This window comes from Lolium rigidum, chromosome 2 (assembly GCF_022539505.1).
Source record: "Lolium rigidum isolate FL_2022 chromosome 2, APGP_CSIRO_Lrig_0.1, whole genome shotgun sequence".
Classification (NCBI taxonomy): Eukaryota; Viridiplantae; Streptophyta; class Magnoliopsida; order Poales; family Poaceae; genus Lolium; species Lolium rigidum.
The window spans coordinates 242,272,140-242,344,228 of record NC_061509.1 but is presented as its reverse complement, the minus strand read 5'-3'; the positions used below and the strand labels follow the sequence as shown (position 1 = coordinate 242,344,228).

At 43.9% G+C, this 72,089-nt stretch overlaps 2 protein-coding genes and 1 pseudogene across 2 annotated transcripts; all 3 read left to right on the top strand.

Moving 5' to 3' along the window:
- The first annotated feature begins 34,903 nt into the window (after nucleotides 1-34,903).
- Nucleotides 34,904-38,396, top strand: LOC124690709. Its single transcript, XM_047224060.1, has 4 exons — nucleotides 34,904-35,073; nucleotides 35,396-36,648; nucleotides 36,735-37,906; nucleotides 37,983-38,396. Exons 1-4 carry the CDS (start codon nucleotides 34,904-34,906, stop codon nucleotides 38,394-38,396), a joined length of 3,009 nt encoding a protein of 1,002 aa, XP_047080016.1.
- A 5,270-nt stretch (nucleotides 38,397-43,666) lies between these two features.
- LOC124693191 (probable pectin methyltransferase QUA2) lies at nucleotides 43,667-49,670 on the top strand. Its single transcript, XM_047226656.1, has 8 exons — nucleotides 43,667-44,304; nucleotides 44,403-44,532; nucleotides 46,550-46,790; nucleotides 47,090-47,312; nucleotides 47,443-47,612; nucleotides 47,711-48,014; nucleotides 48,340-48,478; nucleotides 49,195-49,670. Exons 1-8 carry the CDS (start codon nucleotides 43,667-43,669, stop codon nucleotides 49,345-49,347), a joined length of 1,998 nt encoding a protein of 665 aa, XP_047082612.1. The 3' UTR covers nucleotides 49,348-49,670.
- A 1,579-nt stretch (nucleotides 49,671-51,249) lies between these two features.
- On the top strand, nucleotides 51,250-52,621 carry LOC124690708 (annotated as a pseudogene).
- Nucleotides 52,622-72,089: the final 19,468 nt, after the last annotated feature.

Below are 72,089 nucleotides of genomic sequence, written 5' to 3'. Positions count from 1 at the left end.
AAGGATATGAAAGCCGATGCGGGGCCATCGACTCGAGAGGAATAAGCCGTTACGATCGGAGGGTCGGTGGAGCACGAAGGGAGATTTTAACGGAAGAACTACTCAATGGAGTAGTAAGGGCTCGGATCCTCTCTTCAAGAAAAATGCCAAGAGCAGCACTGGACGTGCGGATCGGGTCAAGGATGGATTGCATTAGATCCGCCAAAGGAAAGGGGCCGATTTGACTAGCGAGGCGCTAGAAACGGACCGAAGAAGCTCGGGGGCAGCTCACCGTGAAGGCTCTCGCTCGGGGAAGCCGATTTATGTGCAAATCGGTTAGCTCCGCATGATCAAGCCCGGGCACATTCAGCTAATTTGCGCATCCTCGTCTCGTGTTGCTTTGGCCGAGTCTCGGGGGCAACGAGGCCCGGTAGATGCTCTATTGAGGGGCCGATTGGGGTACCATCGGCTAATCTTTCGTCGCAACCTTCTTCGCAAAATGATGAACGCTCGAGAAAATCATCAGTTGAAGGATGGAAGGGTAAATGTCGAAGGACCGATGCGTTGCTATCGGCTCGTTACGCATTGGCAAAGGGGACGGATCGGCAAAATCAGATTGGGGAAAGTTCTTCATTGAGAGATTTCTTATATAGAAGAGCTGATTGCTTTCAAAAGGGAGTACTAAGGGATACATTGCCCCGTCTACTTCTACTGATTCTATGCTAAAGGCCCTATCTACGGGCCGTTGCTGCCCTCGTCGTCGCCGTCATCGCCGGCCGTCAGCGCTGCTCCCGGCCGGCTCGTCGTCGCTGTTCCAGCGGCCGCCGGCAGGACCTTCGTTGTCCTCATCTTCCTCGTCGTCGTCGTCGTCGCTGTCGAAGTCACTCAGATTCCCCGGCCAGGGGCAATGGCGCTTGGCCGGCGGCTCGTCAAAGAAGCTGTCGTCGTCGTCCTCCTCCTCTTCCTCCTCCTTCACCCCCTCGGAGGAGGAGAAGTCATCCCAGGAGAAGCGATCGTCGTCGCTCTCCTCCTCCGGTTCCCCGTTGGCGAGGAAGCGGAGGTCGCTCTCCCCGTCCGTTGAGGTCCGGTCGTCCTCGGACCGGATGGAGAAGTCGTGGTCTGACTCCTCCCCGGCCGCAATGGCGCGGCGGATGTTGGCCGCGTGGACCTCCGTCGGGTTCGGCTCCGGCGTCGGCTCGCGAGACGAAGAGGACTGGGTGGAAAGACCCGATGAAGCAGAGGAGGAAGAGGACATGGTGGCGCGAGGAGGGCTTTTGGAGTGCTAATGCAAAGGAGATGCGAAGAGAAGCTGTTCGTGGCGGATAAATAAAGGGGATATAGTGGAAATTCAATGCCACGGCAGTTTCGAGGAAGTAGTGCCGGGACTTGTCAAATCGTGCGGAGAAGTTGAGAAGGCAAGTTATTATGATGAAGGACTCTGCGACGGTTACTGCTCCGCCACGACATGACCCTACGAGAGAAAAGCGTAATGATTTTGGAAATGTCATTTCCAAAACCAGGGGGGCATGTGTTATCACCAGAATTTGACCAAGTCAGAGGTGGGCCGCGATCAAGATGGACGTGAAGATTATACGTGGGAGGAAATACGTGAATCGGCCTGGTTTACCCAGTTGGGCTGAACCGCCCGTGTATCTGTAACATATTAGATCGCATCTTAGTTTAGAAATTAGAGTTTATCTCGTGCACGGTTTAGTGCACGCCCACATTAGAAAGTCCCCTGGACTATAAATATGTACCTAGGGTTTATGGAATAAACAACAACCAACGTTCAACACAAACCAATCTCGGCGCATCGCCAACTCCTTCGTCTCGAGGGTTCCTCCGGTAAGCATCATGCTGCCTAGATCGCATCTCGCGATCTAGGCAGCACTAAGCCTGCCTAGTTGTTCATGCGTTGCTCGTACTTGAAGCGTTTTTGATGGCGAGCAACGTAGTTATCATAGACGCGTTAGGGTTAGCATCGTTCTTAGCATCATATGCTCGCGTAGTGCAACCCTTGCGCGTCTAGCCGTCCTTGTGCCTCATCATGGGTGCGGGGGCGGCACCCCGCTTGATCCGTGTTTAGTAGATCTGATCCGTTATGGTCGATCCTTGATTCGTCAAGGATTAGTTTAATATCTGCAATAGTTAGGCCTTACAAAGGGTTGGAGGATCCGGCGGCATGCGGGGTGTAGTTTGCTGCCCCTAGACGGGACGTTCCGAGGATCAACCTAGTGTTGGTTTTTAGGCCTTGTCTAGGGCTGGCTTACGTTTACCGTGCGTGAGCGCGAGGCCCAATCGTGAGTAGGATGATCCGATTATGCGGTGAAAACCCTAGATCGTCGTGGATCTCATACGCTTTATGTTGATCAAGCGAGGACCACCATATATTCGGCCACCTTGGACGAATCATGGGTGAATCGGCTCCTTGAGCCGATTTACAGGACAACCTGAGAGCCGATCGAGGCTCGTATTTAACGTGTACGTGTGTGCCCTGCAGGAAACTAAGCGAGGCATCATCCACACCTTCCCGACCGGGTATAGGTCGGGTGGCACGCCCTTGCGACCCGGCATCGGCGCGCGACCGGGAGGCTTTGCGGGCCGTCGCTCCGAGGGACCGGGGCCGGCCGCAGCCCTAGTCATTCCCGGCTCTACCGTGTTGGCCGGTCGCTGCCCGCCGGTGGGTTTCCGACGCCAACGGCTGCCCGGCTGGAACGGGGAGGTGGACGTCGTCTTCATCAACAACCGAACGTGTGACCGAGTACGGAGGTGCTGCCCGTTCGTGGCGCCGTGATCAAGATCTTCTACGCGCTTTTGCAAGCGGCAAGTGATCGTCTACCGCAGCAACAAGAGCCTCATCTTGTAGGCTTTGGAATCTCTTCAAGGGTGAGACTCGATAATCCCCTCGTTGCTACCGTCTTCTAGATTGCATCTTGGCTTGGATTGCGTGTTCACCGTAGGAAAATTTTTGTTTTCTATGCTACGTTATCCTACAGAAGCTTCTTCTTAAATACCCATTTACATCCTACAGGTTTGCACCCATAAGGACGCTCAGTTAACTCCCACGTTCCATTAGCCAAGATGGAATCCATCTCGCTTTGAACCGCTTCCTTCCGATGAGTACGCATCCGGAGATGCGAGAGCTTCGAAATGGTAGTGGGAGTATCATCCACAAGATACACAATGAAGTCATTACCAAAAGACTTTGCAGTCCTTTGTCTCTTACTCCTTGTGGGAGCTTCATTGTCATCTTTATCAGAATCTGAACTCTCATCATCAGATTCCTCATCAGACTCCATAGGAGTTTCATGTATTGGATCAGATTCCCAACTAGACATGCCATGCATATCTCTCATAGGAAATATATCCTCAAAGAATGTAGCATCTCTTGATTCAAAGATGGTGCCAACATTCATGTCGTCCACTCCAGATTTCACCACAAGAAATCTATAAGCAATGCTATGGGAAGCATAGCCAAGAAAGACACAGTCCACGGTTTTTGGTCCAAACTTTCGCTTTTTGGTGATTGGCAAATTGATGTCTATGGGTGCTTCTATTCTTGTAGACAGTGTTGGGCCTCCAAGAGCAGAGGTTTGTAGAACAGCAGCAAGTTTCCCTTAAGTGGATTACCCAAGGTTTATCGAACTCGGGGAGGAAGAGGTCAAAGATATCCCTCTCATGCAACCTCGCAACCACAAAGCAAGAAGTCTCTTGTGTCCCCAACACACCTAATAGGTGTACTAGTTCGACGAAGAGATAGTGAAATACAGGTGGTATGAATAAGTATGAGCGATGAGTACGGCGCCGAGAAAATAGCTCGGCTGGCGTGCGGTTGATGGTAGTAATATTGCGGGAAGTAAACATGCGGTAGTAACGCAGCGAGTAGTAATTCGGTAAAACGAGTAACAAGCATCGATAGCGGTATTTAGGAACAAGGCCTAGGGATTAGACTTTCACTAGTGGACACTCTCAACATTGATCACATAACAGAATAGATAAATGCATACTCTACACTCTCTTGTTGGATGATGAACACATTGCGTAGGATTACACGAACCCTCAATGCCGGAGTTAACAAGCTCCACAATTAAATGTTCATATTTAAATAACCTTAGAGTGCATGAAAGATCGAAACGACTAAACCAAGTACTAACATAGCATGCACACTTGTCACCTTCATGCTTATGTAGGAGGAATAATACACATCAATACTATCATAGCAATAGTTAACTTCGCAATCTACAAGAGATCATGATCATAGCATAAACCAAGTACTAACACGAGTGCACACACTTGTCACCATTACACCGTGTAGGAGGAATAAAACTACTTTAATAACTTCACTAGAGTAGCACATAGATAAATTGTGATACAAAACACATTGCAATCATAAAGAGATATAAATAAGCACTTCACTATGCCATTCATAACGGTGAATAAGTATTCGTGAAATATAGCCTAAGAGACCCACACGGTGCACACACTTGTCACCTTTACACACGTGGGACAAGGAGTCTCCGGAGATCACATAAGTAAAACTCACTTGACTAGCATAATGACATCTAGATTACAAGCATCATCATATGAATCTCAATCATGTAACGCAGCTCATGAGATTATTGTATTGAAGTACATAGGAGAGAGATGAACCACATAGCTACCGGTACAGCCCCGAGCCTCGATGGAGAACTACTCCCTCCTCATGGGAGCAGCGGCGGTGATGAAGATGGCGGTGGAGATGGCAGCGGTGTCGATGGAGAAGCCTTCCGGGGGCACTTCCCCGTCCGGCGGGGTGCCGGAACGGAGACTCTGTCCCCCGGATCTTGACTTCGCGATGGCGGCGGCTGCGGAAGGTTTCGCGTACCGTGGCTTCTTCCGTAAGGGTTTTCGAGTCGGGACCTTTAAATAGGCGAAAGGGCAGCCTCGGAGGGGCACCGGGGTGCCCTCACCACCGAGTGGCGCGGCCGGGCCACGGCCCGCGCCCAAGTGTGGTGTGGGCCCCCACGGCCCATCTCCGGCCCCTCTTCGGTGATCCGGAAGCTTCCGGGAAAAATAGGAACACGGGAGGTGATTTCGTCCGATTCGAGAATATTTCGTTACTAGGATTTACGAAACCAAAAACAGCGAGAAAACGAGAGCGGCACTTCGGCATCTTGTTAATTGGTTAGTTCTAGAAAATGCGTAAATACGACATATAATGTGCATAAAACATGTAGGTATCATCAATAATGTAGCATGGAACATAAGAAATTATCGATACGTTGGAGACGTATCAGCATCCCCAAGCTTAGTTCTGCTCGTCCCGAGCGAGGTAAAACGATAACAAAGATAATTTCCGAAGTGACATGCCATCATAAACTTGATCATATTGTAAACATATGTAATGAATGCAGCGATCAAAACAATGGTAATGACATGAGTAAACAAATGAATCATAAAGCAAAGACTTTTCATGAATAGTACTTCAAGACAAGCATCAATAAGTCTTGCATAAGAGTTAACTCATAAAGCAATAAATCAAAGTAAAGGTATTGAAGCAACACAAAGGAAGATTAAGTTTCAGCGGTTGCTTTCAACTTATAACATGTATATCTCATGGATAGTGTCAATATAAAGTAATATAACAAGTGCAATATGCAAGTATGTAGGAATCAATGCACAGTTCACACAAGTGTTTGCTTCTTGAGGTGGAGAGAGATAGGTGAACTGACTCAACATAAAAGTAAAAGAAAGGTCCTTCAAAGAGGAAAGCATCGATTGCTATATTTGTGCTAGAGCTTTTATTTTGAAAACATAAAGAGAGCATAAAAATAAAGTTTTGAGAGGTGTTTGTTGTTGTCAACGAATGGTAGTGGGCACTCTAACTACCTCATCAACCGGACTTTCAAGAGCGGCTCCCATGAAGGACGTTATCTCTACCGGCAAGGTAGATCATCCCTCTTCTCTTTTGTTTACACATGTACTTTAGTTTAGTTTTTCTTTATTTATGGATGACACTCCTCCCAACCTTTTGCTTACACAAGCCATGGCTAACCGAATCCTCGGGTGCCTTCCAACATTCACATACCATGGAGGAGTGTCTATTTGCAAAATTAAGTTGCTTACTGATGAATCAGAGCAAAACATGTGAAGAGAATTATTAATGAAAGTTAATTAATTGGGGCTGGGAACCCCATTGCCAGCTCTTTTTGCAAAATTATTGGATAAGCGGATGTGCCACTAGTCCATTGTGAAAGTCTGTCAAAAGTAAATGACAAGATCGAAAGATAAAACACCACATACTTCCTCATGAGCTATAAAACATTGACACAAATAAGAGGTGATAAATTTTGAATTGTTTAAAGGTAGCACTCAAGCAATTTACTTTGGAATGGCGGAGAAATACCATGTAGTAGGTAGGTATGGTGGACACAAATGGCATAGTGGTTGGCTCAAGGATTTTGGATGCATGAGAAGTAATCCCTCTCGATACAAGGTTTAGGCTAGCAAGGTTTATTTGAAACAAACACAAGGATGAACTGGTGCAGCAAAACTCACATAAAATACATATTGTAAACATTATAAAACTCCACACCGTCCTCCTTGTTGTTCAAAATTCAATACTAGAAATAATCTAGACCTTAGAGAGACCAAATATGCAAACCAAATTTTAGCATGCTCTATGTATTTCTTCACTAATAGGTGCAAAGTATATGATGCAAGAGCTTAAACATGAGCACAACAATCGCCAAGTATCACATTATCCAAGACATTTTACCAATTACTACATGTAGCATTTTCCAATTCCAACCATATAACAATTTAACGAAGAGGAAACTTCGCCATGAATATTATGAGCTAAGAACACATGTGTTCATACGAACCAGCGGAGCGTGTCTCTCTCCCACACAAGGATGAACTTATTCGAGAGAACTAAGATAACAAAACAAAAATAAAAGCACACACAGACGCTCCAAGTAAAATACATAAGATGTGACCGAATAAAAATATAGTTTCAAGAGAAGGAACCTGATACTTTGTCGATGAAGAAGGGGATGCCTTGGGCATCCCCAAGCTTAGACGCTTGAGTCTTCTTAGAATATGCAGGGGTGAACCACGGGGCATCCCCAAGCTTAGAGCTTTCACTCCTCTTGATCATAGTATATCATACTCCTCTCTTGACCCTTGAAAACTTCATTCACACCAAACTTCAAGCAAACTCATTAGAGGGTTAGTGCATAATCAAAAATTCACATGTTCAGAGGTGACACAATCATTCTTAACATTTCTGGACATTGCACAAAACTTCTGAAAGTTAATGGAACAAAGAAACTCATTCAACTTAACAAAAGCGGCAATGCAAAATAAAAGGCAGAATCTGTCAAAAACAGAACAGTCCGTAAAGACGAATTTTAAAATGGCACCAGACTTGCTCAAACGGAAAAACTCAAAACTAATGAAAGTTGCGTACATATCTGAGGAACACGCACGTAAATTGGCATATTTTTCTGAGTTACCTACAGAGAAAACAGCCCAGATTCGTGACAGATAGAAATCTGTTTCTGCGCAGAAATCCAAATCTAGTATCAACCTTCGATTAGAGGCTTCACTTGGCACAACAAATCACAAAACTAAGATAAGGAGAGGTTGCTACAGTAGTAAACAACTTCCAAGACTCAACAAAACAAAAATTGCTGTAGTAAAATAAACACATGGGTTATCTCCCAAGAAGTTCTTTCTTTATAGCCATTAAGATGGGCTCAGCAATTTTAATGATGCACTCGCAAGAAATAGTATTTGAAGCAAAAGAGAGCATCAAGAAGCAAATTCAAAACACATTTAAGTCTAACATGCTTCCTATGCATAGGAATCTTGTAAATAAACAAGTTCATGAAGAGCAAAGTAACAAGAATAGGAAGATAAAACAAGTGTAGCTTCAAAAATTTCAGCACATAGAGAGGCATTTTAGTAACATGAAAATTTCTACAACCATATTTTCCTCTCTCATAATAACTTTCAGTAGCAACATGAGCAAACTCAACAATATAACTATCACTTAAAGCATTCTTATCATGAGTCTCATGCATAAAATAATTACTACTCCCAACATAAGCATAGTCATTCTTATTAATTGTAGTGGGAGCAAATTCAACAAAGTAGCTATCAAATATAGGAGGTATATTGTAATCATAATCAAATTTATCCTCCATAACAGGTGGTAACAAAAGACTACTATCATTATAATCATCATAAATGGGAGGCAAAGTATCATCAAAGTAAATTTTCTCCTCAATGCTTGGGGGACTAAAAATATCATGCTCATCAAAGCCAGCTTCCCCAAGCTTAGAATTTTCCATAGCATTAGCAACAATGGTGTTCAAAGCATTCATAGTAATAACATTCCCATTAGCATGCATATAAAGTTCCATTGGTTTTTTAATTCTCTCTTCAAACACATCGTGTCCTAATTCAAGATAAAGTTCATAAAGATCTCTCATATTTTTGTTGTTTTCCATTATGCCTAACTAGTGTAAACAAGAAACCAAATGTCGCAATTGCGAGTCTAAAGGAAATAGCTTCGAGCACACACACAATGGCGCCGGAAAAGTACTATTACACTGGAACCGAAGTATGAGTGCCTTTTACCTTTCCTCCCCGGCAACGGCGCCGAGAAAAGTGCTTGGCGCGTAGTTGACGAGGGAGGAAAAGTGCTTAGTTGCCGGGCTTGCCAATGTGTGAGTGCCGTTTACCTTCCCTCCCCGGCAACGGCGCCGAGAAAAGTGCTTGATGTCTACGGGTGCTTCTATTCTTGTAGACAGTGTTGGGCCTCCAAGAGCAGAGGTTTGTAGAACAGCGAGCAAGTTTCCCTTAAGTGGATTACCCAAGGTTTATCGAACTCGGGGAGGAAGAGGTCAAAGATATCCCTCTCATGCAACCTCGCAACCACAAAGCAAGAAGTCTCTTGTGTCCCCAACACACCTAATAGGTGTACTAGTTCGGCGAAGAGATAGTGAAATACAGGTGGTATGAATAAGTATGAGCAGTAGTACGGCGCCAGAAAATAGCTCGCTGGCGTGCACTTGATGGTAGTAATATTGCAGGAAGTAAACATGCAGTAGTAACGCAGCAGTAGTAATTCAGTAAAACAGTAACAAGCAGCGATAGCGATATTTAGGAACAAGGCCTAGGGATTAGACTTTCACTAGTGGACACTCTCAACATTGATCACATAACAGAATAGATAAATGCATACTCTACACTCTCTTGTTGGATGATGAACACATTGCGTAGGATTACACGAACCCTCAATGCCGGAGTTAACAAGCTCCACAATTAAATGTTCATATTTAAATAACCTTAGAGTGCATGAAAGATCGAAACGACTAAACCAAGTACTAACATAGCATGCACACTTGTCACCTTCATGCTTATGTAGGAGGAATAATACACATCAATACTATCATAGCAATAGTTAACTTCGCAATCTACAAGAGATCATGATCATAGCATAAACCAAGTACTAACACGAGTGCACACACTGTCACCATTACACCGTGTAGGAGGAATAAAACTACTTTAATAACTTCACTAGAGTAGCACATAGATAAATTGTGATACAAAACACATTGCAATCATAAAGAGATATAAATAAGCACTTCACTATGCCATTCATAACGAGTGAATAAGTATTCTGTGAAATATAGCCTAAGAGACCCACACGGTGCACACACTTGTCACCTTTACACACGTGGGACAAGGAGTCTCCAGGAGATCACATAAGTAAAACTCACTTGACTAGCATAATGACATCTAGATTACAAGCATCATCATATGAATCTCAATCATGTAACGCAGCTCATGAGATTATTGTATTGAAGTACATAGGAGAGAGATGAACCACATAGCTACCGGTACAGCCCAGAGCCTCGATGGAGAACTACTCCCTCCTCATGGGAGCAGCAGCGGTGATGAAGATGGCGGTGGAGATGGCGGCGGTGTCGATGGAGAAGCCTTCAGGGGCACTTCCCCGTCCGGCAGGGTGCCGGAACAGAGACTCCTGTCCCCCAGATCTTGGCTTCGCGATGGCGGCGGCTCTGGAAGGTTTCGCGTACCGTGGCTTCTTCCGTAAGGGTTTTCAGGTCAGGACCTTTAAATAGGCGAAAGGGCAGCCTCGGAGGGGCACCAGGGTGCCCTCACCACCAGGTGGCGCGGCCAGGCCCTGGCCCGCGCCCAAGTGTGGTGTGGGCCCCCCCTGGCCCATCTCTGGCCCCTCTTCGGTGATGCGGAAGCTTCCGGGAAAAATAGGAACCCGGGAGGTGATTTCGTCCGATTCGAGAATATTTCGTTACTAGGATTTACGAAACCAAAAACAGCGAAAACGAGAGCTGGCACTTCGGCATCTTGTTAATAGGTTAGTTCCAGAAAATGCGTAAATACGACATATAATGTGCATAAAACATGTAGGTATCATCAATAATGTAGCATGGAACATAAGAAATTATCGATACGTTGGAGACGTATCACAAATTCACTTTAGCCAAACAACCCCAAGTTCGTAGGTAGGAGAGTGTTGGTCTTTTCTTTTCCCACTCCTCATAAGGGGTAATCTCTTTATTCTTGGTTGGAACACGGTTTAGGACATGACATGAAGTCAATATAGCCTCCCCACCATTCCTTGGATAAACCCGAAACATCTAACATGGCGTTAACCAAATGCTGTTAGAGTACGGTTTTTCCTTTCCGCAATCCCATTGGATTGTGGGGAATTGGGAGGTGTCCTCTCATGGATTATACCATGTTCCGCACGGAATAAATTGAACTCATTGGAAAAGTACTCTCCACCACGGTCGGACCGAACCCTTTTAATCTTTCTTTCAAGTTGGTTCTCAACTTCAGACCTTATAGATTTTAAAGAAATCAAGAGCCTCATCTTTAGTTTTCAGGAGATACACATAACGGTACCTAGTGGAATCATCAATCAAAGTCATGAAATATTTCTTTCCACCTCTTGTCAACTCACCATTCATCTCACATAGATGCTGAATGTATAAGCTCTAGTGGTGCCAAGTTTCTTTCCTTCGCGGGCTTGTGAGGCTTGCGAGGCTGCTTTGCTTGCACACAAGCATGGCACTTAGAGCCTTTGACAAAGGTAAATTTCGGAATTAAACTCATATCGGCAAGCCGCGTCATACAACCAAAATTAACATGACAAAGTCGTGAATGCCAAACATTAGTTTCATTAACACTAGTGCTTACATGGTTCACAACATTATCACGAAGTCTTCTAGAGAGAAGCGCAACATTCCCTCACATTCATATCCCTTTCCAACAAAAGTTCCATACTTAGACGAGTACAACTTTATTGGACTCAAACACCAACTTAAACCCATCTTTCATAAGACGGGAGCCACTAACGAGATTCTTCTTGATAGAAGGGACATGCAGCACGTTCTTCGGTTGCACGATCTTTCCGAAGTAAACTTCGGATCTACCGTGCCAACACCACGAACAGTAGCATGTAACCCATTCCCCATCATTACCGAGGAACCTCGGGCTCGATAAGAGGTAAACATGGAGATGTCGGCACACACATGAACATTAGCACCGGTATCAACCCACCATTCGGTGGGCTGAAACACCGAAAGAACAGATGAGGTAATATATTACCATACCACGTAGTTCCTTCCTCTGTGTTGCCAATGACCATGCTTCGACGGAATTTGAGTTCGTCCGACTTGACATTTCTTTCCTTTGCGTTGTGGACAACGATTAGCCCAATGGCCGATCTCGCCACACACCCGGCAAGGATCTTTCTTCTCTGTTTTCCCCTTCTTCTTGAAGTTGGTAGTCTGGGAGACTCCCTTGTTCTTTCCCTTGGACTTGTGGGCATTTTTCTGCACCATATTGGCGGCAGAACGTCCCTCGGTTCCTCCAGGGTGTTTGTCTTTTGCCCTCGCCTTCTCCTCAACATCCAGAGAGCCCATGATATTCTCAACAGAGAACTCATGCCTCTGATGTTTTAGAGAAGTGGCAAAGTTCCTCCATGAAGGGGGAAGCTTAGCGACAATGCATCCCGCGACAAACTTGTCCGGTAGCACACACTTGAGGAGCTCAAGTTCCTTTGCCATGATCTCGTATCTTATGAGCCTGTTCTACTACGGATCGGTTCTCAACCATTACGTAGTCATTGAGCTGCTCCATAGCATACGGTTCACCTCCGGCATCGGCAACACCAAACTTAGCGTCCGAGTGCATCCCACAGTTCCTTCCCATTTCGTATGTGCGAGATAAGCATCAACCAACTTGTCTCCAAGCACACTTAGGACGGCACCCACAAAGATTACGGTGGCATCCCCGAACGCTTTATCCTCTTCGGGAGTAAGCGGACCTCTGGGAATACCTTCCGCAACTCGGTGCACGCCCATAGCAGTGAGCCACAAGAGGGTCTTATTCTGCCATCTCTTGAAATGAGATCCCGTAAACGGGCTCGGTTTAAGCGCAACAGCAAAACCAGACGGTGAAAATTGCCTAAGCACATAAGGTTTTTGGATTGTTGGAGTATTAGGCAATTTCCGTATGAGATTAATTACCGAAAGCAACATTACAGATGCACAAGCATACTTAACCACGCACATCAGACTAAGCACATGCATCAGATCTGAACATGGAACAAGTAGCGAGTGCAAGGTAGGAGAGGAAAAGCACGTACATCGCGACCGGGAAGGTCGCACCAGCAACGAGCACCACCACCACCATGGGTATTGTTGATGTCGTCCATGGTGTAGTCGGATGCGTCGATGAAGCGAGCCGATCCGTCGAAGAAGAGCACGAAACGATGAGCGAGCGGTCGCGCCGAGAACGCTCCCCAAAAACCTTATCGCCGTCTCCCGGTGCGGGATCTCAACGGACGGAGTTTCGGAGGCACTGCTCTCCCGGACGGCCGTGCACGCGATCGCCGGGATGGGGAAGACTAGAGAGTAGCGCAGCAAAAGGAACTTTGTGAGAGAGACGAAGCGCAGCGTATTCGACTCCGGATGCATTCCAGTCTCTAGGAAGCCGGGGACACGCGGCGAGCATGCACATGCAGGCCGACACGTACCCAACACAGTTGGTGCACCAAGCAAAAATTTAGGCTTCCTTGAGTGTGTCTCGAACTCGAACTCGAGTCACGAAACGCGACGTGCGTGACGAGACGAGGCGGGCGGAGGAGGAGGAGTGCGCGAGGGCTCCTTCTATTCTCACTCACTTGGAATGACTAGAACAGCAGCCTTTATATACCACTCCAACTCACTCCCAACTAGCAATGTGGGACTAAACTTTGTCCCTCAAGGCTGTCCCAAGCTGCCAACGTGATGGGCCTTGAAATTTCAGGAATTGTAGACTACATGGGCTGCCTTACTGGGCTGCAGCCCATCTACATTCAACAGTTGTGACTTGTGAGCATGCAGCTAGATGGCGATCACGGCGAATTTGTGATAGATGACTAGATGAGAGATGAGCTAGCCCACACTCTCATCTAGCAGATGCAGATCCCTGTGGACGTGGTCTTTCAGCTACTTGCCGCGCTCGATCACGATTGACTAGCGCACTTGCTCAAGAGAATCGGAGCACTGCACTGCGGATTTTATTTTCGGTATCCTTTTCACGCTTCGCCGGAAAGGAGCATAGGTCGCTGGACCGGAGGATAACGCCGTACGCACCTTTAGCTTTTACGGAGGCGCCACTGTCCGACTCACCATCTTCGGACTTCGGCTATGCCACAGGTCGTTCATAGTTAATCAACCACCACCTCCTGTAACAGAAGACGACATGCTACCACCGTAAGAGCTAATCGGCCAAATTAAATCAGTCAGGATGACACTAATGTGTTAGTGGCGAGCCCACACATGCCACGATGACCAGAAATGGGCGTCACGACGGCTAGTTGGATGCGGGGACATTGCACGATCGACTGAGGTTGACGGTGATTACTGCCAAAGCTCTCGATCAGTAGGCCGGTGCCCACCACGGACGGCCGGAAGGTTCGGCCGATCCTGCCCGTACCGCTGCAACAGGCACCTTTTTTCTTTCAAAATAGGTTGTCTTGGTCTCTGAATCAAAATAATGCACACATTTATTTATTAAGCAAGAGAATTTTAAGTTTTCAAGTTTTATAATTCGTAGGTCACCCAAAGTGGCAACATGAATTAAAGGAATACAAAACCAAACTATGCATCTTGTATCCTATTAAAATGTTGTCAACCATCCTGGCCGAAGATACCCCAAATAGCCGTCATCAACCGAGTGCATCTAAAATTCGTATGATCCTTGGGTAAGAAGTAGGACCACATGTTGTTCCAGCAAGTAGCCTTGTGAGTAGCCTGCAAATTGATGACAACCCGCATGGTTAAATATAACATCATTACAAAATTTCAAATTGGCCAAAGCACTACATAAACCCCCACACAGATACATGCTTTAACTTTCTAATCTATTTCATTCAACCAATTTCCAAACAGGTTTTTAATATTAGTTCGGAGAAGGTATGTTAAAAGTAAAGTACACAACCTGCCAAATAAGCTTTACGAAGGTACGCATAGAAATGATTTTACCTCCAACAATGCGCGCCGACGCCCACCTTGTCCAGCAATATAATATTGACTGCAAGGTAAAAACAATAATAAGAATGTATTTTGGGTTTTGGTTTGTGTTTGCTAATAGTAAATTATTTTTGTATTTTCTAATTTAATTAATATATAAAATAATAATGATAGCAATGATGTTGAAAAGTTGTTTCTTATGATTAAAATTGAACCAAGATTCATGGATTCGCTTGTCTATACTCTCATAGTAGTGGACATAAACCAATTCACAAGCAATACAATATTGATGAAACTTCATTATGGTATGATTAGCATTCAGATGGACATCACATCCATAGATATGAGGCAACACATCTCTCTTATGTTCCTCTAGAAAGAAAAACATTAAACAATCTAGAATTAAGAATCATCAGAGCACAACCTTAGGAATTTTGACATGTTGTTTGAATAACAAATATGCTACCTTGAACAAACAGTCAGTAGATAAATATAGCACATGGATTCACTTAATCCCTAGTGAGGTAACAAAAGATATGTCAAAACCATAGTAGATCGCAAATTTGTTGTCACTATTCAGTCACTACCATCACGTTACTCCCAACTAATACACATGTTCTCCCACACACGTTCTCCAATCTAAGAAGCACGAAATCCGAGACATGAAAACTGTGTTATGTTTGCTGCTAGTTTCCTCTAGATTTTTTTTGGCTATGTATATATTAATATTCATACATTAGGATGATGGGCCCATCCTTTTTTTGCTTTGTAGCAGGGTCCAAGGCCTTCTCTAAAAAAAATTAGACACATCTCTATCAAGCTATTGCAGAACATGCCCTGACCTATTTGCACATTACATGCTGGAATTTACTCTTTTTGTTGGTAGTAATCATGTATATCTATCTAAGATGAAAAATATAGATTCATAATTCCAACGATCAGTCTATTGGTTCACCGGGAAGAAGGCGACCAGTGCAGGGCGCGGGACACACGGCCTGAAGCGCGGCAATACGGGCCGGCATAATGTTGGGGAGGCCGGCACGGTCTTTGCATCAAGGACTCGTTCACTGGACGGCGAGGGAAAAAAAGTGGCATCTGCTGCAAAGTACTCTGCACCTGTGGAGTCTGACGATAGTGGTGATGGAGATTATCATTATTCCCTCGGTGGTCCAATCGTGGTCCGGCCATGGAGAAAAGCGCAGAGCGCAGGAGACGCGGCCACAAGGGAGGCGGCTGGGACTGGCGTGGTTCTGCACCGGAGAGGCAGGTCAGCGTTGTTGTCTCGTCAAGGACCCGTTCACGGAACGGCGGCCGAGGAAAGGGGGCCCTTCTGCAAAGTATACTGCGGCGTATACAACAACTATGGTTTCTGACCATAGTATTTGTGTTGACCAACAATGTATGAGGCATTTATTCCATTTTGTCTTGTGCATCGGACTTGTTGCTCTCACTTTCTTCCATTTTAATCATAGTAGAAACCGGATGAAGACCCCGATGCAAGCGAGCCTGGTGGGTAGAGAGGAGGGAGCAAAGGAGGAACCGGATGAAGACTACTTTGTATCTCGAAATTGTGAAATTTGTATGAATTAAGAGTTGTATGCAAAACATTTGACACTTACCACTATATATGTATCTCGATCGGGCTCTAAGTACTGTGATGATGATGTATAATATTGCTATGTTATATGTGTCCATATTATATCTGTCTATCTGTCTATATTATAACTATATAATGTGTACAAAACCTGTATAAAACCTGTATAATACACCAGGGAGCACAAAATCGAGTATACCTATACATTGTTCTGTGGCGCACCAAAATAGAATTCAGTGGCACACCTATTTCTGTGGCGCAGCTGGTTCATATGCGCCACAGAACACCTAATTCTGTGAAGCATTGTCCGGTGCGCCATAGAAACCTTATTTTTGTGGCGAAATTTCTGTGGCGCATAGCCCATGCGAAATCATTTTTTCGTGCGTCACTGATGAGGCTTTTCCTACTAGTGATTGCTGCTTCGTTTAGATCGCAGAAGGCATACACGATGTGACTGTCGTTCTTTAGTCAGTATGCAGGGCGCGCGGCAAGTTTTGCCAAGATAGCTGATATGCTGCTGAATCTATCTTGATTACTTGTTGTTTTTATTTTTGTCTACTTATTATTGATAGATTAGAGTGTAGTGAGTGAGAGCGTAACCAATTTAGGTTTCATCGACGAAATGATATATTTCATGTTGATTAAATAGCCGCAAGTTCCCCCCAGATTTGTTGTAAACAAAATTAGGTGTTTCATGTATACACGAATATATTATATCCAAGTGTAGGTCAGTATGGCACTTGGATGGTTCAGTAACTTGCCATTTGGGCATTGCTCCTACAAAACGTCTAGGCAACACTACATATAGATAGATTATATGAAAATTAATTTTTTTTCTTTACCAAATTATAAGTTCTAGCCCATTGCTTACAAATTTGTTTGAATGCTGCATGTCATCTTCAACGTGTTGCCAGCACAATTTTGAGAGTGACATATTGGTTGTAAGACAATGTTGTGGTGGATAAGTTTATAAGTCATTTATTTGGCCAAGCATTAGGTAAGCAAATCTTTGAGAGCAGGCTCATTCGAACTTGGCGTCAAAGATGAAGGGGACAACAGTCCTTCCAGATCACGGCTCCTCAGTCAAGCAAAAGGAGATCAAGTACCAGGCCGCAAAGAAAATTAGTTACGCAACTATCATACCGTACTATCCTATTGTCCGCCTGCATGTTTCAGCAGAACTCCTCCAATCTCTTTTAATTGACTCAAATTTAGTATAATTTTATACTAAATTTAAATTAACTAAAAATAATCAGAGAGAGTAGATATTTGTGGGGTTTTAGGTTTGACTGTTTGAGTAAATCTATGGCTTGCAGTAGATTACTGCCGCCTTCTATTAATTTTGCAATAAGACCTGAAAATGTGTTAGTGCTGCTACTTATGTATACATCTTCTTGGTGCATGCTATGGTTTGGCGCTTCAGCCTAGCTAACTTTTTTTTTTTGCTGCCACGCCTGATGAGCTAGCTAATCCATGGAGAAAACAAACAAACCATACATATACGAAGAAATGATATGACTTAGAGCATCTCCATCGGCGTCCTCTAAATAGTCGCCGGCAGGATCGCCGGCACTGCTGTACTAAGACGTCAGCAGTGCATCCTCTATTGGGGACGTTGTTCCCATACCGGCGGCCCCCAAAACTTTTTTTTACAATATTTTGAAGCAACATACCAATAACATTTTATTCATACTATATTCAATTATTCATACAATCACACAAATAGTACTTAAATTATTCATACAATTAAAAAAATAGAAATTAAATTATTCATACAATCAAACAAATAGAAATAAAATTATGCATTGTTGGCGGCTCCTCTCCTCGCCCACAAATGCGCAGCTAGATCCGCCTGAAGTTGAGCATGGACACCTGCATCTCGAATTTCATTATGCATGTGAACAAAAGCGGCAAATTCTTAGGTTACATGCTCTACCTCGGCAAGAGGCCCTTGATAATCAAATGGTTGATCATCGTGCATAGGTTCGTTGCGCTCGCTCTCAATGATCATGTTGTGCATGATCACACATGCGTTCATCACCTCCCATATCTGAAACTCAGATCAAGTGAGAGCAGGGTACCTGACAACGGCAAAACGCTGCTGAAGCACCCAAAAGCACGCTCAACATCGTTGTGTGCTGCTTCCTGGCATGTTGCAAAATAAGCGCCCATCTCCGAAGTTGGAGCCGGGATTGTCTTGACAAATGTAGCATACTTCGGGTAGATACCATCAGCTACATAGTACCCCTTGTTGTATGCGTGACCGTTTACCTCAAAGTTTATGGCAGGAGCTTGTCCCTCAGCCAGCCTGGAAAACACCGGAGAGCGCTGCAGCACGTTGATATCATTGTTTGTTCCTACCATGCCAAAAAATGCATGCCAAATCCAAATGTCATGGTATGCCACCGCCTCAAAAATGACACTGCACTCACCAGTATGTCCCTTGTAGATCCTCTGCCAGGCAAAAGGGCAATTCTTCCAGCCCCAATGCATACAGTCAATGGTTCCGAGCATCCCAGGAAACCCTCTTGCCACATTTTTTCCAGGATCCAAGCTGTATCATCTTCCATTGGTGCTCTCAAATAGTATTTAGCAAACACCCCTATGACGGCTCGGCAAAACTTGTAGAGAGTCTCTGTACACGTCGACTCCGCCATCCGTAGGTAGTAATTGGTTGTATCTGGAGGAGTTCCGTATGCAAGACAACGCATTGCAGCAGTGCACTTCTGAATTGAGGTGAAGCCCCACAAATCTGTGCAATCTTGCTTGGTCATGAAGTAGTCGTCGTACTTCCTGACGTAGACAATCTTCAAGAACAGCTGCTTGTTCGTCCTGAAGCGGCGCCGAAATTTCTTCGGCGAATGAGTCGCTGCGTCGTTGAAGTAGTCAGCGTAAAGCAGCATTGCGCCGGCTTGACGATGCCGGTTGATGTTCCTCCTCTTGCCTGGCTTTAAGTCGCCGCGCTGAGGCACGGCGAAGAAAGGCTGGCAAACGCGCATCATACTCGTCAGAATCAGTTGCTGTTGTCGCCAGACAACCTCATCGTTCTAATCCTCCGTGAACAGCTGCACCATCATCTCGTCATCGCTGTCCATCGCGGCGATCCGACGAACACCTTGCGGGCGGGGCGGTTGTGCCGCGGTAGCGGCGAGCTCTGTTCCGGGCGAAACAACGGCCGCCGATCGAGGGGGTGGCGGTCGTGTCGATGGACTGCGGTTCCTGAACAAGCGGCGGTGTCTATTGCAAGTAGGGGACGCGGCGGCGATGGTGGCGATCTAGTGGGGTGGGAGTCGGCTTGGGCGTGGATAGGAGGTGGGGAGAGTGGTGCGTCTGGCTGCCAGGCGAAGCCCACGCTCGTTTTCTGACGTGCCGCGAGGCACCGACGCGAGCGATCCGCACCCTCTACGAAGGGGCCGGCACGGGGTTGCCGGCGATTCTATTGGACTCGAAAACTAGCCGGCGCCTTTTAAGGCGCACCAGTGCGATCCCAAAATCCACGCCGGCCCCAAAAACGCTATCGGAGCCACTATGGGGCGCGCCCGTGAAGGTGCTCTTACATTATTCCAGAGCAATGCCACCGCGCTGTGTCTATGCTAGTAGCAATTGATTTGAGTAGAATCACATGTTCACACTTACTCCACTCTAGAGTTGTCTATTTGGTGAACCTCTATCGGATATCCGTTAGACTCATGAGTTGGACAATTCTTTATAGAGATATTTAAGATACTAGAAAAGATTCAAACACATAGAAGTGGCACATAATAGTCACAGCATCCATGATATTTTGTCATATGTTACAAAATTAGGGGTTGATATAATTAAGTTCATCTGAAGTACCCAAACTAGAAAATTAATGTATGTTCCTTGTCAAGACAAAATTCTAGCTACTTTGGCGTTAGTGTATTGGTAATGATTAGCATTTGAAATGTATAACATCTGAAACCGAAAGTAATACAGTATCACAAACAAAGCTAAGCACAACAAAAATGACTAATGAGTATTGTATAGTCAAATTTGTATCAGAATTATATTAGTACGACTAAATGACAACGTAAGCTAATAATTAAAAATATTTAGTATAAAAACTGATAACCATTTTTCATCACGCTCTAATCGTAAGCAAGCATGTGCAAAACGTTCACCATCTTTTTCAGAATGATGCACTTCCTCTATTCAACAAAACTTGGTTGCTTAGATCGGTGACACTGCAATTGTAATAGTAAATGGATTCAAATTAATTCTGCACGCCGTCAAACCTAAATTGTATTCGGTTATATTTTAACATGATACACAAATACTCGGAAAATTCACACAATAAAAATATTACAGAATATACGAACACACAAATTTACTTAGAGATTTAAATTAATTAAATATTTTATTAATAATTTCGAAATTAAATAATTTTTCTTAAATACTAAATTATTTTTGTTGATTTTTGCAGGATCTTGGAGGCTGGCGAGGCCAATATACGTCCGGTGGTGTGCGCAGTGGTGTATTAGTCCTACTCGGTACTCACCGTATTTATCACTATATTTCTTCAGGAGTAGCTAAGTTTCTTTCTCTAGACGTTTTTAGTCAAATTTATATGGGTTGGTTTTTTATCGTCTTCCCAGGCAGTTCCACCCGAAGGGAACACTTCTCTACGGCTACGGTTCTCGTTCTAACGCCACATGTAAGGCTTAACAGAGAACTACCACGCAGAGATTTCTCCTATAGGATCCCTAGCATAAAACCCCATCCCATATAAACATGATAAAAAGGTCAAGGGAAAATACAGAACTACTTCATGTCCACAATATAATTTACATACGGTTTTCCCTTTTGGGAAACCCCCGACGGGATTACACAAACACGGGGAATTACCTTAGTACCTTATTATTACAAGGGCCTTCACACTGATGGATTTATTACAATATGGTGGTTGGACTACTACTACTACTGAGCAAGGAGCCTGGCTAACTCTCTGCTCTTATGGCTTGTGGTATGCTTGTGCTTGCCGATTGCTTGGTGTCCTTCCTTCGCTGCTTGAGTCCTCTTATATAGTCGAGAGTGAGCAGCATTCTGGTGCCTTCACTTCTATTATTGCTTCTCCTTTCTTCTTGCAAATCATGCCTCTATATTGTAGGTCTTTCTAGGCTTTCTAGGCTTTATAGCCTTTGTAGCCCCTCTTTATAGCTTCATGTGAGCATGTTGGAGGAGACAATTGTGCAGCCTCCACATATCTTTGGCCTGTTATAAACGTGGCCTCTCATTCTTATCTTCATCTTGAGAATCTTCTTCCTTGCCATGATTATGTCTTGGACTTTTTGGCCTTCACTTTTACTAAATTTCCTCCTTGCTGATCGCATGCGAAGATTTATCACCACTAAACCTTTGGGCTGCTTGCATGTGTTTTGATGATAGAGATCTTAAAATACATTATTACTATTTACTATTTATTCTATTATCATTAATTTTCGTTTTTTTTTGAAAATTCTTTCAATTTTCCGGGTATAGGTCCTCCATGCCCGAATATTTGATAGCAATATCAAATTGAGGTGTATATACTTATTTGGGTCCTCCGCGCCCGAATATTTGATAGCCATATCAAATCCAATTTAGTAATATATGTGGTCTCATTTGCTTATTCAAGTTTCTGCCCTGCAATATCCATATGATCTTCATCTGAAAAGTCTATTTCATACTTGGAATCATATTCTTTCTTTATGTCTTTCTTTATTTCTTCAAATTTTTCTTCCAATTCTTCTCGTAATTCCTTTAAAATCTTTTCTTTTAATTCCTTCTTAATCCATTTTAAAATCTCTTCTTTTAATTCTTCAAGTCTATATGCTCAGAATCCAAAGGATCCACTCCTTTTAAAAGACATGCTTTATATGTCTGGGTTATAGGGGATTCTAGCTTCTTGCTTTACCTTCTTAGAATTCGATGATTCTCCATTCGTATTATGTGGACTTGGTGGTGGAGTATTACCTTTATTTATTCTGATACTCTTCTGAATGTATTCTTGGGCTTTTGGTTCAGTATAATAATTTTCTCCTATCATGGTTTTTGCTCTAAATATGGCTTCATTCACATCAAAATATTTTCTCCATGTTAAATCTGCGTTCTTTTTCCTTGCATCTAACTTTTCTTGTAATATTTCTTCAAAGGTTATATATATTCCTGGTTTCTTTCCATCAAATAAAATATATAGCGGTTTGATTTCTTGTTGCTCAATATTTCCTGACTTCGGTAATTTCTTATTCATCATGTTGAAATATTCGGCAAGGCTATTCAAGATAGATAGCATATAGCCTTTTTCTTCTCTTTTAGCATTATATTGAAACCAGAAATTGTCAAGGATGCATTGTTGAATGTCATCGAGGACGATATGACCTTTAGGGTTAAATTTGAATGTATTGGGAGGAAATATTTTTAGTGTATTCTCTATTCCAAAGGCGAATACTTCCGTCCCATTGGGAAGCATTCCGCGCTTCATTCCTGCAAAATTGATGCGCGAGAGAATATGTCAGGTAAGCAATTATCCTTTCCTTTAATATGCTCAAAAACAACTTTATATCCATTTCCAGTTATGATATCTTCAAATAGAACCCATCTTCTAGTAGAGCTTTTCTTGCTATTTATCTGATTATAGTATCTACATATTGCTTCACAGTCAGTTCGTACTGTAAATTCTTTAAATCCTAAGTATAGTCTGAATGCATTTATTGCATGGACTACCGCAAGGATCTCTCTATCGATATTATTTACTGTTTTTAATTTGTAGCTTCCTGAGGCATATCTGCATATTTTCTCTTCTGACTTTGCAGAATATTTATTAGGTTTTTGTTTTAATATAGCACCCCATCCTACTTTAGATGCATCTGTTTCGATTATGAAGTAATTATCCTCTAATGGTAACTCTAAGGGTTTTAAATTTTTAACCTTTTCTTTTATAGCCTTGACTAATTTTATATCTTCGGAATTAAAATATTTCTGGCCATTCTTTCTCAATTTAGCATATAGAGGTCCAGCAAGCTTTGCTAGGTTGTCTATATAATTTCTTGCTTAATTTACAATCCCTAAAAATTGTTATAAAACCTTTTTATCACTCATATCATCAGGGAATTGTAATATCTTTTTGGCAATATGTTCTTGTAGATGTATTTTACCTTCTCCTATTTCATGTCCAAGAAAATTAATCTTTTCTTTGCAAATTTCCATTTTCTTTTTAGATAATATTAAACCATTTTGTTCAACCTTTCTAAAAAAACACCTCAAGGTGAGCAATATGCTCCTTGTATGATTTCGAGAATACTAGTAAATCATCTACGTAGACTAGTATAAATGCTTGATTCTCATTAAATATATTTTGCATTTTTCTCTGGAATAATGCAGGTGCATTTTTTTAATCATAGTGGCATTACTAGCCATTCATAATGTCCTTGGGGGCACGTAAAGGCAGTCCAAGGGATAGATTCTTCAGCCATTTTCACTTGCCAAAATCCGGCCTTTAGGTCGAACTTGGAGAAATATTTACTTCCTTGTATCCTATTAATCCATTCTTGTTTATTGGGTATATTGTATGCATCATCTACTGTATTATCATTAAGCCTTTTGTAGTTTATAACCATCCTAGACTTTCCTCTAACTTCCTCAGCATGATTTCTAACTATAATGCAGCTGATCTATGAGGACTTCTACTTTCTCTAATTGCTCTTAATTTTAATAATTCTTCGATATGCATTTTAAACTCTTCTATATCTTTGGGAGTTGCTTCTATTGGTCCTGACTTAATTATATAATCAGGGTTTATAATATTTATTTTGCAGACTATGGAGTTCTTATCCCAGTGCTTCATTGGTATTTCTCCAATTATTTGTATGTCTTCTAGTCTTTGTACTATCTTGTCTATATCTTGTTTGGATTTTATATCTCTGTACCAATTTGGTGCAAAAGATTGTAACCCTATGCATTATGTGCATGTATTTTCTATGTGATATTCTTCTATAGTGTTGCTGGGTTCATCTTCCTTGCAGGTTTCAAGGGGTTTTGTACTAGGACTATCTTCATCTTCTATATTAGATATCTCTACATTTTGTAAAGTTTTTCTTTGCTTTCGTACTGCAGATATGTATGGGACTTTATCTTGGAATGGGATGAATGTAACTCCTTCTTCATGTATAATAGTAGTTTGTAAAGACTGTTGTAAGAATCGCAAACCTAATATCATATCATCACTTATAACTGACAAATCCCTAATTGTGATTTCATCTATTATATATTTCGTGCCATTTATGTATGATTCGATATTGTATGCTAATTGGTTATGTATTTTCTTTATTCCTGACATGTATGTAGATACTTCAGCTTTATCATCATCTATGGTTTTCACTATTTCGGGACATCTAACAAAATACTTGTCATGGATGATGTTCTTTGTGCATCCTGTGTCTAATAGAGCTAATATTTTATAGGAAACATTTGGCTTTAGTACTATTTTAACCGGGATTCTTATTCCTAATACTTCCTTAAATGGTAGCCGTACTATATATTTGCTTCCAAAACTAGTTATTGCGTCTTTTAATTGGATTAGCCTATCTCCCTTTTGCTCTCTTACCGTAACCATTTGATCTTTTAATTCAGTGTTTTTGGCGGTATTGTGTTCTTTATCTATGTTATCCTTATTATTTTCTAGCTTATGTTTTAGCTCTTCTAATTCTGCTTCTAATTTATTAATCCTATTCTCTAGATTTCTAACTCTGCTATATAATATTCGGTCTTCTGGTTCAATTTCTACTTCTTCTCTCCAACCTTGATTCTTGGATTTTAAACAAGAGGTACAAGATTGTCTTAAACATATGCTACAAGTGGATCTATTTTCTTGACTAGGATAATATATGCAAAAAAGCACATTTAATATTATAATCTCCTTTTCCTCTAACCCAATCATGTTGGCATTCTACTTGGTTCATCATTTCAACCTTTAATCCTGCTAATTCGTCAATTAAATTCATCTCATCTTCACTTGATTCATCTTCTAGGGTATCATGCTCTACTTCATCAGTTTCTATGATTGAATATATTGACTCATCATCTTTTATTTCATCATCACATACCAATATATTCTCATTAACACTATCTATAATTAATACTCTTTCTTGCTCTTCATATTTACTAGAGTACCTTTTTTGGTCTTTATTAGGACAAGTTCTACTTAAATGATCTGGGGAGTTGCATATAAAACACCTACATGTTTTATCATAAGATTTTCTAGGATTGTATCTTCTTATATTTCTCTTATGTAAGAACGGAGCTCTATTATCTGACCTCCTTAAGAAATATCTTTTCTTTCTTCTAAAATTGGTGTTTCTTTGCTGTGGCTTATAATGTTTTTTATTCTTATATCGTTCCTCTCCATATGTTAATGGTATTTGGACAATGTTATTGCAAAAATTATAATCTGATCTCTTCATAGATCTTTGAGCTTGAATACTTGTGCATATCTTTCTTAGTTGTTTGAAAACAAATGTTATGGCTTGGGATATATTTAGACCTAATCCTGCTGTTTCTTTTTTATATTCCTCAAATATTATCGAACCTAAAGGGTCTGGTAATTTATTAAAATATCTTTCGACCACGCCTACATTATATCCTTGTTTAGCAGTGGTAGCATTATATAAATAATGCTGAGAAAACTCTTTAAAACCTTTCCAACTTGTTAGTGTTAATTTTTCTATTTCTCTCAACCGTTCATTTTGTAGTGCGGTAAATCCTAATTATGGATCTTCTGCTATGATTATACTTGATATAACATTAGCAAAGTTATTTGGGTTACTTCCAGCCCTTTTCAATTCTTCATAATTACTAGGGAATGTTTCTACCCATTGCTCCCATCGAACCTTCGCAGATTCTCCTAAAAATGTTTCAAGATATGTCAACATGTCTTCTACCTTAGGTCCTATATTGTGTTGATTTTGTATGTATTTTTGAACTATTAACCCTTTCCAAATGCTAAGTATATTCGGCCAATCTATCGGATCATGGGCTGCTAAATTTAATACTGCACCATCATACCTGGTATTCTGAAACTCTACTGGTTTTTCGAAATCTCTTCTTTTGGTACCCATATGTATATATTGTCCAGGAATATAGGATGGTTGAAAATCATCTTTTTCTGGAGGCCATTTTCCAGCTGACCTGGTTGGTCTTTCTTGTGGACCTTCTTCTTTTACTGAGGTACTCCCATATATATTTCTTTTCCTTTTACTATTTTCCACTTCCATAGCTTCCATTGCATTTTCTAAATTATGTAATCCTATATCATCTAGGGAGTTTATAAAGTCATTATATTCTTCAGACGCATCATAGTTTTCTTCTTCTATTAGCATTTCTTTCATTAAATTTTCTTCTTCTTCATAACTTTCAGTTAATAATTTATTATTTATATCCCATTGTTCTTCTTCGCTTAAAGCTTTATATTTATTGTTTTGTTCTATAATTTTGTTTTTATTACCCACATCTTTGTCTTTTGATGTTATATTATTATTTGCCATGGATGAACTACTAGTAACAATATTTTTCTCATATTTTAGCTTTTTTAACCTTCCAATCTCTCTTATGAAAAACAATTCATTTTCTCTTATCTTTGGCCAATCCTTTATCATAGAGTTATTGTATTCCCATTCTATGTGTTTAAGCTTTTGTTCATAATGATTTATTTCATTGTCTAAATCGGCCTTTTCCATGCATTCAGTTGCATCCTTACTCCTATTGTCAGTAAATTCTGATTCTGACATAACAGATTCAGTCTCATCCATAGATGTAGATTTATAATTTGTGAACCTAATGCTACTACTTCCTTCACAATTTTGATAACTTATGTAAGTTTGTGGCAATTTTAATTCCTTCTTTTCTATAAGATCACCTATATTCCATTCTTCTCCTGCTCTTTCTTCAGAACCAATTTTTAGCGGACTCATAAATTTTAATCCTTTTGACTGCATGCTTTCAGTTACGTCATCCACATTTACTCTATATCTGGAGCTACTTTTATTAGTGAGCCTTCCTATGAACTCTATGCTTACTAACAGATTTGTTCCTCTAAAGTCTTCATATCCTTTAGTTTGAAACCCAAAGCTCATTTTTTCAATAAACTCTTTTACAGGCATCATTAGGTCTGGAGCTATGTAGGTTATTAATTTATTTTCATTCATATCTCCTTCCATAAAACCTAATGCAGCTTTATCTACTGATCCCCATCTTTTGTCTAATAATGTAATTAAAACCTTTGCTCCTAATTTCTTTCTTGTCATACCTTTAACCCCTATAATATACATACCTTGATGAATATATTTATACCCACAATATTTGAGTTCTCCTTCAATATTCTTGCTAACGATTCTTAAATCTACTGGATGTGTTAGCACACTTAATTCTACTTCTCTAGATATTCTATATAGACTACTCCTACTTTCAAACATGCCCATATGATATACATGTTGTGGTTTTATTTTTCTTAGTGTATCTTTTTGATATCTTTCTAGGTCTCTTTCAAGGTCTATTACTTCTTCTAAATTGTCGATATCATCAGCTTTGCTGCATGATAGTCTATGCCTCATTGTCAAAGGCTTTGAATCTTGCCTTATCAACTGCAAGTTTTTGTCTCTTCTGGTGAAACTTTTAGATATGTCCATTTTTCTGAATTAATATTCCTTGATGATGATACTATCCCAGATGAAGCTAATACAATATCTTTATTACTTGGTACAATATTAATTTTTTCTAAAACCTGAATTAATAAATGGATGATTGTGTTATTTTGCTTTATAATTACTTTGGAGTCTTCTTTTTGTGACTCGTAATCAGAAAAACCGATAGGAGGAGTCAAATATTGTGCTACTTCTTTTAGTGCTTTGTTATATTCGGACATGCAAGTTATGAAATGATCAATGTTTTTACTTCCTGCACTAACTCTTTGATTTCAATTATATCTTTTCTTGTTTCAGTGTTTGGGAGTAAGTCTTTATTTTTATTTAAACAAATTCCTAGGCTTTTCCCAATGGATAGAACCTCTTCTTTAATGTAATCGTTATTCCTAGCGACCGTGTTCTGCCTTGCTTTTGCTTCTTCTAACTTATGTAGCGTTATATCAACTTTATTATTCAAACTTGAATATTTTTCTGCAAGTTTTTGGTATTCTTTAAATAAACTTTCAAGCTTTGATCTAATATATCTTGTCTTTTTCCCCAAGATAAGAAAAAGTTATATATCAGATCAACAACTATATTTAACTGGCTATGCGCAGTATGCCAAGTATGTTCTTCAGAGGGATTTATTCTACACCTTATGTCAATATTTTCTTTAGTTTATATTATCTTACCTGTGCTAACTTCTAAATTTAAATACTTTAACCTTTCAATGATTAAACGCTAGCTCTGATACCAATATAACAGGATACACAAATACTCGGAAAATTCACACAATAAAAATATTACAGAATATACGAACACACAAATTTACTTAGAGATTTAAATTAATAAAATATTTTATTAATAATTTCGAAATTAAATAATTTTTTCTTAAATACTAAATTATTTTTGTTGATTTTTGGAACCCGGATTCAAAACAGTACACACGCTGGATGAATTTCTTTTTTCGTTATTCGATTGTCTACTATGTGTAGGGCCAAATATAACTTTTTTGCACAGGGCCTCTAAATTTTCGTGTATGGCCCTGGTCGTAATTAAATATGCTGATCAAATGAGCTATTTCACTTCCAGCAATTTGTAGAAAATCCGTTTCTCCCTCGATTCTAGGTTCAAATGTGTTGTAAACTAAAATTGCAAGAGTTTTCTAATTATTATGGTCAAATGTTTTTTTACATCAAGATAGGTCGTGCGAACTTAGCACGAGCGTCACAAACAAATAAGAAAACATCGATGTTGATTTTGAGAAATGTGACTGAATATTGTCCTTTGCTGCACGCCGCCGTTCCCGTTCCAATAGCGTCTATCGAAACGGATAATTACTTATTTTATTTTTGAAGAGGGCCAAGTGTAGTCATGTATCAACGCGTTGGTGCAATCTTGGGCGCATCCCACATGCGTGGATGAAGTGGGAGGCTATCCACCGAGCTACTGTTGGACATTGACGCCCGTGTCAAAAATAATGGAGCTGTTTCGATTTGGCCATATAGCGCGCTCGTCACTGATTATCCGTGACTGTCCGTCTGCTACTGCATGCATCGGTAGATTCGATACCTTGCACTTGGTAGATACGGAGCACATTTCCCGGAAGGGACAACGCGGGGAGCACCGTTCCTGATTCAACCGGTCGACCAGAGAAAGAAAATACGCGCATCTCATCCAGGAGAAAGAGAGGAACTTAATTATTTTGCAGCTCCAAACGAGTAGATACTATAGATAGGCGACAATAACAGGTGCCAAATGTAGAGAACCGATCGGTAGGCGGCGGATGTTGTCGGTGCTCTGCTACTGTGCGGCCTACTCTGGGAGGATTATTTCGGAGGTATACGAACGTACGTAGGGCTCCAGAAGACCAGAAGAGCTGGCACGCCGACAACGCATGGTCCAGCCCTGGGCTTAGGCGTGCCCAGTCACCGGCATCGTGCTGCATACCCCATGATTGCTCCATGAGGTGTGCTCCTGTGCTTTCCAGCAGTTATTTTGCGCGAAAACTGAAGCAAACTAAGGGCATGCCCAATGCACTGCCCTAGAGCTACTGCCTCACACCTTTAACTAGGTTCGGGTGGTTCAAAGTAGGTTCGGGTGAGGAGGCAGCCTCCTCTTCAGGAAGTGGGATCTTAAACCTTAAAAGCATGCTTTTTGGAGAGAGAAAGAAATACATAGTGTTATATTTGTGGGGTCCCTTCTCGCTTTTTCTGACTAAAGTTGTAGCTTCCATTGGAGATATAAAATTGATCATGTTGCTTCTGACAACTTTTTTACATGGAGCAGCTAGTTGTGTATGCCACCGTTGCTCATGCCCTAATGGCTGTGATTAGAGGATCTAATCAACCTGATTTGTTCAGCGAAAGGGCAGTTTCGTAACTGTACACCCCTCAAATCTGGGTCCAAAGTCCAACAAACATCAAGCCCATGAAAACCCATGTTCACGTGGTGCTGCCATGGTGCCTCCTTCGTCGGACTCGCCGGACGCCGAAGAGATGGCCGTCGAAAAATCACTACTCGCAGATTAGGGGAGATCGGTTGCGCCCGTATCATGATTCGAACCTAGCTAATTGCAGTTGAGATCCTATACTTCAGATTGATTGTGCTTAGAGACTACGTGAGATAAGTAGAATTTTCAGACCATTTTTCGATAAAGGGCGCTTTCATTACTTATAGAATTTTCAGACCATGGGGTATGTCTGGCGCTTCCGCATTTGGCGTGCTGCAAGCGCGGATCAGAGAGGCAGCGAATTGGAGTTCAAGGTTCCGGTGCTCGCAGCGAGATGGCAGAGGAAGAACGATGCGACGATGATGACCGGCGGCTCGAGGGAAGACGACATCAGGTGCTTTCGAGATCGTGGCCTCGTGGGCTGACTTGGACTTTGGATACGGGTTACATGGGCCCTGGCTGATTATTTTTACTAATCTGCCCCTGATGCTTTAGTACTTGCGAATGCTTGGATCCCCTAATCACAGCCACTGGTTTGCTTTAAGTTTTGTGCAAAATAACTACCGGAAAGCATAGGAGCACCTCACTTGCTCCATTCTTCTTTCGTGTTTCGATGCGTTGAGGAAACGGGGCGGCGATTGAATGTCCACGATGCTCGTTGCATCTGTTCCTTGCAAGATCGCGGTGAAAGCTTCCGCAGTTGTGGCCGCGTGGGCATCTGTCGCAAGTCGCAACCAAGGTTTTGGGTACTTGTATCCGGGTAACCTATCGGAGATAACAGCTCAAATGCCAGACATCTTGGAGGTGGTCCGAAATTCTGGTAACCTACCAGAGATAACCGGTTAATAGCGAACGAGATTCTAAAATAAATTTCGAATTTTAAACTCAAAATATCTTAACATGTTGAATATAATGTTGATGAGGAGGAAGCGAAAGTTTCAAACAAATAAGTTGGAGCTTGTGGTATACTAGATTAAGCAAAATTAAAGAAGAATTACAATAAACTACAGTCCGGCAGCGGCAGTTTTCTCTTCCTACATGACTCCCGGGCCCGACAGGGCGGCATCCTTCCTCGTGGCGGAGCGGCTTGGTGACGCTGGCTCCGTTCGGCGCTGCGGTGGCCTCCCCTTACGGCAGGTGGCCCGGATGCAGACGTGGTGTCTCCAATCGTAGCTCTGGCCGACAGCGGCTCTAGGCGGGCGGCTTGGCCGGATCTAGGCTCGGCGGGACTAGATCTGGGCCCCGCAAGGCCTTGCCGGATCCTCTGGATCTGAGGGTGGCCAGGGGTGCGCGTTTGCGTGCCCGTTGCGCCACCTCTGCCTCCTCTCGCCGGTTGCTTTCGGGCTGATTCTGGGCCACACAGGCTAGTATCTAACCCCGGCTGTTCGGGGTTGTCAGAGGTCCCTTTTTTAGCGGACTCCGGCAGTCCTCCATCGTTGCAGGCAACGTTGCAGAGTTGTTGGGGCGACGTCCTTGCTAGCTATATGGGATGCGGACCGTGGGTCGGTTTGTACTGCAACTACCCCGGCGGCCGCGGTCTGTTCTCCCTCCGTCCAGCTTGGTCTTGCTTGTGTAGGATGGTGTGGTCGTCGTGGTGCCGCCAATCTAGCGTCCTGGACGTCTAGATCTGGGCCTAGCCGGACTCTTCCAGCCAGCGTGTTCTTCCCGCGGATGAGTCTAGTTGGGGCTAGTTCAAAGTTTGACTTAGCTTGGAGGCGCGACTGTGATCTCTGCCTTGTTTGCTTTGCGTCCTCGCGACGATGTCCGAAATTCTAACCAGTATTGGACTTGTGCCGGTGACGGCGTCACCTGCGTGTGTCGTTCCCTTATTGAAGGCGTTCCGATGATGGCTCTCGTGTTCGAAATGGACTTTGTCCCTCCGGCCTGACCGCCTCAATCTGCTCCTCCTTGGGGGCCCCGCTTCATGTAAGCTTTTCCGGTAGTGTCTTGTGGATCACCCTCTGACCTCTCGCTGGTGTCACAGGCCTCGCACAACATTGGTCTGGTTGCTTTTAGATGGTTTTGCGGCGGAAGCTGACTGTCTTTCCTAGCGTCTTGGGGGTCTTTGCTAGGTCGGAGTCTGGCTGTAGCTGTTGCCGGTGTGCTTATCCCAATACCAGGGGATGATGTTGTGTTTTGGGTTGCACCTAGCTTGAGCTCCAGGGGTTGTGTGAAAACTTTGCAGGACTCCGGTCCCTGCCGACAATGATGACACGTTGGTGCGCCATTCACTTTCTTATAGGCATCGTTGCAAGACCCCCCTCCTTTGGTTCCTCAAGTTCTGCTAGGCTGCCAGCCCGTCGCCGAGTTCCCGCTTGGGATGTATTCTTGTAGCGGTGAAGGTTTGTTGGTGTGGATAAAGTCGTTCTCTCTCTAGTGCAACAGAAGACAAGGCTCCCTCATCTTGGTTCAAGCTGGCGCTTCGGCTTGACGTTCTGTGTTGTCTTCACTTGCGGGTTTCGGTGTGCGCTTTGCGCTGGTGTGTGTTGTAAACGTTGTTGTAACTTCTAGCCAGTTGATGGCTTCGTTAATTCAAAGCTGACTTATTTCAAGCCTCCCATCTAAAAAGTTTCAACTTTTGCGCGGCCAATTTATTTAGGATAGCGCTGGGCGTCCCCCGGGGGATCGGAAGGCCCCGATCCCCCGCCTCCGCTGCCGTCCGATCAATTCATCAAAGGCGTCCAATCCCACCACCGCAGCGGTTGCATGCCTCTCCCCCTATAGAAGTGGATCGAGAACAGAAATTCCCCATCCCCTTGTCGCTCGTATCCCCCCCCGAAGCCCGTCCCCAAGCAGTACACCGAGCACCGCTGCTAGCCCCGCCGACGAGCGCTTCGCCGCGACGTGATCCGTTACAGCACCGCCGACTTAGGTTAGAATTAACTCGACCTAGCGCTGGTAGCAGTACCGCTTGCCGTCGGCAGCATCGCCACCCAATCACCGGCAGCACCGCCGCACCGCCACCGTGCGCTAGAAGCTCCGCCACCGAGCGCTGGCAGCACGGCTAGCCACCAGCAGTACCACTGCCAGCTGCCAGGCGTTGGTAGCTCTGCCACCGGGCCTGTAGCAGCAACTCCGGGAAACAGAGGAGCACCGCCTGGATCATCCTTGCAGCAGCGGGCGAGGCCATGGCGGACGGTCCTGTAGCAGCGTCAGTCGCCCGTGGCAGCAACGCCCGGACCTGCCGGCAGCAGGCCGCCATCTACTTGCAGCAGAGGACGAGACATGGAGGACGGCCTGTCGCAGCGTCGTCCGCCCGTGGGAGCAACGTCGGGTGACTAAAGTAGCAACTCCGGATACGTCGGCAGCAGGCGGCCGTCAACTTGCAGCAGCGGGCGCGGCCATGGAGGACGACATGTAGCAGCTTTGGCCGGCCTTGGTAGCAAAGGGGGGCAACGTTTGTAGCAGGGGAGGCGACGCCGACGGTGAGCGCTTGCAGCAGCAGGGCGTGGCCTTGAGGCCGGCGCCGAGAGGAGGTCCAGTCAGCAGAGGATGGAGAAGGTGCACGGAGAGGGAGGAGGTTGCCGCCGCCACCGGAGTAGAGACCGGCAGTGTGGTGGCCGCCGATGACGCCGTGGTGGGGAAAGCTCGGGAGATTTGGTTTTCGATTTGTCTAGAGGTGAGAGGTAGGGGATAAGATCGCCAGATGGTGGGGTCCAGCGACACGCGTCGTTCGCTCGACCCGGGGGATGCGACGCGTGCGATCCCCCGGCTGAATTGAAGCGTTTTCCATTTATTTACTTGGGGATTCCGGTTAGAAACATGTAACCGCAGGTATTTTACTTGGTAACCAAATTCCTCGCCGCAACCCAGTATTCGTTGCTAGAAATAGCGATCATTGTAAAATTGTGATAAATGAGCTCATACCCTCATCAACATCTACCAGCTCCATCTCTAATCCCAATCCACGTGTGGTCTTTAAGCTACTTGCCTCACTCGATCACTATATTGACTAGCGCACTAGCACAGATGATCACTTCACTGCAGAGTTTCTCCGCTAGCCTTTCCACGCTTCGCTGAAAAAGGGACAGAGGTCGCTAGACCGGAGGATAACGCCGTACGACGTGCCACTGCCCCTACCTTCGGCAGTTCGGCTATGCCACAGCTCGTGCTACTACCGTAAGAGCTTACCGGCCAAATTAAATCAGTCAGGACTCAGGATGGCACTAATGTGTTAGCGGCGAGCCCACCCATGCCCTGGTGAGGGTTGACCAGAAATGGGCGTCGCGACGGCTAATTGGATACGGGGGCATTGCACGATTGACTGAGGTCGACAGTGATTACTGCCAAGCTCTCCATCACCAGGCCGGGAGGAAATAGCACATAACACCAGTTGTTGGTGAATCTTTTGCATAGAACCACAGGTTGTAGTTTGTTTTGCACAGAACACCAGATTTTCCTGTAATCTTTGCAAGAAACACATAAAACATAATTAGCCTATTTGACACAGCAATTAGAGGACTGGGCCCAGTAGCAGAAAGCCCATATTGCTCCATACGCCCATCCAGGCCATCCTCAACCAAACTCCCCTGCTCCTTTCTCCTAAAAAAAAGAACGCTGTTCTTCTCGTATACCACCGAGGCGGCCACATCGTACGAGGCGGCGACCTGGAGACCGGCGACGGCGGCGGGGCGGCGGCGCACCGGGGATGGCGGAGATGGAGGAGTATGAGACAGACACTGACTGGTTTGCCACAGGAATCGGCGAGTCGACTTTAATTGAGGCGGCCTCCACGGGACCTAGCGCCGGCGGCGGGGGCGGCGCGCCTGCCAAGAAGATGCCGGCCATGGATTCCGGTGCCCCGGGCCAATTAATCGGGTAAGCTTGGTCGCCAATGCCATTTTTGTTGAATTTTTTCCTTTGGGTGAGGGGTTTGACCGGGAGGAGAAACCCTAGCTTGGCTGCGGAAGAACTCGATTCTGATCGACGTAGAAACCTAGGTTCTTTCTCAATTTTGCTGTGTTAGATTCGGCCATGTGAATTTCGTTGTGTGGTTGTGCAGTTTGATGAAATAAAGTGTGAATAACAGTCAATTTATTTTGGTATCAGACTAGTAGGAAATGAGCTTATTTTTGGATGAATTTTGTGTGTACTGTAGTTGAATTGGACATATTAATAACCATTGCTTATGTATGTTCAGGTTGGAGGATTATGCCAGCTTTTCTGTCCATGGGAGAGACATGATTGGATCTGTAACACATTGGCATTTCGATTCATTTGGCCCTGTGAGTACTCAACAGAGTGTCAATCAGCCAACTGATGCTATTGGACAGAGCCAAATGAGCAGCAACGTGGATTGGCCTATTCCTATTGCTGAATCTGTAGCACATATGGAGGAAGATGCCCAGGCTGAAGGCAATGTTGACGAGGAATACCAAGTTGACGGAGAAACCGACTCTGATCATTATGATGATTTTCTGGTTCGTTGTGAAGGTGATACAGATGTTGAGGAATGCTTCCCAACACCAGTGGCAGCAGATTATGTACTTGAGAAAGAGAATCCAAGGGTAGAGAGGGAAGATATCCAGGGACGAGGTAGAAAAAAAAATGCAAAGGATAAGGCGGAGCTGTCAAGAGCAGCCAAGAGAAGGGCAATAGAAGGAGTACTGGAGGAAGAAGGCATGCCATTTAGTGATCAAGCAAGTGATGACTGCAGGGAGTTGGATGATTCTAGCGATGATGATGGAGCTGTGGATCCAAAGTCCGTGTCCTTAACAAAGAGGAAGAGCAGATCAAAGAAACTAGAGAAGAGAATTTATTATGATGAATCAAATCCCATTGCACATGAGCTACTGCAGGTGAAGTTGTGCTTCTCTGACATCCATCAGTACAGAAGGGCACTAACAAACTACCATATTGTGAATCAACGGGACTTCGAATATTTAAGAAATGATCATGACAGGATCACTGTTTGCTGCAAGTCCGGAGGCACATGTGCCTTTGCAATTCTGTCATCAACTATCACAGGGGAAACTACCCATGTAATCCGTTGGCTTGTTTTACCTCACACATGTGGAAAGACAAATGAAAGTTCAAGAATCAATTGCGCTTGGGTGAGCAAGACATATGAAGATCAGATTAGAATTGAGCCCAACATGAAAATAACAGCCCTCATTGAGATGGTTAAGAAGGACCATGGGGTTTCCATTTCCACACACATGGCATATAGGGCCAAGAACAAAGCACTACAGGTGATTGATGGACACCACGAGAGTCAGTATTACAGGATAAGAGATTACCTACAGACTGTGTTGAACACAAATCCGGGCAGCAGGTGCATTGTGAATACCATTGTCAATCAAATCCCACGGAAGAATCCTAGATTCCATGGATTATTCTACTGCTTGAATGCACAAATTAAGGGATTCCTAGAAGGTTGCAGGCCTTTCATTGGTAAGATATATACACTGCCTTGATGATTGGGTGATCAATGCCTTTTTGTACATTGTTTTCTTACCTCCTTTTATGTTAATTTGCAGGCGTAGATGGATGTTTCTTGAAAACTGGCACTGGATTTCAAATCCTTGCTGCTACGGGTAGGGACGGCAACAATAACATGTTCCCTCTCGCCTTTGGAGTTGTCGGAAAAGAGGAGACTTCAACTTGGTGTTGGTTCCTAACCCAACTCAAGTATGCTTTAGGTGGTGGAAGAAGTAAGCATGGGCCCTTCACTATCATGTCTGATCGTCAAAAAGGGTTGTTAAATGCGGTGAGCCAAGTCTTTCCAGAGTGTGAGCAACGCTTTTGTCTTAGACACATATATGCTAATTTTCAAATAGCTGGATTTAGAGGAGAAGACCTAAAAAAGTTAGTAGATGCTGCTGCATATGCATATAGTCATAGTGTTCATGTAGTTGCAATGGATATGCTAAAAGTATTAAACTTAGATGCATGGACTTGGCTTACCAAAATTCCTACTAAGCATTGGGCACGCCATGCTATGGACACAACATGCAAGACAGACCTAATTGTCAATAACATAAGCGAGATTTTCAATAGCTACATCCTTGACCAAAGGGACAAGCCCATAGTGACAATGATGGATCAGATTAGGACCAAGCTTATGGCTAAGTTTGCAGATAATAGAGATGGAGTGGTTGTTGCGCATTGGGAAATAACGCCACACTATGTTGAACAACTAGAGACAGAGAAGAGGTTTTCTAGGTGGTGCACTCCGGTGAATGCAGGAAATGATATATGGCAAGTTGAGATAACAAGTAATGGGAAAAGGGAAGTGCATTCTGTGAACCTACACAACAAGACATGTGGATGTAGAAAATGGGACTTAACCGGTGTGCCATGCAAACACGCCATATCGGTCATCTACAAAGCAAAGCAATATCCTGAAGACTTCGTTAGTGATTTTTTCAAGAAGCCAATGTATGCCCTGGCCTATAAGGAAATGATTTATCCAGTGCCGGGTCAACATGATTGGGTGAAAACTGATACAATAGATATAGAGCCTCCTATCTTTCATAGCAAACCTGGACGAAAAAAGAAAAAGAGAAGGCCAAGTGCAGGTGAAGGGCCAGATGGAACCAGAAGAATGACGACAATCACGTGCTCTAATTGTAACCTTAAAGGGCACAGATACACCACATGTACTGTGCCATTGAAGCCTCATCTCGCAATTAGAAAGGTCGGACACAAGGTAATTAGTTTATGCTCAAATAATTCTATATTAACTACCTCCCTGATGTTTACTTGATTAATTTGTATTGATTTAGAGCAACCGTCAGCGGCCTGGGTACTTGGACGTGCCTACGGCTCCTTCCTCGCCTACAGCTACAGCGCCTCCACCTCCCCCACCCGCACCACCACAGCAAGCTCCATTTGCAGCACCACGCCAAGCTGCAGCTACAACACGTCAGCATGCTCCAGCTGCAGCACATCAACATGCTCCAGCAGCAGCACAACCTCGACATGCTCAAGCTGCAGCACATCAACATGCTCCAGCAGCAGCACAACCTCGACATGCTCAAGCTGCTGCACAACCTCGACATGCTCAAGATGCACCAAGGCAGAAGCTCCCTTCTATGCGGGGACGACGACATATGCATTACACCGAGTCTCGACTATATGGTTACTTCACAGCAAGTAATGGCCAAGGTCGGCAACAGGAGGAAGAAAATCATATCTGAAATTTGTATGAAATGAAAAGAGCCATGTGATGAAGAACAAATTATCTTGACTCTTACTTTTGTATTTGAAGTGAGATACTAAATCTGGATAAATATGATCTTCTCAAGCTTTTGGATGGATATGTTAACCGAATGGATGTGTTGATTGTGTTAATATAGATGCATTTTTTTTAAGTTGCATTACAACACTTGGTTACTATTTGATCATTACATGAAAGGCACAGCAAAGAAACATATAGAAGATGGACTGGTCGAACCGGACCAGATTGATCGAACCAGACCACTTCTCTAATTGCTGTGTCAAATAGGCTAATTATGTTTTATGTGTTTCTTGCAAAGATTACATGAAAATCTGGTGTTCTGTGCAAAACAAACTACAACCTGTGGTTCTATGCAAAAGATTCACCAACAAGTGGTGTTATGTGCTATTTCCTCCCAGGCCGGCGCCCACCACGGACGGCCGGAAGGTTTGGCCGATGCTGCCCGTACCACTGCAACACCGGCTAGGCATGCACGGAAATGATTTCGCCACCGAGAGCGCGCGCCGCCGCCCACCTTGTCCAGCGGCAACCCAGTACAGTAGTAGGCTCGTGGGCTCGTGGCCGTTCTCTGCGAAAGCCGCGCCGCCGGCCAGCGAGCAAGCGACGCCTTTCCAAACGGGTTCAAATAACATGATTGATCAAAGGCATACGAGCATGTTGTTAAGGATATCTCAGTTTTTGTTAAAGTCTACATGTATCTAGACGAGTTTTAGCGTAGATAAATATAAATATAAGCAAATTTTAAGATAGTTTTTTGTGGATGAAGGAAGCAGACTACATTGTACTTGTCAATAAGTGGGATTTTAGCAGCGGAAGGCCCGCAAGGGCCTAAAGATTGCCATTACCCAAACGGTGAGTACGTGACTACAACGAGGATTTGAACGAAAGAGAAAATTATAACTCGTATCAGACATAGCCGTCGCCCCTCCACCCTCCACCCTCCCAGCGTCGCCGCCGCCCCTCCCTCCCTCCACCACCGCCCCCTCCCATCCCCTCCTCCCTTCCCACCTTCGCCCCGGGTCGTCTCACGCGAGGCGGCTATGGGCGACGACCCGAACTCAAGAAGAGGCGGCCCATCTTCCTCCTCCTGGCCGCTGCCGCCGTCGGGGTCGGTGGTAGCGGCCGCATCCGGCTGCCAAAGGCAGGGGGCGGCGGTGGAGCGTCCATGGACTCCCCTTCGCGCGGAGGCGGGGTCTTCCAGGGGAGGCGACGGTGGACGGCGGGTCTGGTGGCGGCGGCCTTCGGCTACTCACCTAGAGCATGGCGGGAGACGCGGAGGAGTGGCGGAACTTGGCAGGGAAAGGGCGGCAACAGGATTGCTGCTGACCTCCACCGGCCGGGTTAGAGGAGGAAGATGGACCGCGGTTCCCAACCATGGCGGCCGCGTGGGAGCCGACCGTTCCAGCTTTCATGGTGGTGGTCCTAGGGTTCTTCTTTCGCGGAGATGAAGACGTTCCAGATGCCGATCTTTCCTCATCTAGCTGGAGTGATAAGTTCTGAAAGGCTCCGACAACGAATGGAATTGTGCATCTTTTGCCTGGAGTTCACATGATCAGGTGGCATTCGGTCGCGCGCACCCATGCTTTTGTTCAAACTGTTTGGTTTCGGAGGGAGCGGCGTGAAGCTCTGTTCTGTGTTGACATCAAGAGACTTTGGTCCATGGTGAAGTCAGAAGCAGAGAATTTCATGAAGGCGGGATTGGGGGATTAGTTAAAGAAGGTTCAAGTCTCAGCGATGTTGAGGAACTTGCTTGGTGTTCCGGGATTGGCAACAGTGGTATGAAAGTGGGGGCGGCAGCACATGTGAAGTTCAGAGTCCTAACTTTCAGGATGAAAACCCAAGGTCTGGCCTTAACTAGTTGTGTCTGGCAATGACCTTGTTGGAGGCATTGTTTTGAGAGCAGGGACTATCTTCATGGTGAAAACCTAAGATTTTTGATCGGGCGACGACGGCGTTGGTGCACTGTTCCCTTCTTGGAGGCGTCGTTTTGGAGAGTCTGTATTTCAGGTGTTGTCTAGGGGGTGAATGTATTACTGTTGCTAGGTCTGGGATACTATAGCGGGACTTTTCTTTCTTAGTTGTCTTTTATCTTTTTTGGTTGTGTGCATCCGTACTGCCATTAGGGTGTTGCGTTGTTGCAGAGGCTGGATGTAATTGGTATCTTTTGATATTAATATATTCTCATTATCAAAAAAAGGACACTAATTAATCAGGCATACATAAAAGCAACCCGGTCCTTCTCCATCACCGCCCAACGATGACGACCTTATAGCACAAGGCAATAGCGCCGGCGAGGAGAGAGGGAAGAGGCGCTAGGAGCAGCAAGAAGAATCTCAATGTGAGGGTGGAGATAGAAGAAGACAGAGGGGAAAAGAGAGCCTCATATCCAGTTTTTGTCCCTCAATTTTCAACACTAATATGGCTTCTACATGTGCAGATATAACACCCGAATTTGGAAGGAGATTCTATGACAGTGTGGTATTTGTGAACTAGGAACCTTCCATCAATAAGTGGTGGACCAATGTTGCTCTGCAAAGAGGAAAATAGGGTCATCACATGACTTACAAAACAACTCTCCTTGACCCAATCGCCGTCTCCCCGAGCGACTGGGGGCCGGGATCGTCGAACTGGTGTTGCGACTTCGGCTGCTTCCATAGCTCCTGCTCGTCGCATCGAGGCGGGGTGGCGGCTCCCTCCTTCTCTATGGATCCTTTGGCGCGGGACGGCGGCCTGCGGACCGTTGGTGGTCGGGGTCCCAACATTGGGAGTCAGAACTGACAAGATCTATCCCGTCAGCACTTCCATGTTGGGATGGATGCCCACACCATTTGTGGTTGGCATGTGAGGTGCGGGAGTGTCATGTGATGTGTTGTATTGAAACGAAGGTTTTGCTGAGCGATGGTCTGGCTAGGGCAAGACCTTGTTCGTCGACTGCTTCGGTGTGTCCGAGTATCTTCATGTTGGTCTTCTTTTTCCATGAAGTTGGAGCTGCTATGTGCTGGAATTTTGCCTTGAGCCTTAGCCCATGTTCCAATACAAATTCTAAAATTCTCTTGGCGCATGTGGGAATGGCAAGGGGTGGGACTAAATTTTAGTCTCATTGCTAGTTGGGAGAGAGTTGGAGTGGTATATAAGGTGGGCTGTTCTAGTCCTAGTAAGTGAGTGAGAAGAGAAAGAGCCCTCGCGCACTCCTCCTCCTCCGCCGCCCGCCTCGCCTCATCACGCACGTCATGACCGGGTTGCGGGAATCTCGCCGGCCGTTTCGTTCCGGTTTTTGGCAACACGACATCGTCCGACGACGAGTTCCCGAACGAAGACTTCTTCCCGGACATCGACAACCTCTTCGGCAACCTCAACATGGGCGACAACAACCAGGATGCCGCCAACATCGCCGCTGCTGCTGCTGATGCCGCCAACGCTGGACGATATGTGTTTTTGTCCTCCTCGTTTCAGATCTTGCTAGAGTTCCTAGTTCTGCTATTTGGAGTAGATGCGATAGGTTTATCCTGTCTAGATGCTATTTGTTCATCTACTCTGTTTATATGCATGATTAGTTCATCTGCTATTTCTGTAGTCATGATTTGTCAAGTATTAGTTTGGATTAGTTCATATGATAATTTACTTATATATTCAACACTATGTTTTTTGAGCATCTTCATTTGAGTAGAGTATGATGACCTGCAAGGGGCGCCTCGATGGTGTTCTTCTTTGGCCCCGATGAGCTTGTCATCAGAGTGCTGGAGTTGCCCGTCTCTGCGCGAGGAGTTACCTGTTTGGTATAGGCCGGCTTGAGCTTCAATGTGTTGCTGCGGCGAGGTCTTCTTGGTGGCCCTTTCTTTAGGGAAGTCGTCCCCGTAAAGTGAATACGACGACGTTAGTGGGCAACCTCAACGATGAGCCTTGTTTCGGTGATGTGTGTTTAGCTTCTGTGGGTAGGCAGAGTGGTTGTGTGAGCCCTCGCGACGCTCGTGTTCCACGGCGGGTGACCAGTGTGTGTGAACTGGTTTTCAGCCTCCGAGCATGAACTGGCCAACTCTAAAGTGGAAAATCTTTTGCGCAGTAGTACTTTTTGAAAAGGAAAATAAAGGAAGGCCATTGCATCTTTAATCATGTTCTTTTTCTTACAAAATTTTGTGTGTTTCTTCATATTTATTCTCCCGCGGCCGTTGTGATCATGGGTATCAAAGAGTAGGCAAAGGAGTGTGTCCTTGGTGGGGCAAATTTTTTGAGCAATGTAAGTCCGAAAAAGTATAATTCTCTATAATGCCCTAGGGCACATTTTGTCGGGCATTTATTCAGAAAGCCTTGTCTTTAGTTAATATTACCTCCGATGTAAAATTGTTTTGAAACAGATGTATGTAATTTTTTGCCCTTTTTTTTTGTAGATATTGCTAACTCCAGATTACCCCATCTGAAAAGTGAATGTGTTCAAAGTCTGGCCAGTTGTGTTCTGCCAAGTGCCAACAGAGGGTCACAGGCTAGTAGTAGTACACTAATCAAATTCGTAGCATAGAAAATCAAGAAATACTCTAGCCCGCTGGACATTTTTTAAGCTCCAGCCCCTGGATTTACACATGACTGACATGCGGCGGCGGCGGCGGCGACAACAGTACGATTTGGGATCTAATGAACAGCAGAATCATTAACTTAATCCACCCACTGGCGTACACCACCATTTTATAACATCTCTAGTACAAAACAAATGATTTTTTTTTTCACATTCTGTAGAATCACGGGACCGGCCGGACACACGTCCAACTCCTCCGTCCGGTACATCTCCTCCGAGACGCTGGTGGTCCCCACACGGCCGGTTACACCTCACTGAAAAATTCAGTTCCAGCTCCACCAGCGTCGCCCCACCGACAGCAGGGCCCCACCCGTCACTGTCCCGTACCGGCGCCGTGGACCCGCATCTTTATTTAAGGCACTGTCAAGCGAGTAGCAAGCGGGCGGGCTGTTACACGGATACGGGTCTAGATTATCGTCCGCTGCCACTGCTCAACTCCCGTTCCGATCTGGGAGCGAAACGGCCAAGGACACACGCACGCTGCTGCCCGGGCCGTGCTGTACCTCTACTGTCGCCTTCCCTCCCTCCTCTCGCTATCTCCATTACTCGCCGCGCGCGGTGGTAGCAGCAGCCCGGCGCAGGAGCGCCATTGCCGGACTGCTCGCTCCGGCCAGCCGCGCTCCCCGCATGCGCCCGTGAGATCCGCAGCAGCATCAGAAGCCATGTCACGGCCGCTGTACCGCGGCTTCTCGGGCATCGGCGGCAACAAGGACCGCTGCGCCGCCGCCGGCGAGGACCGCTACGACCCCAAGCAGGAGCCCAGCGAGAACGGCATTGCCTCCCCCGCCTCCCGGGGCCGGAAGCGGCACCTCGCGGCGGCGGCCGCGAGGATCGCGCTCCTCGTGCTAGCAACCGCCGCGCTGGCCGCCTCCGTGGCGTGGGCGGGGTCGCTCTACGCGGGGCGCGGCGCCACCGCGGCAACCGCCGCCGCGTCCGCGCGCCGCGGCTACCGGCGCCTGCAGGAGCAGCTGGTCGCGGACCTGCTCGACATCGGGGAGCTCGCCGGCGCCGGCGGGGCCCGCGCGCGGGAGGCGGAGGCGTGTGCGCCCGAGTACGAGAACTACGTGCCCTGCTACTACAACGGGTCCGACGCCGGCGACGTCACGGATCTGGGCGGCGGCGTCGTCATCAGCTACGAGCGCCAGTGCGCGGCGGCGCGCGAGGGCCGCGTCGCCTGCCTCGTGCCGCCGCCAAGGGCGTACCGCACGCCCGTGCGCTGGCCCAGCTGCAAGGAGTTCATCTGGAAGGACAACGTGCGGATTAGCGGCCACGAGTTCTCCTCCGGGAGCCTCTTCAAGAGGTACTATCAGTTTGTTTCCTGCTTATTTAGGAATTTTCTGAGGCGGCGGCTCTTAAGTCTAGCGGTTGTGAATTCTGTCTGTCTCCAACTGTTCGCAGGATGATGGTGGAGGAGGACCAGATCTCCTTCCCGTCCGACGCGCACATGTCGGACGGCGTCGAGGACTACGCGCACCAGATCGCCGAGATGATTGGCCTGCGGAACGAGTTCAATTTCAACGAGGCTGGGGTGAGCTGCTGCTGCCGAATTCCTACCATCTCTTTTCTGCCGAATTCCTACTATCTCTTATCTCGTGACTGCTTTTCCCTCAAAAAAATCCGGTGACTGGAAGTAGAACTAAACCAGTGAACTAGATAGCGACATCAATTTGCATTTCTTGATTTTCTGTGCTAGGATTTTGTCCAGTACCACCTGCCCCATTGTGGTCTTCTTTCCGCTCAACATTCCTTTCCAGATTTTGCTCCATTTTTTTTTAGATTACAAGCAGTTGCATCTAAGAGTGGGTTTGGAAAGTTCTGGTCAGTCTCCACTCAGTATGGCATTTGAAAATCGTGTATGGTCAATGCTTTAGAAAGTGTATGTCAGGTTTTCCTTCCTGTATTTGCTGCAGATGTTTGCTTGGTAGGACAGTAGGACAGACAACTATGATCCATAATGTCAAACATAGTGGAGATATGTTGAGTTGTCCTTTTCCTGTCAAGTTCATATGATGTTCGCTACGGTTGCTCTCTGCTACTCCACTACATAGTTCATCCGCTAGCCTGATAGCATAGTTCTTGGTATAGTTGTAGGGTCAATGCTTTAGATAGTGGAACCAATTTGTATTTCTTGATTTTCTATGCTAGGATTTCTGTCCAGTAGCACTGGTCAATTGTGGCCTTTCCACCGAACATTCCTTTCCAGATTTTGCTTGTTTTTTTAGATTAAACATGTTTTGCGTGTGAGAGTGGGTTTGGAAAGTGCTGGTCAATCTCCACTCAGTCTGGCATTTGAAAAGTATGTATGGTCAATGCTTTAGAAGGTGCATGTCAGGATTTCCTTCCTGTATTTGCTGCAGATGTTTTCTTGGTAGGACAGTCACTATGATCCACAATGTCAAACATAGTGGAGATATCTTGTCTTGCCCTTTTCTTGTCAAGTTTAGATGATGCTCTCCACTGTTGCTATTTTCTAGTACTCTACTTCATATTTCATATGCTAGCCTGATATGAGCTGCTGCCAAAAGTCCTACCATGTTTTTTTTTTGTGATGAATTGTTGTGTCTTAGCTGGTGGCTGCAAGTAGATAGTAGAACTAAACCACTGAACTAGACAGTAGAACCAATTTGCATTTCTTGATTTTCTATGCTAGGATTTTGTCCAGTAGCACCTGCCCCATTGTGGTCTTCTTTCCGCTGAACATTCCTTTCCAGATTTTGCCCGTTTTTTTAGATTATAAGCAGACTTTGCATGTGAGAGTGGGTTTGGAAAGTGCTGGTCAATCTCCACTCAGTCTGGCCTTTGAAAATCATGTATGGTCAATGCTTTGGAAAGTGTATGTCGGGGTTTCCTTCCTGTATTTGCTGCAAATGTTTTCTTGGTAGGACAGTAGGACAGCCCACTATGATCCATAATGTCAAACATAGTGGAGATATGTTGAGTTGTCCTTTTCCTGTCAAGTTCATATGATGTTCTCCACTGTTGCTCTCTGCTACTCCACTTCATAGTTCATCCGCTTGCCTGATATCATAGTTCCTTGGTATAATTGTATGGTCAATGCTTTAGATAGTGGAACCAATTTGTATTTCTTGATTCTCTATGCTATGATTTTTGTCCAGTAGCGCTGGTCCATTTTGGTCTTTCCACTTAACATTCCTTCACATATATTGCTTGTTTTTTTTAGATTATAAATAGATTTTGCATGTGAGAGTGGGTTTGGAAAGTGCTGGTCAATCACCACTCAGTCTGGCTTTTGAAAACCATGTATGGTCAATGCTTTAGAAAGTCTATGTCGGGGTTTCCTTCCTGTATTTGCTGCAAATGTTTTCTTGGTATAGGACAGTAGGACAGACACTATGATCCAAAATGTCAAACATAGTGGAGATATTTTGCATTGTCTTTTTTCGTGTCAAGTTCATATGATGTTCTCTACTGTTGCTCTCTGCACTCCACTTTATAGCGCACCCGCTAGCCTGATATCATAGTTCCTGGGGTAACTGTTTAGTTTGCAGCAGTTCTGATATTTCTCCGTGGCATATTATTTTCAGGTGAGGACAGTCCTCGATATAGAATGTGGATTTGGTACCTTGGGGTCACATCTTTTTGCGAGAAATCTCTTGACTATGTGCATTGCTAACTATGAGGCGTCTGGCAGTCAAGTGCAAATCACACTAGAGAGAGGAATTCCTGCACTGATTGGTTCATTTGGAACTAAGCAGCTTCCATATCCTTATCTTTCATTCGATATGGTGCACTGTGCAAAATGCAATGTTGACTGGGACAAAAATGGTACGCACAGAGTGTTCCCTTGGTTCTTTTCAGTGTCTTAGCTCTCATTGATCTAGTGCAAGTTAATCTATCAACAGCCATTACTCCATTAGTAACTTGTAGGTTTACCATCTTTTAAGACTTGTGTACGGGAATAATTGATGCAAATAGCAGCAAAATACTGCTTGTTCAAGGACATACTGTTATGTAACAAAAGTGAAAAATCATACTTATACAGATGTATGTAAAACTAGTCTGTCCTTTTTAATGAAAATCTAACTGTAGTTCTCTTGCTATGATACTTCACTCTGATGTTGCAGATGGGGTTTTCTTGGTTGAAGTGGACAGACTCTTGAGGCCTGGTGGATACTTCGTATGGACATCAAATCTTAATACACACAGGGCCTTACGTGACAAGGAAAATCAAAAGAAATGGACAACCATTCGTGACTTAGCTAATAACCTCTGCTGGGAGATGTTGTCACAGCAAGATGAGACGATTGTCTGGAAAAAAACGAATAAAAAGGACTGTTACAGTTCAAGGTATATGGAAGCTCTTTTCGGTCTTGCCCATGTATTGAATGTAACTGCATACTAATTTCTATGAGCTCTATAATACTCTTACAGGGATAAAAGTTCAGATAACTGATGATATTGTACTCCTGTGTTACAGGAAATCTGAGCCTGTGCTTTGTGCTAAAAGTCATGATCCAGAATCGCCATACTACCAACCATTAAATCCCTGTATAGCAGGAACAAGAAGCCGGCGTTGGATTCCCATTGAACATCGCACAACATGGCCTTCTCAGGCTAGATTGAACTCAACAGAGCTTGATATACATGGTAAGTATCAGGATACACAAACCAGATACTGTTAAGATGTGATCATTTCTATGGTCAAATGTTGCCTGCCTTGAAATTTAAACATTCTGAATTTTCAGGTGTGCATTCAGAAGTCTTTGCTGAGGATACCTCAAACTGGGACTCAATGGTGCGAAACTACTGGTCTTTACTGTCTCCACTTATATTTTCTGATCATCCAAAGAGACCCGGCGATGAAGACCCACAGCCACCATTTAACATGCTTAGGAATGTTCTGGATATGAATGCTCACTTTGGTGGATTTAATGCTGCCCTACTCAAGTCAGGAAAATCTGTATGGGTGATGAATGTTGTTCCTACAAATGCCCCGGACAATCTACCTCTAATTTTTGACCGTGGGTTTATTGGGGTTCAACATGACTGGTAAGTATTTACCCCCTGAATTTTTCTTCTGATTTCGCCCCTTCTTTTTCAGACGTATATCGATTACTCCGCTGATTTGATATCCCCAACTGTTGTTCCTGCTAAATTTCCCCATACTGTAGCCCACATGTGCATACGTGCACAACTGCAACTCAAATGTCACAACAACAACCTTTTAGCATGCTTTTGCAAATTACTTTTTTTGTAGAAGAATCATGTTTTAATCTGATGGAGATCACCACATATGTAAAACAATATTACTTAGACAGTTCTTGCCATGCCATCTTCTGACCACTTTAACTGACTGGATGTCAAACGTGTTCAGGTGTGAAGCGTTTCCAACTTACCCGAGAACATATGATATGGTACATGCTGATGGCTTGCTATCACTTGAAAAGCGTCAAAAACATAGATGTTCTACTCTTGACATATTTTTGGAAGTTGACCGCATCCTACGACCAGAGGTGACTAAGTTGTTGCTAATTATACATTTATACTGATATAGAAACTGGATCATTCTGTCATGAAGCAAATCTGTAGTTCACATGTAGAGGTTCCTGAATGCTGAGCATTGAGCAATAACAGCATCCTACTGTGGGTTGGTGGTTCTAAATATGAAATAAAAAAATGATCCATATAGCTCTGTTCTAAATATTATTACTCGTCAACTATGCCATATGTAAGGGGCATCCACAAGAAAAGTGTTTACTTGGTTTAATTTGAAAAAACTTGAGAACTATGCCATTGTTTGGCCATTCACTATAGCAGGAAAAATTGCAAGCATCCTGCTCTTTCATCTAGGGGTAATTTGAAATCTACTACTCCCTCCAACCCAAATTAATTGAGTCAACTTTGTCTAAGTATCTAGACACCATGTCTATATACATGCGTATCTAGATAAAACTGAGTCAATTAATTTGGGACAGGGGGCATATTAAAGATGGACATTAGGTGTTGCATAAAAGTTAGGTCTGATGCAGAAACTTTGTCTTTTACCTGATCTAAGAAATTGTCCTTGTAAACTTCACCTAGAGTTGTTTCCAATCAGGCTATCTCTTGGACAAGTCTTGCACTCACATATATCTACAAATTTTGTATGAAATAGTACTTGCATTGACAATTAGATGATGAGTGCTCAATGTGTCATCTAAAGTTATCTATTCATTTCATGCCTATGCAGGGCTGGATTATGATACGTGACACCGCCCCTCTTATTGAAGCTGCAAGATCAGTTGCTGCTCAGCTCAGGTGGGATGCCCGTATTTTGGATCTTGACATAGCTAGCGATGAAAAATTGCTGGTCTGCCAAAAGCCCTTTCTACGAAAACAATGAGCATACCAGATACTGACACACAATTTGGGATTATTCTTTACCCCCTGCATACTATTATAAGTATTGGTCAAGAACAACTGAAAGCAAATTTCAGTTGAAACACCGGAGGAATGGGGTCAGCTAACTCGTCATGAATCGTCATGGACCGCAAGGTGCCATGAGACTGATCGGGCAAGTGCATGCTGCAGAGGGCAGGCTTGGTGGCTAAGCTTTCCAGGCCTAGGTTTTACTGCCAGGACACGGAAACGAAGCTGCAAAGTTAATTTTGTAGCAACACCATATTGAATAAAAGGGATGATGCTGCGGCGTACATAATCGCGGCCAATGTGTCATATAGGTATAATTCGATTTTTTTTCTCTAATTACATTCTCCTCCTCTGTAATGGTGCTCATTCGTTCCTTGTATCATGTATGTAAATTTATTGGAATCTATATACTGGTCATCCCAGATTACGGCCCTGTGAAATCAAGATTTAGTATTTCAGATGAATGATAGAAAAGAGAGTGAAACGTAATTCTTCCCGTTAGATGTTTCCACCTCAACTTCTCTGTGTGTGTGTGTGTGTGGATTGTGTGCATGTTTAACATGGCATCTGCATTATTCAGCAACTTATGAAACAATCATTTTTCATGGAGCTTCTGTTGCGAAGCTCTCTATCAGCTACCTTGCGCCCAGTTTTCTGTGCAACTGCATGGACGTTGCTGTATGATCTGGGCCTCCCATGATTCTAAGCAGGGTGGAACGTCCAACTCGTTATGGTATTTGCCAGCTGCCACAGACACATCTCTCTGCATTAGCAATGGCACATTGATGGCGATGCGCCAGCCTAATCCAGAAGAATTGACATTGCCAATGCTACTGGTTCTCGGTTCCATCCAAGGGTTCCTTTCTTTCTTTGGAATTAGAAGAAGGTCAACCCTGTTCTGTTCGGGACAGATAAATTCATTTGAAAACATGATATGTCGGCACAAGTCGTGCTCCCTGCTCCGATGGTGGCAGAGCAACTTCCAATGCACATTCTCTTGCTGCTGTTTTGTCATATGGTCGAAACAGGTGATGTTAACGAAGAAATTTTGGCCCAAGGATTGCAATTTAAAATCTGGAGTGCGCATATATGCTTGTCTTATTTTTTTTGGCCAGTTGGCACAATCTTGTCCGCAAGTGTGGTGATAGTGACAGTGACAGGGCATCCGAGACCAGGAATGATTGGCGCTCCTCGCACTCCCAGTGCTCACTCCCACCAGCAAAGCTCGATGAAATCTGAAGGAAGTCAATCCGGAGAATTGCAATTTAGACCGACCCAACGACAATATTCTTCTGAGTACTCTTCTTCACAAGTCTTGCCATAAAACGAGCAGCAAGTTGCGCGTACGTACTACGCTATTCTCTCCCGCGTCCGATTAGTAGTACCCGTGACAGTGAAAGCAAAATCGAGCATCAAACCATCAAGACCTTTTTTTTTCTTTTCAGAAAATGATAACATCCCACTGACAGGCGTGGCCCACCGGCACGTGCCACGTGGTCCCCGCCGTCCGCTTTACTCATTGGTCCACGTGTGCCGTACTCTACAGGGTCGCAGCCGCGTAGCCATTAAATATCGCGTCACTCTACCGGAGCTGGGCAACCCAAGCCCGCCACCGCGAGGCGGGCCCCACGCGTCCCGGAGAGAACCTACGCCGTCCGATCGCGATCCGACGGTCGGCCGGCACCCGCACCCGATAAAGCGAGGCCCCGCCCTCCGAACGCACACACCCAACCAACCAACCTCCTCCCCGCACCCGCCGGCGCCTCCGAATCGCCATGGCCGCCGCGCGCGCCCGGCGCTGAGCGCATGCTTCGCCGCGGAACAGCTCGGGGAGCGCAGATCTAGCGCGGGCGGACGCCTCTGGCACGCGGGCCCCATGGGGCGGGGATCGCCGCGGTGGGCGGCGGCGCTGCTGCTGCTCGTCGCCGTTGTGGAGGGCTGCTCCGCCGCCCCGGCGGCCGCCGGGGCGTGCCGGGTGCCTGCCGCGGCGGAGGCCGTGCTCGGGCCTTCGAATACCTGCTCGCCGCTGGATCGCCGCCTCGGCGACCCGGTCGGCGTCATCGAGGTGAGCTATCCTGCCCTGCCGTTTTTTTGATATATAAAATAACAATCGCGGCGAATAAATTATTGCCCAGGTGAAAAGTTCGAGCTGTGGAATTTGGATTCCTCTATGGCCAATCAAGGGTGTGAATAGTTGCCCCTATCCTACAGTATCACTCAATTGGTTTATGCGTTGAGCTACGAGAAATTTGTGCCATGCCCGTGAAATCCAGAGTCCCATATTGGTTCGAAAATTCCCCACTCTGCCCCACCCCTACTTCGAAATTTTGTACGGGGAGTGATTTGCAGCCGTATCATTTCGTTTCTTGCCATGCCACTAAAATCCAGTTTCGTACTGGTTTGAAATCCCCTCCTCTGCCCTGCTCCTGTATTAACACGTTGTGCTCAAGTGTTATGTTTGGTGTGTTGCGTCAATTGGTTTTTTTGTGACATGTACATATAGCTTTCAGATGATAACATGAACGCTTCTCCCAATTTGGTCGCATCTTGGAAATTAGTGGTTCATCATGCTTATTAGAGAAAAGAAAAATTTGATGAAAAAATCGGTGTAGTCTTCCATCCCGATCTCTTGTTATTGTCCTAAAATGTAAAACTTGAAGCGCGAACATAAAACATCCATCCATAGCATGGCTCCCACTCTATCACAGCGAGTTAAAAAGTAGTTCAATAACTAGTACTACTATATAACTATTTTCTTACTTATTTCTCTCATTTTGTTGTAGCGTCTCTTTGTCCCTCCATTCCTTGATGAGCGCCCAACGATATTCCATCTGTTGTACATGTAGAATTGAAGCTGACTCTTGCATTTCTACAGGGTGATGAGGCTACATTGGCGAGGGCAGTTAATCTTCTTCACGTTAACCAAGACGAGTACATTGCTGTACTTTTCTATGCCTCGTGGTGCCCGTTTTCACAGGAGTGCAAACCTAATTTTGAGACGCTAGCTCACCTATTCCCAACTATTCGTCATTTTGCATTCGAGGAGTCTGCAATTAGACCAAGGTATGCCTGCCTGCCTTCCTAGTGAATACAAATATGTTTATCAGCAATGCATTATTTTTTATGAGATATAAGCTTTATATTTGAAACTGCAGCATAATATCAAGATATGGGATTCATGGCTTTCCAACACTATTTCTCTTGAATTCAACAATGCGAGTGAGGTATCATGGACCACGAACTGTTAAGCCGCTAGCTGCTTTCTACAGCGATGTTTCAGGTATGCAAATTGTTGCATGCCACCTGTTGTTTTTCCGTAACTCTCTTTTTCATATTCTTTTCTGGGATAGATGGTAGTTTGCTTGCATGCTTATCAGAGTTTATCGTAGTACACCGAGCAACTGAGCTATGTGTTTCTATTTTCCCACTTACCTTGTGGTTTGAGGTGTTTGTTCCAAACTGGTCTACAAGAGCCTCCCTGACTCCCTGTGTTGGACTTAGAATTTGTTTTGTTTTTTTATGGCTGTTTCTGTTCTTCTAAATGATTTGCTGATGATGAATTTATGTGATGAAGGCATCAGTGCATCAATGGAGTCAACTACAGGGGAGTCCATGCCACATCCATTGGATGAAATTGAGCCTAAAAAGGATATTGAACCGGAAAACTGTCCGTTCTGGTGGGCGCGTTCACCAGAAAACATACTTCAGCAGGATACTTATCTAGCATTGGCAACTTGTTTTGTAATTCTGCGGTTATTGTATCTTCTATATCCAAAGATAGTTTCCGCAGCAAAATTGGCATGGAGGAGACACACTCGTTTTCCCAACTTGATGGGTGTGCATGAGTATTTCTTCACCTACCTTGAGCAAGCAAGGCAGACATTCAACAGGCTATACCCGTCGAAGCGAGGGAATTTACAAGAGGGGGCAAGGAGTGCCACCGCTTGGGCCTCCAAATCATTAGCGTCTGTGTCAATCGGAGAACCAAGCACTATCGGAAGGACGAACTCCACGAATGAGCTAAGGTGAAGTTGTAACTTTTTTGTCCGCAGGGATATGTACAGTAGAGTGGCCAGGATATGAACACCACAAATCTGTTGTAACTTGTAACCGGCTTTATTAGCTGTTGTAACATCACCATTAGAATAAGCACCTACCCCAGTATTGTTGCCTTGTCTTGAATAGTTGCCCAAATACATGTTCTTGGAGGAAAAAACCTTGATGTATCTCATGATACAACTGGTCGTTAGAACTGTAGTATGGCCTTTGTGTTCCAGAGTTGAGGATGCTAGAACTAGGAGTTTGGACTTTGTATCCTCTTGTGAGGATTCAGCAAGTGAGCAGAATCAAACATAATTTCTATGGATTTGTTCGTCATCGATAATCAATTTCTTCAGTCCGACTGGTTCAGTTTGAACACATAAAAAATCTGGTTCCGCTGCTGCTGGAGACAGGGTTTCAAATTTGCACCAGGCCTGTGTATGAAAGGGAGATTATGAGCAAACAAAATGCAGAATACACAAGTACCTACCCAGCATTGTTGCCTTTATAACATTGTCTTAATAGCTGTTGCACAAATTCACATCTTGAAGGAAAAACCGTTGATATATTTCACGATACAACGGGTTGTTAGAACTGTGGGAAGGTCTCTGTGTTCCAAAGTTGAGCATGCTAGACTAGGAGCTTGGATTTTATCTGCTCTTGTGAGCACCATCCAAGCATAACTTTTATGAACCTGTTCGTCATCAATAAGCGATTCAGTTTGTTACTTAGAGAATAGCAAATATCTGGTTCCACTATACCTCTGGAGACAGGAGACAGGGTTTCAAATTTGCACCATGCCTATATATAAACAAGCAGTTATGTCTTTTTTGTTTGTTCTTGAAACGAGGCAAAATAATTTTCCATTTTCTTTAGCAGAGAAGAAGTTTTTAGAGTATTATGTCTAGGACAAGCCCTAGGACTTTTCGGGAGAGCCCAGAATTACATTAGGCTAGCCATAGTGCTAATATCATAGCTAGTATCATGCATCCTAACCCCACCAAAAATGCTGATGTGGCAGGTAATTATGGATGAGAGAGAAGATTAGAGTATCATAGGTAGATACTGTATCATAGCGCACATCACGAAAAAAGTTAGTATCAAATAAATCTTGTACACAAATTTGTATTGGGATTCTACAAATCAATTAATATAGCAAAACTATGATACTAGTCTATGATACTATGCATTATGGATCTAGTATCATACAAAAGTATCATATACATGATACTACTATATGATACTACCCACTATGGCCAGCCTTACATGGCTAAAAAAAGGACACATTCCAAGCTCTCTCGTCTCACCCTTGATCTTATTTACGACAATGGCCGTGGCCCGTGGGAGAGAAGTGGTGTTGAAAAACTCTAGCATTGGGCTTCTTCCAAATTTCCTGATCATGGAAGCCATAGATTCCATTTCCTCCTCCTTTTGTAGTGATTCTTCCACCAATCGTCAGTGGAAGTCTCGTTTGCCCATTCCACTGGCAACATACTATGGATGCCACACCACTCAAAGATCTCTTTTCCAAATCTTATGTGCTGAACCTACATTTATACAAAAGGTGGTCCGCTCCTCGATCCTTGAACTTGGTTGCCTAGAGGGCAATTCCCACAATTTTGAAAATGTAAAACCCTACGATAGTATTGTCTATGTATGAGCAGGAATCATCCAAAATGATGTCGGTGATGGCTTGGCGACGGCGCCGCAAGGTTCCCGCACTTCCTCCGTCTTATGTTCAAGATCATAGACGTGCAAGCAGCCGTCGTACGTGCTCATCCAGTACACGCTGTTGGGCACCAATCCGAAGGTGGTAGCCGGACACCAACCCGCGAAAGCGCGACTTGACCCAACAAGGATCGCGTTGTCGCTGACGCCGTCCACCCTGACAGCTTCCTTCCTCTCAAAATCCAGGCGGTACACTCCCACGTCCTTGACCGTATTGAAGTCGATGTTGCGGAAGAGGATGTACACCATGTAGAGCTCCCCGTCCAGGTCAAGGAGGTAAGGCGACGCCGCGGCCATGCAGTCCCCCACCGGGACGAGCTTCACCCCCTTCATCGGCAGCACGCTGAAGACCGGTCCCGCCGCCGGCGAGAACTCGAGGACGCCGATCTCGTCGCCCGGCCGTTGGTAGTAGAACTTGCCGCGCCACGACGCCGGGCGGTACATTACCCTCTTTGTCGGGCCGACGTAGTCGGCGGGTGCATGGATGTTCCCCACGTCGTACTCCTGCCTGACCCACGACCACGGGGCAGCTGGGTCGCCGACGCGGCAGTACCACATGACGGTCGATGACTTGGCGGCGAGGAGCACCGTGCAGCCGCCGGCGTCGGTGGGCTCGGACGACAGCACGCAGTCGGCGGCCTTCACGGGTGGCTTGGCGAGCGACGGCAGTTCGATCTTCTTCTTCTCGCGAGCGAGGTAGGTGGCGAGCGTCTCCGGGTCCCAGACCAGCACCCAGCCGTGCGAGGTCACCCAGCTCCGCTTCTTGCCGCGCAGCAGCTCATCGATGGCGTCGTCGCACGGCCGGTGCGCGCCGTCGGTGACGCTGTACATCGTGCTGGTGCGTTGCTCGTCGCCATAGTCCAGGACGAGGCACGGCAACGACGACGAGGCCACCGGTGGCTGGGACATCGCCATGTACTACGCGCGCGGGATCGATCGATATCGCGTGCTACCTTAGCTAGCTGAGGGTTTCTTTCTTCCTATTTCTTTGAGATCTATCTTCCACCTTTCTCTTTCTGTGCTGGTTGCTCACGTCTTGGGCGCTTAATCCCGTGGTTTAAGTAGGCCTGTTCTGCTGGTCAGCTTCCGAGTCGGTTCCAGCAGAACAACTACCTAGTTTTTTCCACACGATCCACCAGGGGGGTCGAATTTTTATTACCAGAGAGATAACGAAAATACATCATCCTACAGCAAAAGCAAAAAAGCAAAAAGGGGAGAGGGGAGCGCCGCCTAATGCTAACGTTCAGAGAGTTAGTTACAACCCAGATAGATCACAGAAAAAACCTCCAGCATATAACAAAGGAGGGGTGAGTATCACGCTAAGAGGCACGCCCAACATGAGCAATCTTTTCCCAAAACAACTTGCTGCTATCAACAACGACAAAGATATCCTTCCATCAAGAAGCTTTTCCAGCATCAGCATCTTCGGAATCCTTGTCGCACAGGAGGGGTAAATCAGCGCGCCTGACGTTTCCTGATGAAGAATCTCCAGCACCCGCCGCGGCTAGACGCAACAGTCCGTCAGCTCCAGCACGAATATCTGCAGCATCTCGCTCACCGTGGAGACCTGCCCATTAGTTCATAAAAACAACAGCATAACTGATCAAGTCAAGAGGAGAATTAATGAGCTTCTTCTCAAAGCAAGCTCTATTCCTAAGCTTCCAGGTAGCCCAACAGATAGCTGCCAAGTCAGCTATCTTAGTATTGCGACTTGCCGGGACAAATTGTGGAAACCACCAGAAAAATTGTGAAAAACTCCCAGGTCGAGTGGGAGAGTTGATAGTCATGGCAATAACGCTCCAGACAAACTTAGCAGCTGCACAGCCAAAGAAAAGGTGACTGATGGACTCTTGTTCGTTACAAAACTGGCAGGTGGAGTCTCCTGTCCATTTGCGCTTAAGAAAATTATCTTTGGTAGCAATGGCATTATGCCAGATCATTGATGTCTACGGGAGTTTCTATTCTTGTAGACAGTGTTGGGCCTACAAGAGCAGAGGTTTGTAGAACAGCAGCAAGTTTCCCTTAAGTGGATCACCCAAGGTTTATCGATCTCAGGGAGGAAGAGGTCAAAGATATCCCTCTCATGCAACCCTGCAACCACAAAGCAAGAAGTCTCTTGTATCCCCAACACACCTAATAGGTGCACTAGTTCGGCGAAGAGATAGTGAAATACAGGTGGTATGAATAAGTATGAGCAGTAGTAACGGTGCCAGAAAAGTGCTTGCTGGCGTGTGGTTGATGGTGGTAATATTGCGGACAGTACAGATGCAGTAGAACAGTAAACAAGCAGCGATAGCAGTATTTAGGAACAAGGCCTAGGGATCATACTTTCACTAGTGGACACTCTCAACATTGATCACATAACAGAATAAATAGATAGATGCTAGACTCTACACTCTCTTGTTGGATGATGAACACCACTAATTGCGTAGGGCTACAAGAACCCTCAATGCCGGAGTTAACAAGCTCCACAATATTCAATGTTCATATTTAAATAACCTTAGAGTGCAAGATAGATCAATACAACTAAACCAAGTACTAACATAGCATGCACACTGTGACCATCACACTATGAAAGAGGAATAGATCACATCAATACCATCATACTAATAGTTAACTTCATAATCTACAAGAGATCACAATCATAGCATAAACCAAGTACTTCATGATGCACACACTGTCAACATTACATCATGGAGAAGGAATATACTACTTTAATAACATCACTAGAGTAGCACATAGATGAATTGTGATACAAAACTCATATGAATCCCAATCATGTAAGGCAGCTCATGAGATCATTGTATTGAAGTACATAGGAGAGAGATTAACCACATAGCTACCGGTACAGCCCCGAGCCTCGATGTGGAACTACTCCCTCCTCATGGGAGACATCAGCGGTGATGAAGATGGCGGTGGAGATGGCAGCGGTGTCGATGGAGAAGCCTTTCGGGGGCACTTCCCCGTCCCGGCGGCGTGCCGGAACAGAAACTCCTGTGCCCCAGATCTTGGCTTCGCGATGGCGGCGGCTCTGGAAGGTTTTTCGTACCGTGGTTTTTCGTATCGAAGATTTAGGTCGAGGAGGCTTAAATAGGCGAAGAGGCGGCGTCAGAAGGTCAACGAGGCGACAACACACTAGGGGGGCGCGCCCCCCCCTTGGCCGCGCCAGGGTCATGTGTGGTGGGCCTATGGCCCCCCTCTGGCCTCTCTCGGGTGTTCTGGAAGCTTCGCGTGATCCTAAGATGCTGGGCGTTGATTTCGTCCGATTCCGAGAATATTTCCTTACTAGGATTTCTGAAACCAAAAACAGTAGAAAACATCAACTGGCCCTTCGGCATCTCGTCAATACGTTAGTTCCGGAAAACGCATAAATATGACATAAAGTATGCATAAAACATGTAGATATCATCAATAATGTGGCATGGAACATAAGAAATTATCGATACGTCGGAGACGTATCAGCATCCCCAAGCTTAGTTTCTGCTCGTCCCGAGTAGGTAAACGATAACAAAGATAATTTCTGGAGTGACATGCCATCATAATCTTGATCATACTATTGTAAGCACATGTAATGAATGCAGCGATCAAAACAATGGTAAATGACATGAGTAAACAATTGAATCATATAGCAAAGACTTTTCATGAATAGTACTTCAAGACAAGTATCAATAAGTCTTGCATAAGAGTTAACTCATAAAGCAATAATTCAAAGTAAAGGTATTGAAGCAACACAAAGGAAGATTAAGTTTCAGCGGTTGCTTTCAACTTGTAACATATATATCTCATGGATATTGTCAACATAGAGTAATATAACAAGTGCAATATGCAAGTATGTAGGAATCAATGCACAGTTCACACAAGTGTTTGCTTCTTAAGATGGAGAGAAATAGGTGAACTGACTCAACATAAAAGTAGAAGAAAGGCCCTTCGACGAGGGAAGCATCGATTGCTATATTTGTGCTAGAGCTTTGGTTTTGAAAACAAGAAACAATTTTGTCAACGGTAGTAATAAAGCATATGCATCATGTAAATTATATCCTACAAGTTGCAAGCCTCATGCATAGTATACTAATAGTGCCCGCACCTTGTCCTAATTAGCTCGGATTACCTGGATTATCATCGCAATGCATATGTTTTAACCAAGTGTCACAAAGGGGTACCTCTATGCCGCTCTGTACAAAGGTCTAAGGAGAAAGCTCGCATCGGATTTCTCGCTATTGATTATTCTCAACTTAGACATCCATACCGGGACAACATAGACAACGAGATAATGGACTCCTCTTTAATGCATAAGCATGTAGCAACAATTAATTTTCTCATATGAGATTGAGGATATTTGTCCAAAACTGAAACTTCCACCATGGATCATGGCTTTAGTTAGCGGCCCAATGTTCTTCTCTAACATTATGCATGCTCTAACCATTCTAGCGGTAAATCTCCCTTACTTCCAGACAAGACGGACATGCATAGCAACTCACATGATATTCAACAAAGAGTAGTTGATGGCATCCCCAGAAACATGGTTATCGCACAACAAGCAACTTATAAGAGATAAAGTGCATAAGTACATATTCAATACCACAATAGTTTTTAGGCTATTTATCCCATGAGCTATATATTGCAAAGACAAAGAATGGAAATTTAAAGGTAGCACTCAAGCAATTTACTTTGGAATGGCGGAGAAATACCATGTAGTAGGTAGGTATGGTGGACACAAATGGCATAGTGTTTGGCTCAAGGATTTTGGATGCATGAGAAGTATTCCCTCTCGATACAAGGCTTAGGCTAGCAAGGCTATTTGAAACAAACACAAGGATGAACCGGTGCAGCAAAACTCACATAAAAGACATATTGTAAACATTATAAGACCTTACACCGTCTTCCTTGTTGTTCAAACTCTTACTAGAAATTATCTAGACCTTAGAGAGACCAATTATGCAAACCAAATTTTAGCAAGCTCTATGTATTTCTTCATTAATAAGTGCAAAGTATATGATGCAAGAGCTTAAACATGAGCACAACAATTGCCAAGTATCAAATTATTCAAGACATCATACCAATTACTACATGTAGCATTTTCCGTTTCCAACCATATAACAATTAACGAAGCAGTTTCAACCTTCGCCATGAAAATTAAAAGCTAAGAACACATGTGTTCATATGAACCAGCGGAGCGTGTCTCTCTCCCACACACGCATTTATTCAAACAAAAACAAAAACAAAAGCAAACAGACGCTCCAAGTAAAGTACATAAGATGTGACCGAATAAAAATATAGTTTCAAGAGAAGGAACCTGATAATTTGTCGATGAAGAAGGGGATGCCTTGGGCATCCCCAAGCTTAGACGCTTGAGTCTTCTTGGAATATGCAGAGATGAACCACCGGGGCATCCCCAAGCTTAGAGCTTTCACTCTTCTTGATCATATTGTATCATCCTCCTCTCTTGACCCTTGAAAACTTCCTCCACACCAAACTCGAAACAAACTCATTAGAGGGTTAGTGCATAATCAAAAACTTACATGTTCAGAGGTGACACATTCATTCTTAACACTTCTTAACATTGCCCAAAGCTACTGGAAGTTAATGGAACAAAGAAATCCATCCCACATAGCAAAAGAAGCAATGCGAAATAAAAGGCAGAATCTGTCAAAAACAGAACAGTTCGTAAAGACGAATTTCTAAGAGGCACCAGACTTGCTCAAATGAAAATGCTCAAATTGAATGAAAGTTACGTACATATTTGAGGATCACTCACGTAAATTGGCATAATTTTCTGAGTTACCTACAGGGAATTAGGCCCAGATTCGTGACAGCAAGAAATCTGTTTCTGCGCAGTAATCCAAATTTAGTATGAACCTTACTATCAAAGACTTTACTTGGCACAACAATGCAACAAAACTAGGATAAGGAGAGGTTGCTACAGTAGTAAAAACTTCCAAGACACAAATATAAACAAAAGTACTGTAGCAAAATAAACACATGGGTTATCTCCCAAGAAGTTCTTTCTTTATAGCCATTAAGATGGGCTCAGCAGTTTTAATGATGCACTCACAAGAAATAGTAGTTGAAGCAAAAGAGAGCATCAAGAGGAAAATTCAAAACAAATTTAAGCCTAACATGCTCCCTATGAAAAGGAATCTTGTAAATAAATAAGTTCATGAAGAGCAAAGTGAATAGCATAGGAAGACAAAACAAGTGTAGTTTCAAAAATTTCAGCACATAGAGAGGTGTTTTAGTAACATGAAAATTTCTACAACCATATTTTCCTCTCTCATAATAACTTTCAGTAGCATCATGAGCAAACTCAACAATATAACTATCACATAAAGCATTCTTATCATGAGTCTCATGCATAAAACTATTACTCTCCACATAAGCATAGTCAATTTTATTAGTTGTAGTGGGAGCAAATTCAACAAAGCAGCTATCATTATTATTCTCATCATCAAATATAGGAGGCATATTGTAATCATAATCAAATTTATCCTCCATAACAAGCGGTAACAAAAGACTACTATCATTATAATCATCATAAATAGGAGGCAAAGTATCATCAAAGTAAATTTTCTCCTCAATGCTTGGGGGAATAAAAAGATCATGCTCATCAAAACCAGCTTCCCCAAGCTTAGAATTTTCCATATCATTAGCAACAACGGTGTTCAAAGTATTCATACTAATATGTTCCATGGGTTTTTTAATTTTCAGATCAGACCATCCATGTCTTAAATCAGGAAATAGAATAAGAAGCTCATTGTTGTCCATTATGCCTAACTAGTGTAAACAAGAAACAAAAAGATGCAATTGCAGGATCTAAAGGAAATAGCTTCGAGCACACACACAATGGCGCCAGAAAAGTATCACGTTACTGGAACCGGAGTATGAGTGCCTTTTACCTTTCCTCCCGGCAACGGCGCCGGAAAAGTGCTTGATGTCTACGGGAGCTTCTATTCTTGTAGACAGGTGTTGGGCCTCCAAGAGCAGAGGTTTGTAGAACAGCGACAAGTTTCCCTTAAGTGGATCACCCAAGGTTTATCGATCTTAGGGAGGAAGAGGTCAAAGATATCCCTCTCATGCAACCCCGCAACCACAAAGCAAGAAGTCTCTTGTGTCCCCAACACACCTAATAGGTGCACTAGTTCGGCGAAGAGATAGTGAAATACAGGTGGTATGAATAAGTATGAGCAGTAGTAACGGTGCCGGAAAAGTGCTTGCCGGCGTGTGGTTGATGGTGGTAATATTGCGGACGATACAGATGCGGTAGAGAACAAGTAAACAAGCAGCGATAGCAGTATTTAGGAACAAGGTCTAGGGATCATACTTTCACTAGTGGACACTCTCAACATTGATCACATAATAGAATAAATAGATAGATGCTAGACTCTACACTCTCTTGTTGGATGATGAACACGACTAATTGCGTAGGGCTACAAGAACCCTCAGTGCTGGAGTTAACAAGCTCCACAATATTCAATGTTCATATTTAAATAACCTTAGAGTGCAAGATAGATCAACACAACTAAACCAAGTACTAACATAGCATGCACACTGTGACCATCACACTATGAAAGGAGGAATAGATCACATCAATACCATCATAGTAATAGTTAACTTCATAATCTACAAGAGATCACAATCATAGCATAAACCAAGTACTTCATGATGCACACACTGTCAACATTACATCATGGAGGAGGAATAGACTACTTTAATAACATCACTAGAGTAGCACATAGATGAATTGTGATACAAAACTCATATGAATCCCAATCATGTAAGGCAGCTCATGAGATCATTGTATTGAAGTACATAGGAGAGAGATTAACCACATAGCTACCGGTACAGCCCCGAGCCTCGATGGAGAACTACTCCCTCCTCATGGGAGACAGCAGCGGTGATGAAGATGGCGGTGGAGATGGCAGTGAAGGAGATATGCCCAAGAGGCAATAATAAAAGTGGTTATTATATATCTTTATGTTTATGATAAATGTTTATATGTCATGCTATAAATGTATTAACCGAAACATTTGTACATGTGTGATATGTAGACAACAAAGAGTCCCTAGTATGCCTCTTAACTAGCTTGTTGATTAATGGATGATTAGTTTCATAATCATGAACATTGGATGTTATTAATAACAAGGTTATATCATTGTATGAATGATGTAATGGACACACCCAATTAAGCGTAGCATAAGATCACGTCATTAAGTTATTTGCTATAAGCTTTCGATACATAGTTACCTAGTCCTTATGACCATGAGATCATGTAAATCACTTATGCCGGAAAGGTACTTTGATTACACCAAACGCCACTGCGTAAATGGGTGGTTATAAAGGTGAGATTAAGTATCCGGAAAGTATGAGTTGAGGCATATGGATCAACAAGTGGGATTTGTCCATCCCGATGACGGATAGATATACTCCGGGCCCTCTCGGTGGAATGTCGTCTAATGTCTTGCAAGCATATGAATAAGTTCATAAGAGACCACATACCACGGTACGAGTAAAGAGTACTTGTCGGAGACGAGGTTGAACAAGGTATAGAGTGATACCGATGATCAAACCTCGGACAAGTAAAATATCGCGTGACAAAGGGAATTGGTATCGTATGTGAATGGTTCATTCGATCACTGAAGTCATCGTTGAATATGTGGGAGCCATTATGGATCTCTAGATCCCGCTATTGGTTATTGGTCGGAGTGAGTACTCAACCATGTCCGCATAGTTCGCGAACCGTAGGGTGACACACTTAAGGTTTGATGTTGAAATGGTAGAACTTGAATATGGAATGGAGTTCGAATATTTGTTCGGAGTCCCGGATGAGATCCCGGACATCACGAGGAGTTCCGGAATGGTCCGGAGAATAAGATTCATATATAGGAAGTCATATTCCAAGTTTGGAAATGATCCGGTGCATTTATGGCAGGTTCTAGAAGGTTCTAGAAAAGTCCGGAAGAAATCACCATGGAAAGTAGAGTCCCGGAGGGACTCCACCTTGCATGGCCAGCCAACCCTAAAGGGGAGGAGTCCAAGGTGGACTCCCCAAGGGTGGCCGGCCAACCCCCTCATGGAAGGGGGAATCCCACCCCAAGTGGGATTCCCACCTTGGGTAGGTTTCCTACACATGGAAGGTTTTTGGTTCGGGTCTTATTCGAAGACTTGTAGTCTAACACTTGGGGCTTCCACCTATATAATGAGGGGCATAGGAGAGGGGGCTGACCACCACAAGCCCATAGCTTGGCCGCACCCCTAGGTGGCCGGCCACCCTCTCTCCCAAACCCTAGCCGCCCTCTCTCCTCCTCTTCTCCCGCACGCTTAGCGAAGCTCCGCCGGAGATCTCCACCGCCACCGCCACCACGCCGTCGTGCTGCCGGATTCAAGGAGGAGCTACTACTTCCGCTGCCCACTGGAACGGGGAGAAGGACGTCGTCTTCATCAACACCGAACGTGTGACCGAGTACGGAGGTGCTGCCCGATCGTGGCACCGTGATCAAGATCTTCTACGCGCTTTTGCAAGCGGCAAGTGATCGTCTACCGCAGCAATAAGAGCCTACTCTTTTAGGCTTTGGAAATCTTCAAGGGTTAGTCTTGATCATCCCCTCGTTGCTCCCGTCTTCTAGATTGCATCTTGGCTTGGATTGCGTTCTCGCGGTAGGAAATTTTTTGTTTTCTATGCAACGAATCCCTACGAGTGGTATCGAGCCGTGTCTATGCATAGATGGTTGCACGAGTAGAACACAATGGTTTTGTGGGCGTTGATGCTCTTGTTATCTTTAGTTTGAGTACTTTGCATCTTTGTGGCATAGTGGGATGAAGCGGCCCGGACTAACTTTACATGACCGCGTTCGTGAGACTTGTTCCTCGTTCGACATGCAACTTGTATTGCATAAGAGGCTTTGCGGGTGTCTGTCTCTCCTACTATAGTGAAGATTCAATTTACTCTTCTATTGACAACATTAGTATCACCGTTGTGGTTCATGTTCGTAGGTAGATTAGATCTCTCTCAAAAACCCTAAACCACGTAAAATATGCAAACCAAATTAGAGACGTCTAACTTGTTTTTGCAGTGGTTTGGTGATGTGATATGGCCATAATGTGATGATGAATATGTATGAGATGATCATTATTGTATTGTGGCAACCGGCATGAGCCTTATGGTTGTCTTTAATTTTCATGTTGAGTAGTATTTCAAAGTAGTTGTAATAGTTGCTACATGAGGTGAACAACCATAAAGACGGCGCCATGGACCTTGACGCTACGCCGATGATGATGGAGATCATGCCCGTTGATGATGGAGATCATGTCCGTGCTATGGAGATGAAGATCGAAGGCACAAAGACTAAAGGGCCATATCATATCACATATGAATTGCATGTGATGTTAATCCTTTATGCATCTTATTTTGCTTAGAACGCGACGGTAGCATTATAAGATGATCCCTCACATTAATATCAAGATAATAAAGTGTTCTCCCCTCGTATGCACCGTTGTATTGTTCGTCGTTTTGAAGCATCTCGTGATGATCGGATGTGATAAACTCAACATACAACGGGTGTAAGCCATGTTGCACACGCGGAATACTTGGGTTTGCTTGACGAGCCTAGCATGTACAGACATGGCCTCGGGACAACGGAAACCGAAAGGTTGAACACGAGTCATATGGATGATATGATCAACATGTTGATGTTCACCATTGAAGCTACATCATCTCACGTGATGATCGGTTTTGGTGTAGTGAATTTGGATCGTGTACCACTTAACAACTATGAGGGATGTTGTATTAAGTGGGAGTTCATTAGTAATTAGATTAAAACATGAACTAATTATCATAAACATAGTCTCGAGTAGTATTTTGAATTAATTTTGTAGTATTGGCATCCGTTTTTCTACCATGCGCTAGTCTTGTTATTGAGATAGAAATACTCGTTAAAATCTGACAAGAAACTTTACGGATTGGTACCGTATTGTTAAAGAATCAAGAATTGATTAAGTCCTATTGCAAACTTTTAGTAAACCTCACATTGTTGATTCAAAGAGCTATGTTTTCAATTAGTACCTAAAGTTATCTTGTCTCCGTGAAACTTGAAGTTCAAATCTGTTTGAAAAGTAAGGAGCTGAAAATTTAGTTTTCAGAAATAATCAAGGTATGAGATATATGTGATATCTAAGACCTTATTGCAAGATGATAGAATATAATTTGGTGAGACTACATGAACTCATAAGTTTTATGGGAATGTACGAAGGTTGAAGACGCAAGACGTCCCAATCCTCCAACTATTGGGGCACTAACGATATTCGCATATCCATGAAGTGATCGTCCTTAGTATGCACCGTTGCTATGACTCGTCGTTTCAAAGCATCACGTGATGATCGGATGTGATAGATTCTACGTGTGCATACAATGGGTGCAAGCCAGATTTGCACATGCAAATACCAAGGTTAAAACTTTATGAGCCTAGCATGTACAGACATGGTCTCAGAAAGTCATCATGATACAATGGATAAAATTATGAGTGAAATTGTTCATCATATTACAAGGTTACTAATAGTGAAATCCGGAACACTTGTCATACGATGATCAACTTCAAAGTTAGAACCTCAAGGTTATTGGTATTAGACCAACAAACCTAGAAGTTAATGATGTTGAAGTGTTTTTCTGAATAATGAGGAAAGCTAAAAGAGAAACTGCAAAAGATATTTTGGCAAAAAGAAAATAAAAGACTAGAAAGTCTAGCTCAGGTGTATATAAATGATATACATGTTATGGTTGTATTCCTAATTAAGTCACACTATAAAATTCTTGGGTATTAGTACTATATTGGTTGGTATGAAGTGTCATACAAAACAACGCAATACAAGAATACAATGGCCAAGTGACTGACAAGGAATATGATAGGAATGCACGTCTGGAACAAAATAAAGTGTTATTATGTTCATCGTTGGCATTCTATCTAGCCCTTAGAATTTATAATAAAGAACTTAATAATAGTTATTTTGCTCTGGTCAAATGAAAACAATGAGTTGTTCAAATTATGACATTACTCCATGTACGATGGATAAGTTATTATAAATCTTAATGTTGAAACACACATACATAACACTGATGCTAAAATGCCATAAGGCAAATGATTTGAATTCCACTTATTTGTGGAACCGCCATTTAGGTCATGTTAGAAAGGAACGCATGAAGGAACTCCATGCAAATGGATTTTTGGAGTCATTTGATTTTTGAATCGTTTGACACTTGCAAATCTTTTCTAAAGAGAATGACTAAAATACTGTTCATAGCCCAAGAGATGAACGGACAACTAACTTAGTGGAAAAATACATGATGATGTATGTGGTTCACTGGACTTAGTTGTGTGCGGAAGATTCTTCTACTTCATGAAAACTTTCAACAATGAATTGAGTATATATATGTGGATATATTCGATAAGGAAGAAGTTTGAAATTTTTGAATGGATTCAAATAAATTTCAGCATGAAGTGGAAATCATCGTAATAGAAAAGTCAAATATCTATGATTGGATCATAGTGGAAATATTTGAATTACGAGTTTTAGCGAACATCTAAGAGAGTTATGAAATTGTTCTACAACTCACGTTTCTTGGAGTATCATAGTGATGATGAAGTATCCAAAAGACGTATCCAAACCTTGTTGGATCAATGATGAGATAAAATATTGATGCCAATATATTTTTTGTGGATTATGTTTTAGTGACTACCGCTTTTACACTAAATAGAGCATCATCATGATCCGTTGAAATGACACCATACGAGTTATGGCATGGGTATAAACCCTAATAGTCCTTTCTTTAAATTTTGGTCCAAGAGTTTACAACCAAAATCGGATGAATGTCTTTGTTGGTTATCCCAAAGTGTTGATTGGGAATTCTTTCCACTATGGATACAAAGACAAAAGTGTTTGTCGATGTTTCTTATTTATTTCCAAGAAATTGTTTCTAGCGAAATTTTTGAGTGGGAGGACAATAGAACTTGATAAAATTTATGAACCTGAGCATAATGGTCAGAGTAGCGCAGCATCGGAATTGGTTCCGGAAGCGGCCACGACGATCATGGCTCCCATGACTACAAAGTGTTTTAGCCATGGAGATCGAAGTACATATTGAACCTTGTAGGTATGGTTTACTTTGTTATCAAATAAATGATTTGTGGACAAAGGATTGATTTTGAACAATGATAAACCAACTACAAACAAAGAAGTTATGATGGGCCCTGACTCCGTTAAAATGGCTATACGCCATGAAATCCAAGATAGATAAATACTTTTTGAAAGTAAAAAAGAACTATAAAATTGATGGACTTGGATGAAATATCCTTGAAGAAGCTTGACTTGTCGAAAAGTTGTTTACGACAAAGTTCAAAGAGTTGACCACGACAAGATTAGATCTTCCGTAGCAATGCTTAAAGTCTATATGGATTATTCTAGTAATCACTACATATTTCCTTTATGAGATATGTTAGTAGGATGGCAAAATACATTACTTATCAGAAGTGTGTATTAAAGGTGTATACAAGATACAACCAAGAGTTTTGCTGGTCCGTGGAATACTAGATAGGTATACGAACTTCAAATTGGATGAAGTAAGTATCACGGAGTTGGAATCTTCACCAGATGAAATAGTCAAAGAGTTTTTGATTTCATCAGAGACGATGAAGAGGCTTGCATTTGCAAGAAATTAAGTGGGAGCGCTAAGACACATTTATAATACTTTATGTAGGTGACATATAGTTGGTTATAAATGATGTAATTATATACTTGATTAAAAGGTTTCATTGAGAAATTAATTTCAATGAAAGGATATGGACTCGAAACATATCTAGTGTCAAGATCTATGAAGATAGATTGAAACACAAAATAAGTTTAAGTCAAAGTACATAGAATGGATATTGAAATAGTTCAATATAGAAATATTAAGAAAATGTTCTTGTCATGTGAAGTTTTAACAAGACTTGAGTGTATCTCGATACTCAATGAGTAAAAACACATGAGTGATTATGGATCACGAATAATATGTACACAATCAGATGTCCTGTGCGCTAAAATGTTATGAGCATATACCAGAATGATTCATGAGATGATCATTGGACGACAGTAAGAGTATCCTTGAGTACTTTACAAGAACCAAGGATATATATATATAGTTTTGTATGGAGAAATGACAAACAAATCGCTGTAATGTGATTACACCGATATTTGTTTTGTCACATATAAAAATAGAATTTCAATCTCAAATTAGACTAAGTGTTGTTTTAAAGGTAGCACAATGAGCTAGAAGTTGTCTATGTTAGATTTAGAAGAGTTCTAAATATTGTGACGGATTCTACAAACGAAAGGCAGAGTATGTCATTGTTTTGACAATGACTGAGGATGTTAAGTCAAGAAGTTCTTTGAGAACTTGGTGTAGTTCCGACAGAGTCAGAACTTTGAAGCTATATTGTGTGTGACAATATTAGTGACATATTTCAGACCGCGGAATTAAGGTTCCACCAGAAGACCAAAGATATTTAATGCCGACTCATTTGGAAATGAGTGATGCGTTGAGACGCAAATGAATTACAAAATACATACGTTTCTGAGCATGTCAGATCCGTTGACTAAAACCTCTCCCGTGAGCAAAACATGATAAAGCACCAGAAGGCCAAGGTGTTATATCTTTACAATGTAATCTAGATTATTGACTCTAGTGCAAGTGGGAGACTGAAGGAGATATGCCCAAGAGGCAATAATAAAAGTGGTTATTATATATCTTTATGTTTATGATAAATGTTTATATGTCATGCTATAATTGTATTAACCGAAACATTAGTACATGTGTGATATGTAGACAACAAAGAGTCCCTAGTATGCCTCTTAACTAGCTTGTTGATTAATGGATGATTAGTTTCATAATCATGAACATTGGATGTTATTAATAACAAGGTTATATCATTGTATGAATGATGTAATGGACACACCCAATTAAGCGTAGCATAAGATCACGTCATTAAGTTATTTGCTATAAGCTTTCGATACATAGTTACCTAGTCCTTATGACCATGAGATCATGTAAATCACTTATGCCGGAAAGGTACTTTGATTACACCAAACGCCACTGCGTAAATTTGTGGTTATAAAGGTGGGATTAAGTATCCGGAAAGTATGAGTTGAGGCATATGGATCAACAATGGGATTTGTCCATCCCGATGACGGATAGATATACTCTGGACCCTCTCGGTGGAATGTCGTCTAATGTCTTGCAAGCATATGAATAAGTTCATAAGAGACCACATACCACAGTACGAGTAAAGAGTACTTGTCAAGAGACGAGGTTGAATAAGGTATAGAGTGATACCGATGATCAAACCTCGGACAAGTAAAATATCACGTGACAAAGGGAATTGGTATCGTATGTGAATGGTTCATTCGATCACCGAAGTCATCGTTGAATATGTGGGAGCCATTATGGATCTCCGGATCCCGCTATTGGTTATTGGTCGGAGTGAGTACTCAACCATGTCCGCATAGTTCGCGAACCGTAGGGTGACACACTTAAGGTTTGATGTTGAAATGGTAGAACTTGAATATGGAATGGAGTTCGAATATTTGTTCGGAGTCCCGGATGAGATCCCGGACATCACGAGGAGTTCCGGAATGGTCCGGAGAATAAGATTCATATATAGGAAGTCATATTCCAAGTTTGGAAATGATTCGGTGCATTTATGGCAGGTTCTAGAAGGTTCTAGAAAAGTCCGGAAGAAATCACCATGGAAAGTAGAGTCCCGGAGGGACTCCACCTTGCATGGCCAGCCAACCCTAAAGGGGAGGAGTCCAAGGTGGACTCCCCAAGGGTGGCCGGCCAACCCCCTCTTGGAAGGGGGGAATCCCACCCCAAGTGGGATTCCCACCTTGGGTAGGTTTCCCTACACATGGAAGGTTTTTGGTTCGGGTCTTATTCGAAGACTTGTAGTCTAACACTTGGGGCTTCCACCTATATAATGAGGGGCATAGGAGAGGGGGCTGACCACCACAAGCCCATAGCTTGGCCGCACCCCTAGGTGGCCGGCCACCCCCTCTCTCCTCCTCTTCTCCCGCACGCTTAGCGAAGCTCCGCCGGAGATCTCCACCGCCACCGCCACCACGCCGTCGTGCTGCCGGATTCAAGGAGGAGCTACTACTTCCGCTGCCCGCTGGAACGGGGAGAAGGACGTCGTCTTCATCAACACCGAACGTGTGACCGAGTACGGAGGTGCTGCCCGATCGTGGCACCGTGATCAAGATCTTCTACGCGCTTTTGCAAGCGGCAAGTGATCGTCTACCGCAGCAATAAGAGCCTACTCTTTTAGGCTTTGGAAATCTTCAAGGGTTAGTCTTGATCATCCCCTCGTTGCTCCCGTCTTCTAGATTGCATCTTGGCTTGGATTGCGTTCTCGCGGTAGGAAATTTTTTGTTTTCTATGCAACGAATCCCTACAGGCAGCGGTGTCGATGGAGAAGCCTTCCGGGGGCACTTCCCCGTCCCGGCGGCATGCCGGAACAGAGACTCTTGTCCCCCAGATCTTGGCTTCGCGATGGCGGCGGCTCTGGAAGGTTTCTCGTACCGTGGTTTTTCGTATCGAAGATTTAGGTCGAGGAGGCTTAAATAGGCGAAGAGGCGGCGTCAGAAGGTCAACGAGGCGACGACACACTAGGGGGGCGCGGGCCCCCCCTTGGCCGCGCCAGGGTCATGTGTGGTGGGCCTGTGACCCCCCTCTGGCCTCTCTCGGGTGTTCTGGAAGCTTCGCGTGATCCTAAGATGCTGGGCGTTGATTTCGTCCGATTCCGAGAATATTTCCTTACTAGGATTTCTGAAACCAAAAACAGCAGAAAACAACAACTAGCCCTTCGGCATCTCGTCAATAGGTTAGTTCCAGAAAACGCATAAATATGACATAAAGTATGCATAAAT

Excerpts from the sequence above, each read along its gene's own strand:
- LOC124690709 (XM_047224060.1), top strand. The coding sequence starts at position 34,904 with ATGGCGGAGATGGAGGAGTATGAGACAGACACTGACTGGTTTGCCACA. Across the intron at positions 35,074-35,395 it reads GCCCCGGGCCAATTAATCGG|GTTGGAGGATTATGCCAGCT; the intron begins GTAAGCTTGGTC and ends ATGTATGTTCAG. Across the intron at positions 37,907-37,982 it reads TTAGAAAGGTCGGACACAAG|AGCAACCGTCAGCGGCCTGG; the intron begins GTAATTAGTTTA and ends GTATTGATTTAG.
- LOC124693191 (XM_047226656.1), top strand. The coding sequence starts at position 43,667 with ATGTCACGGCCGCTGTACCGCGGCTTCTCGGGCATCGGCGGCAACAAG. Across the intron at positions 47,613-47,710 it reads AACAGAGCTTGATATACATG|GTGTGCATTCAGAAGTCTTT; the intron begins GTAAGTATCAGG and ends CTGAATTTTCAG. Across the intron at positions 48,015-48,339 it reads ATTGGGGTTCAACATGACTG|GTGTGAAGCGTTTCCAACTT; the intron begins GTAAGTATTTAC and ends AAACGTGTTCAG.